The following is a 51,294-nucleotide window of genomic DNA, read 5'->3' as shown; positions in this document are numbered from 1 at the left end:
TAGACCCCCAGATGGAACTCAGTGATCGGAGGCCCCCTTGCCTGAGCCGGATCGGGGCAGCAGGAGACCGCAGTGCTACGTGAGTCATGCGCAGAGAACAGAGGAGGGCTATCTCCAGGCCCCAGCAGGCCGTCCGAGGAGCTGGGGGACAGACGGCAGCCTGACACCTGGGCAACGCTGCCGGGTCACCAAGGTGAGGCCGGGAACGTCCACACTGCCCACAGCTGAGCACAGACAGCAAATCTGGAGGAAAGCCTGCCCCGGGGGTCTGCGGGCCGAGGTGGCACGGTCGGGGGAGGTGCCCCTGGTTTCCAGGACGCTCTGCGGGTGGGACTGAGGCCTGGGGGAGGAGCAGTCTCACCCAGAGAAGGCCTCCAGCAATTTGCTGTGGCAGCTGTGAGTGTACTACAAACTGGGCGGGGGTGGGGTGGGGCGGGCGGGCGGAGCTTCAAACAGCAGAAGTTTATTCTCTCCCAGTTCTGGAGGCCAGAAGTCCAAACTCAAGGTGTCGGCAGGGTCACGTTCCCTCTGGAGGCCCCAGGGCGGGACCCATCCTCGAGCCCAGCTCTCGTGGCCCAGGCGTCCCTCGGCTCGTGGCCACGTCACTCACATCTCGGCCTCCATCTTCACACGGCCTTTTCCTCTGTCTGTCCCTCCTCTTCTGTCTCCTGTAAGGACACATTGCGGCCTCACCCAGGTAATCCAGGAGAATCTCATGCGAGATCCTTAATTCAATCCCTGCCGAGACCCTTTTCCCAAATAAGGCCTTGTTCACAGGTTCCAGGCAGTAGGGATGTATCCTCCGGAGGCCACCATTCAGCACTACACTTGGAGAGGCCAGATTGAGGTTTTGGGGGCCCCCTGCACCCCTCTGCCACCCCCATCCACCCTGCAGAGCTCAGCCATTCCTGTGGCAGAAACAACAGCCGGCCTCGGGGCCTGTGTGGGGTCAGCTCACAGCGGGGCTAGAGGAATTTCAGCTCTGTCAAAACCTCTTGCCTACTAGAGAATGGACTTGAGGATATGGGGAATGGGAAAGGTAAGCTGTGACAAAGTGAGAGAGAGGCATGGACATATATACACTAACAAACGTAAAATAGCTAGCTAGTGGGAAGCAGCCGCATAGCACAGGGAGATCAGCTCGGTGCTTTGTGACTGCCTGGAGGGGTGGGATAGGGAGGGTGGGAGGGAGACGCAAGAGGGAGGAGATATGGGAACATATGTATATGTATAACTGCTTCACTTTGTTATTAAGCAGAAACTAACACACCATTGTAAAGCAATTATACTCCAATAAAGATGTTAAAAAGAAAAACAAAAAACCTCTTGCCGTCTCTGTTCACCCAGAGCGACGGAAACTGCCACGTGCAGATGTTTTCAGACGAATTTGGGAGAAATTTGTAAGTATCAACAGACACTCCCGGAAAGATATTGGCTGAGCCCCAGAACTGCATGTGGGGGGGCCTGACCCCTTAATCTGGACCAGATAAAAGGCACCGTGGGTCCTGTTCTTCCTTTGAAAGAGCAACAGAGCTGGACAGGCTGCAAAGGACGGAGAGCGGCCTCAGGCTCCCTGGGGTGCCTGACAGGAGCAAACTCTCTTGGCCCGGGTGGAGGCCCCGCGTGCAGACACCCCACTGGTTCTCCCAGACGGACCACAGGCCCTGTGAGGGTGCCCGTCGTCAGGCTGGGGTACAGACGAGGCATTAAATCCAGGAGCCCTCCTGCGGGCCTTTGAGAGCTAGAAGCGCTGGGCGGGAGGAGACAGCTCGCTGCCGTGACCCAGACGCGGCCCAGGTATGTCTGTGGCCCGTCCACCGGCACGTCGGCCCGGGCCTCCTGAGACCCGCTTGAGGAGAGCCCAGAGGACGCATCCGCAGCTTTCACTGGGACCTCGTCATCACTCTCAGCGGTTCAGGGATTAAAGAGGAAAGCGGGGTAGCGGGGGAGTTGCTTAAATATTTGGCTCATTAAGCAAACTGGAAACAAAGGAGAAGGGAAGCTGGTCTGCAGGCCTGTGTGTGTCCTCTGCTGAGGTCAGCGGCTGCCCCCCTGCCTGGCTCTGCGTTCTCGCTCTCCCTCTGTCTCTGTCTCTCTCTCGATGGAGGGCTGGCATGGGGTACAATCCCCGAGTGGCAAAGGACCGCCCACATCAAGCCACGTTTACCGAGTCCCCAGGAAGGACTCCTGGACTTTGGGAGCAAAGGGAACGGCAGGTGACAGACTCTTCCAGCCCTGCTGACACTCCCGCTGTCACTCCTGAAGGCTCTGCTTCTGTCTTCGTGCGGGTGGGGGTGGGGTGTGAAGTGACCAGGAGCCCAGGGTCCCTCCCGGGCCCAGAAGCCGCACCTCCTTTCATCTCCCTCGATGTCACGGGACCGTGCGGGAGGAGCGATGATGATCCCGCTTTACAGCTTCACAGAGGCTGAGGCTCCGCCAGGTCCAGAGACCTGGTCGCCCGCAGCTCAAGGCGAGATTGGGTCCAGGTCTGGGTAAGTCCAGAGACGGAGCGCAGGGGCAGGGGCTTTGGGAGGGGCAGCAGAGGGAGCCGGGGGCAGGATGGCAGCTCGGTGGCTCCCCTGGCCCTGTGATTTCTCAGCTGGCAGGTGCCTGGGAGGTAAGAACGCAGGATGAGGGATGCTGTGGGCCCCCCGGGGCCACCAGCTCTCAGGCCTCCTGGCTGACCGACCAGGAGCGCTCTCAGCCCAAAATGTGACTGGCTGCGTTTGTGGTCCTTCAAGACCTGATTTCCAACCGCCCGGCCCCCCCCCTCACCCTGCCTCCCCGTCGTGTTGGCCTTGGGGTCAGTGTGTCAGTGGCTGTTCCCAGTTGCCGCCCACCCCCTGGCCGGCCCTTCTCAGCCTCCCTGTGGCACCAGGTCCTGTGTCTACCCAAAACCCCTCTTCCCTCCTGCCTCCAGGCCAAGTTCCTGCCTCTCTGGAGAGACGATCTGCCTGTCCACCTCCACCCATTCCCTCCCTCCTTCTAGCAGCAGCTCCCCTGAAGAGAAGAGGAGACAGGCAGAGCCCCACCCAGGCCTCCCCAGTGTTCGTACCACGCTGGTTGGGCTCATGCTGGGCCCCGGGGACACAGAGGGGAGCCACAAAATGCCCACCTCAACCTCGGCCACAAGGAGAGCTCACCTGACCTTCAGACTTCTGTTTGGGGTCCTTGCAGTCCTGGGAACCTGCCTCCCCTCTGGGGCTCCAGGGCTGGAGCTTGGGGCTTAGATGCCACAGATCAGCACATTCCATCCCCTTGGCCTGTTATTAGTGTAGAAGTGGACACATGACCCAAGCTAGTGAATCTTGGGGTTTTAGCTGGGATGTGAACAGGGAGTTTACAGCCTTAGGAGCTGCATTTTGGGACCTTCGGGTGAAAATGGAACAGCAGAGCAAAGATACAGAGAGAAACCTGTTCTCAGTGATACGGTTGAGCTGCTGGATCAAGCCTCACCTGAAAGCCAACTTACCACTGGACTTTTCACCACATGAGCCAATAACATCTCTTTGTTGTTTAAGCCATGCGGGGTTGGGTTTTCTGTCTCTAACAACTAGAATCCGGATAGGCATGGGAGGGGCTAAGGCAGGGGGTGTGTGGTCTTCCTGTCATAGCCCTGGGATCTGAGCCCTCGGGCCTACAGTCTGAGAAGCTGGCCCTGTCTCAATACATTCCTGGCCATGACTCGTTAGCCTGTGTGACCAAGTGTCATTCGGCACAGCTGCAAGTTCCTGGGTGTTTTAGGAAGAACGACAGCTCTGGGTCAGGAGCAGTTGTGCTCCGTAGTGATGCACGGCCTCGTGAATCAGCAGGACCACATTCTGACATTCCTTCCATTTCCTTCATCCTGGGGCCCAGTTCTTCCTGTGCATCATTTAGAGGCAGCAACAGGGGTCGGATGGGTGGGCATCGCGGCACCCTCTGTGCGCCAGGGCCGGCATCGGGACCAACACTGCCCGGCAGGCGCCCCTCCCTCTCTTCCTACCAGCGCCCAGCCAACAGTCGGCTCCATCCGCATCGCTGGGACAGAGCGAAGTCCTGACCTCGAGCCCTCCCGCTGGGAAACTGGGGCTCTTTCCATGTACCTGAGGCCCTGTCGGCCTCAAGGTGGGCCTAACTGCTCCCTGGAGCCCAGCGGGGGCCGGGTGGCATAGGCATATCCCCTTAAACACTGGGAGAAACAGCCCTGCCCCCGAGCTGAGCCCAATATGGGAGAGATTTCAAGAGGAGTTAAGAGTCCAGAGAGAGACCGAGGGCTCTGGTGACATCCATGGCCAGCGACCACCTCTCCAGGCGGCCCTGGAGCGCTGGCCAGTCAGTGGGATTAGATAGTCATTTCAAGATGCCCCCAAGGTCCTGCCATGCCCCAGGCTCATGGAGGCCCACAGAATGGCTGATCTTTAAATATAGGCAGCGAGACTTCCTGAGAGCCACCCTCCCAGGCAGGGAAGGAGCCTTGTCCTCACGGGGCCCCACGTGGCCCCTCCTCAGCCCACACTGGTTTCAGGAACACAGACCTGTGGGCCATGCCCGGGGTGTGGGGCGGAGCAGTGCTCCTGGGGGCGAGGCGGACACAGCCCTGGCTTCATCTTTCCCCGCGCGCAGGAGCTCCGGACGAGCACTGCTGGGGTGCCTCCGGGGCCTGAGTAGCCTGGGCCCGCATCTGTGTGCTGCTGCCGCTGGCCGGGGCCAGGGCGGTCTCTCCGACTCCAAGCTGCAGCCTCTGCCGCTGTGCAAAGCGGGTATGGCAGACCCTGCTTCTCTGGGAAGCCCTGTGGGCGGCGCCTCTTCTGGGCACACCCCAAAGCCACACCTGTTGTCTCTGTGCGCGTGGGGGACTCAGTACAATGACCTTGAGCCTAACGAGCCTTAAGGCACAGACCACACATGCAATACCGTGCACACATGTATACACACATGCACCAATCACATGCACACTGCACACACGTGCAAACCCAAACGTGCTCACAGATGTGTACACTTACCACATGTACACACATGGCCCTCACCAGTCCTGGGTAGCCTCCGCTGTTTCTTTAGGTTCTGCCACCCCTGATGGCAGCTGGCTGGACCCCCGGGACCCGGCGGTGAGACCCTGACAGGGTCACGGTTGACCAGTGCTCACGGCCCAACCCAGTTTCTCCGTCACTTGCACATGTCTGGAATGAAACTGACCTCTGAGACTGGTGCTGGGTCAGATCAGAGGACACAACTGCGCCCCCAGTGGACGCTCGCCCCACACGCCCTTCTGCTCTGAGGAAGATGTTACACAGGCTGGGTACCAACCTCGCCTCCACCACTTACTGCCTTTTCGACCTGGGGCAAATTGCTTACTTGTTCTGTGCCTCCGTTTCTTCACCTGAACAACAGATGCACATCAGGAAGAGCTGCACTGCTGTGCAGTTTACACAAGATCTTCCTTATCGAGCCCAGGGCCTGACTTCAGACAAGCAGGCAGGAAGCGTGGGCCCCTGGCCTGGAAGGGGAATTGGGGTCCTCCTTTCACAGACGGGGAAATTGAGTCCAGGAGGCAGCAGCGATGTGTCCCGGGTCCCACGGTGACTTCACGGGTGAACTTGTGTGGCCCAGGCCAGCCCCAGCCTTGCGCAGCCATTTACCCCGAGGTTTGCGTATTGCTGCCCTCGTATTCCCTTCAGTTTTACTCATATCATCTCGAGAGCTTCAGCAGCCCTGGGGAGGAAACCACGAAGATGATCACATTACTCTAACTGGAAATTAAAGTACTGCCGGCAGGTCTAGAAGAAAAACAAATTATCTAAGTATTTCAGATGGGGTAATAAAACATTTCCAGTTTGCAGCTGCGTGTTCTGCTCCATTCACCACTTCAGTGCCCAGATGGATCCTCTGTTACTTGGTCACTGAGCCAGCCTTGAGATGGCAGAGAGAGGCAGGGGCACCACGGATGCTGTGAGGAGGCAGGCTTGCCCTGTCCTTGCAATGGCCACCTCCCTGCTCTTGGCCCTGGGGACGAGCGTAGCCCCAGGCCTCCAGAGCCTGGGGTGGAGTAGGGGTTGACCTTTTAGCTTTATGATCAGAAAACTGAAAGTTCAGCCTCTGCTCGTTGTCTGCACTAGCAGTGCCAAATGTTGGCTTCCGCTGTGCCCTTTCAGGGACCGCCTTCCCTCTTCCTCTCCTCCCTTTCAACATCCTTCAGAGCCCGCTTCCTCCAGGGAGCCCACGTAAGGAATCCAGCACGTGGCTCTCGCTCTCTGAACTTGTGGAACCCACACAGTCCCAGCCCCAGGGTCTCGTGCCGAAATCTACACTGTCTCACATTGTCCTTGTGTAGACCCTATGGGTGCCCCGTGCACATCACCTCAGTCCTCTTGTTTCTGTGATGCCAGTGGCTTCTCACTGCAAGCCCTGCTGGCTCCTTCCTGAGGGCTTCCCCTGGCTGCACGAGGTGCTCATGCTAAGCTGGGCACAGGGTGGGCTGGAAGGGCCAGGAAGCTAAGATAATCCTCCAGGGCAGCGTTCAACCAGCAATGGAGGGAAATGCAAATGAGATAACCCAGCATACACGCCAGACACCGGAGCTCTCACACTGCTGGTGGGGTGTGAGATGGTACAGTCATTTTGGAAGACTGCTTCACAATTTCTTATGAGGTTCAACATACACCTCCCTGATCACCCAGCAACCTAACTTCTAGGTAATTATGCACAAGAAATGTTAAAATATACCCATGTGAATTTCGGGGCAGCTCTATTCACAATACCCAAGACTCAGAAATGACTCCACTGTCCAATATGTGAATGGATAAACAAAGAGTTATATTCATTTAACGGAATAGTGTTCAGCAATAAAAAGGAAGGAAGTGCTGACATGCTGTGACGTGGATGAACCTTGAAAACATTATGCTAAGTGAAAGAAGCCATTCAGAAGAGTACTTATTGCATGATTCCATTTATATGAAGTTCTAGAACCAGTAAACTAAGAAATGGGGATAAAAGTAAGAACAGTGGTTGCCTGTGATGGAAATGTTCTGTAATTGATCATGGTGGAGGTTACACTGCAGTATGCATTTCTCAAAACTCATTGAACGTAAATTGTTGAATGTAAATTATACCTCAGTAAAAACGTTCGTACTTGATCACTCCAAAAGTTCCATAGATCAATGAAGAATATGTGGAATACACATAAGAGCACAGAGTAAAAACAAAACCAAAACTCGCTTGCAGTTATACTCCCCAGAGATCATCACTCTGGACAGTTTTCTTTCTACAGTCATTATTTCCCATATTTGGGATTCACACTGCTTTGCAGCCTTTTTGCAACGTCTCCAGCTGTCCTCCGTGCCCACCCCCTACCCTTTTCCACCTCAGACTGCACCGGTGGGCCTGGCCAGTGGGAGGCAAAATCGGGAGACCAGAGGGTGAGAGGCCAGAGAGGCCGGTATTTATTCCTGTGCCTTCTTCTACGAGGTCACCTTGGGCTGGTAATGCCCTCAACAAAAGATGACAGCTCCTCTTGGGCAGTGGCCCTGAGGACACTGCCCTTCCCGAGTCCGGGAACCCCTCCTTCCCTCTTTTCCTTGGAGTCTGCTGACGTCACAGCTCTGCTGCTCCAGCCCTGGGTTCCCGCAGAATTCCTGCGGTGCCCTAAACCCGCGCATACCCTCCTAACCAGCCCCCTTGCGAGTAAACGCCCATGAATCGTTCTAATCTGAGCAGGCCATCAGTTTCCCGTCTGATCCTGACGGCGCACCGCTGGTGAGCACGGCTGTCGGTCCCCAGGCTACCGCGGTCCCCGCTGGACTAGCAGCTCCGACACAGCAGCCCGGAGGAGGACGCGTCCCCATAGCTACGGGGTGAGGCAGCGCTTCCGGCCAAGCAGGCGGGGAGGAAGGCCCGCCCCCAACGGCCCGTCCCCGGCTTCCCGTGAGGCGTTGCGAGGCGCGACGTAGCCGGAAGCTGGTGGCGGTGGGGTGGGTGGTCGGCGGTCGTCTTCGGTGCGGTTCGCGGCGCGGCCGACCCCGGCCGGGACCCCGGCCCTGACCCTGGCCTGACCCGGCCCGACCCGGCGCGCAGGATCGAGCCCTCTGCCCGGTAAGCGCGCGGCCGAGGCCCCGAGGCCCCGGCTCCCCTCGGGCTGGTCCACTGCCCCTGCCGGCGGCCGCCTGCGCCCGACCCCCACCCGCTCCGAGGCCGCTGTCCGCAGGACCTGGAAGCGCCTCCCCCGGCCACCCCGGGGCTAGTCCACGGGCCCCCGGCCGTCCCCCCTCCTCTGGCCGCCCCCGCTTGGACCCACACGCCCCCGCAGCTCGCCCCCGGCCCCCAGCCTTCTTTCCTCTGAGGCTGTCACGGGCCGCTGCCCACCAACACCCTCTCCGTGGGGCGAGCCGGCCCTGCCCCGTCCCTTCCTTCGGAACCAGGAGCTGGTTTGGACACAGGGTCCCGTCGGGCCGGGTCTGAGCTTTGAAGGAGCTTCCACTCCTAAGAGGGAAGGGTCCTCCCCCTCGGTGTTGGAGAGGCCGGTCTAATCGGAAATGGCAGCCTCACCCTTGGTGGCCGTGGGTGATCGTCTTGGGGGAGGGAGAGGAAACCAAGAAGGGACTTTGGAATTCTCTGTCAGTGCCCGTGCGTTTAGATAGAACTGTGCTTCTCGTCTGCCCTGTTCAACAGCTTCGTCGCTGACCACCCACGTGAGAGTTAATTGTGTCGTTTAGTGCAGGCCTAAGGGTTCCGCCATCCTCTGTTTCTGTGCCAGGTGGGGCTGTGATAATGGCCCGGGGGATAATTAGCGTTTAAGTTGGCTTTGGCATCCCTTCCTGGGACCATTCCCTGCAGAAGTTCAGAAGTGATGGTGTTTTAAGTGAGAAACGATTGTTCTTCGGTGTAGGTGCTTCGGGGGCCTCAGGTGGTTTCTGGGAAAGATGAGCAGGATTTCTGCCTGTGTAACAGCCCCAAGCGGTGTCCCTAAGTCATCCCTTTTCATCTCAGGCATTGAGGAAGTCCCAACTTCAGGAACAGCGTTCTGCCGGCTGACAAGTGGCTTCTTCCTGTAAACCGAGAAGTGTTATTTGGTTCACCGTTTACTGAGGCCACGTTCGCTTGCACAGAGCTGGGTTTGGTTTCAAGCATTAATGCAGGAGTTCTTGGATTATATTTCAAGACAAACTATAGTTTTGAAAGTTAGGAAGTGTTTGTTTTTTATGTATTAAAGTTAGCATTTCACAGAAGGAAAGGATTCTCACGTCCAAAAAAAGTTCCTTTTAAATCCGAGCCAAGTCACTTAGTTTTCGCGTATTTCCCTTGCTGTACTTTTGCAGACGCTCTCTCTGCCTTCTTTTACGCAGTTAGAAATTCAGGGCAGGCTCACCCCAGTTCTGACTTTCGTTTGCCTGGGTCCTGTTGGCCAGAAGGGGAGCCTCTGGGCAGGCACAGTCCTCTGGAAAGAGCTCCCAGGGGCCACCCATTTCTGCCTTCGCCCTGTGGGTGACTGGAGCTTAGCGTGAGGACAGGGTCCCGCCTGGATGGATTGGGCCGGGTGCTGGGTGCTGGGCAGGATTGCGGGTTCAGGTGTTTGCCTTCGAGACCGTCATGCACAGCACAGAGAAATACAGAGCAGAAAGGTGCCTCCGGCGAGCCCTTGGCTTTGTTTCCCTCAGTTACAGAAAGCAGACATTTGTCTCCTAACCTCAGCTGGCTCAGAAGTGGGCGTTGTGGGCGTTAGGCATCCTGGGGCTCAGGATTCAGGAGGCCTGGGTGTGGGGAGAGGCAGGGTCTCCTTGGGGAGTAACCGAAGGTGACTGCTGCTCCTGGGACTTTCACGCTAAAGCACTGGCAGGGAAGCTGGTTGGAGCAGTCCCTCACAGACAGTGGGGTGCAGGGTCGGAGGCTGGAGACACCGCCAGCAGCCCAGGTGTGTGGCTCTGTCCCTTAAGCGGCCTGTGTGTCCTGAGAGGATGCATGCTGCCGGGGGAGCTGGAGGGACAGCCTGCAGGTCCTGGTCACGAGGGAAGGGCCAGCCTGAGAGTCAGGCTGGGCATCCATGGGGTTACTTTACTGCCGACACCACGCTGGGCTCCCTCCCCATCTCCCACCTGAAACTTACCGGGCCACCACTTGAACTTGAACTTTGCCGAAGCTAGGAGATCTATAAAGAAGTAAATGGGTTTTCTGTTCAGCTCAGGCTGTGTGGCTGCTGTTCCCCGGCAGTGTCCCCCTGAGATGCGGTGGCAGGTCTGCTGGTCCATAGGCCCCTGTCCTTGCCCTGCTGTGGCCATGCTGTCTGTCACCTCCATCCTTCAGATGGTCCCTGGGAGGCCAGCTTCTTCCCGTGTCAGGCGGCGCCACTGCTTCCGCCCCAGGCCAGGAGCCTCCCTGCACTGGTAGAAGGTAGAGGGGCTGCGGGGGCCGAGAAGGTGGGGCTCCCTGGCTTCGGATACTGTCAGCCCAAGTCTGATGTGTCGCCCTGAAAAGGGGAAATGAGATTTAACAGCCAGTCTGAGCACGTTTTGTGAAGACCACCCCTTGCTGTGAACTTCACCAGAAGACGGGTGTTTTTATAAATCGTGTGGTCTTGATGGTACATGATGAGTGGCCTCCAGTAATTGCGCATTGCCCCTAATAATCACGCTGTGGTTGGCCCGGGAGCGTCCAGACTGATCTCGGCTTTTCTTAGCACGTGGAGAGCAGGTTCCTGCAGTAAGTAGCCCTGTTCCCCGGTAGCTTCCAAGCAGCTTCACGGAATTTCTTGAAGTCATACTTTGTAGTGTGTTTGCACCAGAAGTTGATCTTCTTGTGAAGTGACCTATTTGGAAGTTGAAAAGTTTGCTTTTCTCTTTCATAGCGCCATGGCCAGTCCGAGAACTAGGAAAGTTCTTAAGGAAATTAGGGTGCAAGATGAAAACAACGTAAGTGTCCGCTTTTCCTTGACACTTGGCTTAGGTTTTGGGGTCCTCTCAGAGTCCTCCCTCCCTGTCACCGTTGGCCTCCCAGCCAGCCTCCCTCTGCCCCCTCTGGGGGCCCCCCATTGGGTCTTCGGGGTCCCCGGGCCCTGCCCCGCCCCGGGTGAGTCGCCTGGGCGCTCTTCGCAGGTGTGTTTTGAGTGCGGCGCCTTCAACCCTCAGTGGGTGAGCGTGACCTACGGCATCTGGATCTGCCTGGAGTGCTCGGGGAAGCACCGCGGGCTCGGGGTGCACCTCAGGTCAGTGCCCTCTGCTCCTGGCCTGCCGCCTGGCGGGTGACGGGAAGGTGAGGGCCACCCACAGGCCAGCTCCTACCCGCTCCGGCGCCCTGGCACAGGAGGGGCACGTGTCTAATTCCAGACCGTTTGGGGTGGGCTCTTGGATGCTGGTACTGGTGGCGAGGTCGGTCCTCTGGTGTGTAGCTTTGTCCGGTCCGTCACTATGGACAAGTGGAAAGACGTGGAGCTGGAGAAGATGAAGGTCGGCGGGAACGCTAAATTCCGGGAGTTCCTGGAGTGTCAAGAGGTCTATGACCCCTGCTGGTCCCTGCAGGAGAAGTACAACAGCAAGGCCGCCGCCCTCTTCAGGGACAAGGTGAGCACAGGCCACCCGGCTGTGTGCAGGCTGCTCCGGCCATCGGCTGCTGGAGTGGTTCCAGGGGCTGAGATCTCCTGTGGGTTCTGACACGACACGGAGGCCATGTGCAGTCCACACACAGACAGGACGCGTGGCCCCAGCTCGCCCCACCCAGGGGAAGCAGGTGGCCTGTGATTAGGAGGGCTGAGCCCTCCTCACAGCCTCTGGGGAGCGCTGCATCCATTCGGGGGGTGCAGAGGGGGCCCAAGAGCTTGCTCACTCTGCCCATTGTGAGAGCCCTGGCCCGTGGCAGCCGAGCCCAAGGGGCTGTGTGCGGGGTAGGCGGCATCCACGCTGCCTGACGCCCTGGCTCCCTCTGCAGGTGGCCACTCTGGCCGAAGGCAGAGAATGGTCTCTGGAGTCATCGCCCGCCCAGAACTGGACCCCACCTCAGCCCAAGACGCTGCGGTCCTCTGCCCACCGGTAGCTACTCGTCTGGCCTGTGGGTCGGGCTCTGGGCTGGGTTTGCCCGGCTCTGACCTTAACTGTGGCTCAGGGTCCCTGTGCTGGTGTGGTAACAGCTCCAGTTGTGAGCCGTTTCTGAAAGTCAGTGGGAAAAACAACTTTTTAAGTTACAATTCAAACTTTTAGTAGAAATTCAACCAGGGAAGGTGCGTCTGAAGTAGAAGCGCCAGCTCTGTGCCCACAGCACGCGGCGTCTCTGTAGGACCCAGTTGGCTGCTGTCTACGTGTCCTGTCCTACTGAGGGCTGCCACGTCCCCAGGGTGCCCCGTCCCCCTGGCGGGCATCCTGTGTCCTCTCGTGGTTGGAGGCTGGTGTTCGGGGTGACTGGTCTCAGAGCGAGCTCCCTGTTGACGCCAGGGGTGCCCAGCGGCCCTCCCCTCCACCTCCCCGTTGTGTGGCGAGACTCCGGTCGCAAGGGCTCCAGGTTCCTGCCGAGCGCTTGCTTTGGCCTCGACCCCTGCGGCCTCCCTGCAGGCACGGGCAGGCGTGGAGCTGCTGTGCCCCCCACCCCGGGCTGCAGCACCTCCCCCTGCTTCTTGCCGGCTTCAGCCGCCGAGCCGAAGCCTGAGCCACCCTCTGCTCCACGCTTTGGAGGAGCCAGGTGTGAGCAGGTGGGCGTGACGGCGCCTCCCAGAGACCCCGTGATCCTGTGGGCGTGTGCCCACCCCGGTCGGCCTCTGACCTCTGACCCTCCATTGCAGAGCCTCTGGCCAGCTGCAGAACTCCACCCCCTCCGCGGACAAGGCTTTCGAAGACTGGCTGAACGATGACCTTGGCTCCTATCAAGGGTAAGGCCTCCGGAGGGCTTTGGGGAGCTGGGGGAGGCCCAGGCAGACCTGGCCCCTGCGAGGGTCGGGGGAGGCTGCTGCCCACATGCGCAGGGGGTGCAGAATCGGCAGGCCTCCTGGGGTTCCGCCTGGCAGCCCAGGTTCGGGTGGGGGGCTTGAGTGGAGAGAAAACCACGGCTCACAATGCTGGGGAGCAGAAAGGACGTGCTTCCTTCCTGGAACCTGCCTGACCTGTGGTCGAGCCTGTCCCACTCTCTGCAGTGACTGGCTGTCGCTTTGGGTCTCGCCAGGTCCTCTGGCAGGTGCAGCAGGAGGGCCTCGTCCCACCAACAGGAGAGCCTGACCCCACACTGGGGTGTGGGAGCCGCACGTCCTCCGGGGTGCCCGTCCCGGGTCTGGGCACGTCTGCACCCCCAGCTGTCGGGAGCAGCAGGGCTGTTGCTTGTGTCCCCGCCAGGGCCCAGGAGAACCGCTACGTGGGGTTTGGGAACACGGTACCGCCTCCGAAGAGGGAAGACGACTTCCTCAACAGCGCCATGTCGTCCCTGTACTTGGTGAGGACGCCCGTCCTGGCTGTCCCCCGCTCCCCAGGGGCCTCCTGGAACGTGGCCGTCCTGGGATCCCGCGCTGGCCCGTCTCACAGAGGCCCCCCTCCCTTTCTTTCACTGACGTCTCTTCTTAAAGCGCCGTTTATGGTGTTTAATCCCACGCGTGTTTTGTCGTTCGTTTACTTTGGCTACAAAACACGTCCCTCAGATTTAGCAAGGCTCGTTTCCTCTGAGTGGAGCCCGCCTGGCCGCCCGCTCCTGGCAGAGTCTCCCAAGCATGTGGGTTCTGGGCCAGGGCTGCCCCAGGGAAGAAAGGGGCCGTCGGCCTGGCCCGCCGTGCAGGAGCCCGTTCTCCAGAAGCGCCTCCCAGGCTGTAGTGTGTGTGTCTCCGTGTCACCCCGCCCCGCCATGGGGAAGAGGCCGCACGCACTTGTCTTCTCAGTTCCTCGCGAGGGTCCCTCCGCGTCTCCTTCAGGTGGAACAGGCCGAGTTGGGATTTAAATGAAGAGTTTCTATTTCCAAGTTGCTTTCATCTATCTCGGAGGCTTAGGGGAAACAACCTTGGACTTAGAGGAAGGAGGACAGCTTTCAGTGCCCCCAGCGCCCCGTGGTCTGTCTGGAGGGGTGGCGGGGCGCTTCGGGGGAAGGCATGTCTCCAGGGAGCCGGGCCAGGAGCTGCTTCTGGGGCCCTGGCTGTGTCCTTCCCACAGACGTGGGTGCGAGGCGGCCGGCGCGTGTCTGAGGAGCACCCCCTTGGTGGCCACGTGTGGAGCCGCCACGTGGCTTGTGTGTCGCTTCCTTTCAGGGCTGGAGCAGCTTCGCCACTGGAGCAAGCAGGTTTGCCTCAGCAGCGAAGGAGGGTGTAAGTAGCCTGTGCCGTCACGCGGCCGCGCAGGCCGGTGGCTCTGGGGGACCAGGGGTCCTGACGGGGCTCAGGCCGCACGGCCATCTGCCCTGAGGGGGTTTCGGTGAGCAGCCTCTCGCCCTGGCGAATCCCCCAGGCCCCACGGACGTTCTTTGTTGTGACGGTTGGTGGTGTACCAGGCAGAGCGGAGCTGCCTGCAGGGGCTGGGCTGGCTGCAGAAGGCGGGTGCCGGCGGGGCGTCAGGGTGACCCAGGCTTCCCTGCCTCCCCCTCCCCCGGCCCAAGCAAAGCCTGGAGTTTCTGCTGCTGGGTCTCCAGGGTATGGACAGCCCGAGTTTCCTCTTGCCCTCGCCTGCTCCTGGGCTTGAGGCGAGGCAGGATTTGGGGGTTTTGCCAGGACAGGCAGCTGGGCCGTGGGCACGTGCTCGGCTCCTGGCAGTGACTGGGTGGAGGCCAGGCGGGAGGGGCCAGGCCAGAGGCGTGTGCGAGGGTACGGGCCTGGCGAGGAGACCGTGCCGTGGCGGGGACAGGAACGCCCGGAGCAGGGACGGGAGGCCGCCTGGCAGGCTGACCCAGAGCACACGGGCCCTGGAGAGGCCAGGACGGGAGTTTCTGAGGGCTAGAGCGCAGGGAGGAGCCTGGCGCTGGGGCACCAGCGCTCTGCCACGTGGCCTCTGCTGATTCTCTCCGGGGCTGTGCGGGGCTGCGGTGGGGATCCAGGCCTTTCCCTCTTTGCTTATTATGAGAGCGGCCGGGGTGCTGGGCAGAGGTGAGAGGTGTGACCAGACCGCGCTCGGCAGCGAGGGGGAGAGCTCGCTGGAGAGGGACCTGCCCCACCTGTGGGCCCGTGGGCGGCCTGTGCGCCCTGCATTCCAGAGCAGGGAGGTGGGCGTCGGCCCTGCTCCCTCATCCTGGCTGCCCCTCCCCTGACGGCCTTCCTCCAGGGGAAGCGGATGTGGTGGGCAGCTTTGCAGGGCCCCTTAGAGCTGCTGTGGGGTGAGCACCAGTGCCTCGCGGCCGTCAGGAGACCAGCACGGGTGTCTGGGCCCCAAGGACGTGCAGCCCTGGTGGCCAGCGTCAGGCGGCTGACCAGAAAGCCCTCTCTCTGTGTTTCCTTTCAGGCGACAAAGTTTGGATCCCAGGCAAGTCAGAAGGTAACAAAGGAAGCCTCTGCATTCGTGTTCTCAAGGGTTGCCCGTGCGTGCGTTCACCTCCCAGGCTCACATGTCCACGTGTCACTTTGGGGGCCTGCGGGTTAGCAGGTGGAGGAGGCTTAGATCCTGCCCCGTCCCTGGTAGGCGGGCAGCCATAGGCCCCTGTGCCCTTGGCCTCGTGGGGAAGGAGGCTCTGTGCCATGTCTGGGCAACCGCACACGGGAGGCCCAGCGCCCCCCAGGGGACCGGGGTCTGCATCCTGCGGCAGCAGCGTGCCTCTGTCCCTGGTTAGCGCCCTCCCTTCTCGTGGGCGGCGTCTCGGGCCCTGGTGTTCGTCTTTTTCTCACACCTTGGCTGGCAGCCCCGGCGGTCCCGGCGTGGTGCCAGGCCGTCCAAGGGGCCTCTGGGGCCAAGGGCTGATCTCTTTGAGCCCCCATCTCAACTCCCTAACCGCTCGCTCCTACCGTGCTGGAAAGCTCCCAGGTGGGAGGTGCTGGGTCTAGAGAGCGTGCGGCGCCCACGGGACCGTGTCCTGGTTGTTGCCGAACACCGCTCCCACCGCCTCGCTCTCTCTCCCACCCCCACCCCCCGTCTCCCCATGCTGTCTGGGTGAAGTTCTGGGGTTCCAAGCAGCAGCCAGAGCTGGTAAGGCCGCGTCCATGCTCGTGCACGCCCCCCCCCACCGCGTGTCTGGCGCGTGCCCCGCTCTGAGGTGTCTGTGCCGCGGCTGCATGTCGGTGCTCCCTGTCTTCACGCTCAGAGCTGCTCCCCAGCCCGATGCGCTCCCGCGTGGCCCATCCACGGTGCTCGGGCATCCGCGTCTCAGGCAGGAGGCGCGGGATCCGGATCCTGAGGCTGCTGCTGCAGCGGTGCTGGGGAGTCCTATGCCAGTGGCGAGGGCCCCGCTCCGTGGTTGCCTCCCCTGTGTCCTGCCTGCCCCCCACCTGAGCTGCTGGCCTGGGCTCGCTCCCCAGCTCCATCCCCTTCTGTTCGAACTCCCGCAGGGCCCCTGGAGGGCAGTGGGGCTTGGGATCCACCCGTTTGTGTCGGGGGGATGCCAGGGGCTGTTCTCCTGGGATGGATCCTGTGGGCTCCGACGGGCAGAGCCTGATGGTGGCCACCGGATGGGGTGGGCTTCCAAGAGCTGGCTGCCGTCCGAGCCCCTTCCCAGGGTGCGTAGGCCAGGGGCAGCGGTCTCCAGCCTCTGCGACAGCGCGGAGCATCGGGTGCTGGCGGGCTGCTCGCCGTCTGCAGCCTCCCCTCCGTGGGCAGGGCTCGCAGTCCTGGGGTGAACGTGCTGCCACGTACGCGGCTTTTTCTCATCGCATCTGTCCTTCCAACAGGCATCAGAGTTGGGCCACAGTCTGAACGAGAGTGTCCTCAAACCTGCCCAGGAGAAGGTAACGCGGGGACTCCGGTACTCGGCTGCGTGCGTCTCCCGTGGGCCTCATTCGGGGGGCGGTGGTGCTGGGAGGCGCTGTTCGGGCTTCAGACTCCCGTGCTCACTCCCCGTGTCCTCACGCATGCGTTGTGCCTATGGCTCTCGTCCCCCAGCCCAGCAAGGCCTGGCCTTTACTCTGCTCCCGCGTGGCTGTGTGTGTGCCCGGCCCCTCACCCCGGAGGAGGCCAAGGCGGCGAGAGAAGCTCCCGGGGGAGGGGGCGTGCGGTTTGCGGCCAGCGCCAGCCCGTGCTCGGGAGGCCAGCGGGGGAGGGTCCGGGCGAGACCGGCCCGGGCTGCGGTGTGGTCGGCTTGCTCCTCGCCCTCACTTCTGGGGAGGGGGTGACGCGGCGTGGAGACAGGTCCCCTGACAGGTGTCGGTGGTGTCCTTTGTCAGTAATGGGCAGCGGGGCATCTGCCTCGGCTATGACGATGCTGTTTCGATCCACCAGGTGAAGGAGGGAAAGATTTTTGATGATGTGTCCAGTGGGTTCTCTGAGTTGGCGGCCAAGGTAGGGAAGCCCCGCCTGACAGGCGGGCTCGGCTGAAAGCGTCGTCTCCATATTCCAAGGAGCCCGGAACCGCGAGCAGGAAGGGCTGGGCGCTTCACGCCCCGTGTGGCTTCTTGGCCCGAGGGGCCTGTAGGACGTGAGGAGGGTCAGGTAGACGCTGCGGTGCCGACAGCCTGAGGAATATGGAAACGGCTTGACGGGCGCCCGTCACAGCCACTAACCTGTTGCTTCTTTTCTTTCTGCCCTTGTCTTGCTGCTGCCGACCTCCCCTGGTGAGTGCGCTGGTGGCGGCCGCCTTCTCTGCCTTAGCGCCGCTGGGGGCGGGGAGGGGCGGGTTGGCGTTTGTCCTGCTTCCCACCCAGGAGCTTCTCCGCTGAGCTCCTGGGGCCACAGCCTCTGCGTCCACACAGCGGGCATCCCACCGTCCCCAGCGCCGGGGCGAACCGCCCGAGCCCCGTGGTGTCGCCATGTTCCTAAACTTCACCCAGGTCTCAACTCTGCACTTGGCGTCAGAGCCCAGGCTGAGCGCCTACGTCTCCTTCCAGGTCCAGGGAGTCGGTAGCAGGGGCTGGAGGGACGTCACCACCTTTTTTTCTGGGAGAGCGGAGGACCCGTTGGACAGGTATACTGGCCCCCCTTCCCGAAGTGGGCCCCCTTCCGTGGCATTCTCCCCTGGGGTCTCTGGGAGGCAGGTGTGTCTCGCCCAGGGGCTCAGGGCTCACAGTGCAGAAACCCCTGGAGCCCTGGGGGTGCAGAGAGGCACGTCGGCCCCCTGACCTCTCGCTCTGAAGCCCTGCTTTCGACCTCGTGGGAGCTGCCACCATGCAGGGCTGGGGAGGGAGAGTCTCAGCCTCGCCTCTGTGGGACAGGCTGAGGGAGAGGGGGTGCGGCTGGGCTCTGACCCCCCTCCCAGGACTCCGGAGCATTCAGGGGTCCCGCCCGGGCCTTTCTGCTGCGAGCCCAGACTGGGCAGCCTTCTCCTTCTCTGACCCCAGGTGGGACCCTGGGGATCTGGTGGGGGGATGGATGGTCTCGGGCCAGGCCCAGAGCAGCGGCCGCTCTGGCAGTGGCGCGTGCTGTCCTGTCCGTGTGCCCGAGGCCTGGGCGTGTTTCCCATGCTCGCGGACGGGATGCCTCAGCGCTTCCCCCTCTGCGTGCTGTCCGCTGTGCTCAGTGGTGTGACTGTGGTTTGAGGGACTGAGGGACTCCACGGTGCAGAGAAGGGTCTGGGTTTTCTTCCCCCTTAATCGTTGCAGGAAACCAGCGCTTTACATTTTCCTTCAAAACATCCTGCGTTTGGGTGGGACTGGTGGAGAGTGGGCTCTGGTGGCAGGAGGCCTGAGTCCCTCCCACAGGTTCCACGGCCTCAGCTCTGTGGTGGAGCCGCCCTGAGGCTGGGTTTCCTCTGCCCTAGAGCGAGAACAGCGGCTCTGGGACCCTGAGTGGCACTGGCTGAGTGCCCTGGTTGGGGGTGGGGCTCTGGCTGGGGGCTTGGACTTGGCCTTGACCCCCGTTCTCTGGGGAGGAGCCTGGGGAAGACCAGGCGGCTCAGGGCCACGACGGCAACCTTCTGGACCTCCTGGTTCTGGGAGCCGCTCAGAGACCGCTCTCTGTCCCAGAGCCCCGGAGGGCCGGAGCTGTCAGAACAGCGGCGGGGACAGCTCCCAAGGCACTACCGACCGGAACTTCTGGGAGGCCTTCGGGAGCACCGACCCTGCTGGGGCCCACAGGTCCCCAGGCAGCAACAGCTGGACGTGTGCAGACCCCTCAGCCGACAAGAGGAGCTCGGATGGCTGGGACGCGTGGGGCTCGGGCCCCACGTCTGCGTCCAGCAACGGGGGCGGCGACATTGGTGGTCGGGAGGCCTGGGGGGCCGGGGTGGAGGGCAGGGCCAGGGCCAGGCCCGTCAAGGAGGCGGCACTGCCGGCCGCCGTGGACGACGGCTGGGACAACCAGGACTGGTAGGGCACGGCGGCCGCGCCGCTGCCTTGCTCCTTTCCACCCAGGAAGCGCCGGCCGCTTGGGAGGACAGCCTCGGCCGGGACCCCAGGGGCGTGTGCCTACCTGTCCTGGCTCTCCTGGAGCCCCGGGCCGGGCGCTGTCGCAGGAAGTGCTCCCTGCTACTGCGGGGGCCACCCACGCCCAGCCACCACCCCCAGTGCGCTCGGTAATAAACGCCCTCCTCAGTGGCGCACGCGGCTGCCCAGTGACCGTGACTGAGGCCTGTCTCCTTGAAGCAACTTTCACTTCTCGGTCGCTCTCGTTCTTTCTTCCTCTGGAAGAAACTGCCTGGCGTTTGAGAGCCGCCACCTGCCCCCTGCCCTCCGCTCCCCAGTCTGTCTCTGCACCAGTGCTGGCCAGCGTCCGCCCGACCCGAGCACCGCCTTCCTGGCCTTGCCGTCACCCTAGAGCCCGTCATCAGCTCGGGGGGGTCGTGCAGCGGTGCCCTGGTACCCCGGCCTTCCTCGCAGCCCCTCTTCCAGCCTCCTTGCACTGTGATTTGGACCTCACTGTCGCCCAAGCCCACTCGACTTTGATGGCTGTGCGCCGGCCACCTCGTTCTTAGGGTCCGGCGCTGACGACCACGTGACACGACGCCGTGCTCAGTCCTCTGTCCCCGCACTTGTTTCTGCCGGCCCTCAGGCCATTCAGCCGGGCTTCCCCCAGGCCTCCTGTGTGATTTGTGGGCCACGTCCCTGCTCCCTGCCCCGCGGGACGGGCCGTCCCCGTGTGGACAGCCAGATGGCAGTGGCTCATGTGGCAGGTCTGCAGCACGGCCACCCACACTTCTCCCCAAGGAAGACGCCCAGTGGCCAGCACCTCTGCCTTTAGCTGACCCTGAGGGTCTCAGTCACTGAACCAGTAGTCTGCCACACGGATCTGAGGTCAGAGATCAGGCTTAGGGTGATGAGAAAACCCAGGTCAGCCCGGGAGCCAGGGTCAAACGTGGTCTGCCAGCCCGAGACCAAGTGTCCCAGAGCAGAGGCACTCAGGAGGGCCAGGTGTGAGGTGTGGGTCCTCACCAGGGCTGGTGGGCTGCACTGCAGGCAGCTCTCAGATCAGCGCCGGGCCGGACGAGGGGGTACGGTCTGTCTTGACACTCTTGTTTCCACGCTGTTGGGATCGGGACTCGGGGGTCCTGCCCCGGCCCTGAAGGCTTCGGGGGCACCTCGTTCCTGTCGATTCTGGTCCAGGAGGCCCTGCCCCGGAGGCCGTGTTCAGCTGGAGTAAGTTGCCCTCTGCCCGGGAGCCCCTCGCGCTGATGCGCATGGCCCTGAGGCTGACTGGTCTGAGATGTGCTCTGCTCTCAGGCATCACGTCAGGACACTAGGTGGGTGGCCCGAGACCCCTCACGGGCAAAGGACAGGCGCCCCTGCCGTTCTACAGTTCTGTTTGCTGGGCCTGGATAGTGCCAGGCCCTCTCCTCCCGGCTGGGTTGTTAGTGAGGGCCTGAGCATCCAATCCAGCTCCCTTGCCACACACAGAGGCATCTGCGCGGCACCCTCGTCCGGGGGAGAGGGCAGTTCTATAAGGGCAGTCCGGCGCTCCCCTGGCCCTGGGTAGACTTGGGGCCGCCAGCTGGCGGTCAGCCAGCCTGCGTCATCCTGAAACTGCCTGACCGAGGGCACCTGTGGCCGCCATGCGGGGCCGACTGGAGGCTCCGGGCTGGAGCTGTGTCTTCTGGGTGGTTCTGTGCTGTCCTGTCCCAGAGCAGCGCTATGGGCAGGGGGGCCCCGTGGTGAAGGCAGTCGGGTCTGGGTGGGGAGGCGGGTCGGGAAGCCAGGGCGCCGTGTAGGGCGGTCCTGGATCCTTTTCTCAGCTGAGCCCCGGTCATGCTGAACACACGGGGCCTCTGCCTCTCCGGACAACATACCCGTCAGCTGTGAACCTGCCCTCGGCCCCCTGGCCACTGCGTGCTGTCCTCCCCAGATTCCGGCTCCAGGAGGCCAGGCCAATCCACCAGCTGAGGCCTGGCCAGCTTCTGTCACCTGTTTGCCCCAGACCTTCTGGCCAAGACACCACGACTGACCAGCAGACGCCTAAAGGCAGCCCTTGCCCAGCTTAGCTTCCTTTTCCAGAGCTTTCGCAGGTGACTTGCGCTACCCAGTCCAACCATCTCTCCAAGCCAGATGGCCCTGCCCAGCGGGCCCAGGCCTGCGGCACACCAGATGCTGGTGGCTCTCCTGGGACTCCACGCCCTGAGCCAGTCCTGGCAGGAAGATGGGGAGTAGGGCTTCTTGGGCACCGTCTGCGGGGCTTTCTGGGCAGTGGGGGTCCTGCTCTCTGCACCTCCTCCCCAAGGGGCCGGGGAGGCTCTGCTCAGCACTGAGGGCCGGCTTCTCGACCGGTCAGGGCTGGGACTCCTGGGGCCACCTCCCCACTGCTGGGGCGGGGGGAAGTGGGGCCGTTGTTCGGGGTCCCCACCTGCACTCTAGAGTGAGGGCCGTGACGGCCGTGCCGCTTCCAGAAGGCCGACGGGACTTGCCCAGCAGGGGCAGCCTGGCTCTGTCCTGCCTTTCTGAGCTGTGACCGTGGGCAGCTTGTGCCCTGGCTGAGCCCCGACGCTGCTAGGTGGGCTGCGCGGCCTCGGGCCTCGGGCGTGGAGCACGTGCCAGGTGCAGGGACTCCTGGGTGGGCACATGGGTCGGGGGCTGCCCGGAGTCTAGCCAAGGGCGCTCAGGACCCGCTGGCTTACGAGCGTGGAGAGCGGCACCTTGGTGGGCTGTGTGAGTGTGCACACGCATGTTCCGAGCGCCTGTGAGCCGTGGACGTGGACAGACACGTGTATGCCAGTGTTTGTGTGTCTGCGGCCACCAGGCCAGGCGCCCTCTGCCGGCCTCCACTCGGGACTGCAGGGCCTGCCTCTCCCCACCCCCCCCCACCCCCACCCCCACCAAGCGCCGGCACCCAGTGCAGGGCATCCAGCGGCACTGCGGCGTCCGGCGTCCAGCCATGGGGCCGCAGGCATGGGCGGCTGGCTCCCAGGCCACGGCAGGTCTCAGAACTACCTTCGCCTCGGGTCCTCAGGCCCCTCCCAGCTGCAGGAGCACCAACCGCAGGGCAGGACTGGAGGCCAGGAGGGGCTCTGAGGGTCCTGGGTCAAGGCCGGGAGCTGGCTGGATCCTGCAGCGCCTGCCCAGTGGCTGGGGGTCGGAGAGGGGGACAGGAACCTCCAGGGGCGTTGGGAAGGGCCCTGCCCCTCCAGCAGCATCCAGCCCCCGACCTTTGGCCTCTCCCAGTCTCCAGCAAATGTCGACTGGCCTGTGCTGCACCCACCTCTCCCAGAGCACCTCTGCCTCCAGAAGCTGAGCCCAGAGCGGGGGCGGGGTGTGGGGGGGGTGGGGCCAGAGCCACCCTGGCAGCCTCAGAGCAGCTGGGGGGAGGGGGCCGGTCCGGTCCAGGTTGGGGTAGGGTGGTTCTGGGGGGTGAGTCCTGGGGTCCAGTAGGGGTTGGGTGCTTGGGGCCCAGGCTGGGTGCCCCCCCCCCGCCTCCGCAAGCCCTGGTTACTGGGCCCAGCCTGCGGGGAGCCTAGTCGGTTGGGGTGGGGCCTTCCGGGTGGGTGGGGAGGGCTGGGGGAGGGGCTGTGCTAGGCTGGCCCTCACGGACTGCGGAGGGTTGTAGAGAAGGGGCAGGTGCGGAGGAGGTTTGGGGGACGGGGCACTGGAGAGGGACCCATGAGTGGCTTGGGTTTGGGGTCACGGGTCTTGGGGCGCGTTGTGAGGCTGGCGTGACCCTGGGGTCCGGGGGCTGCTCCAGGCTGCCAGAGATCCCCATGCCCATCACCCACAGCTTGGTGCCCAGGAGCACACGTGTGACCTTGGTCCCTGAGGTGCCCGCCTCGTGGGCCTCTTTGGAACAGACCTCGTGGAGTGAGGGATAAAGGTGTTTGGCCCCTTCGTGCCTTGGATCCCGCCCTGCGGTGCGATGGGGTCTTTTACACTGGGACCTGTGTCCCCCATGCTTGGAGAGCCGTCCTGGGCAGCAGATGGGAAGAGTGGAGAGCTGAGGAGGGGGGCCAGGGGAGGGGGGCAAGCCGCGGGGTGGGCGGGGGGTGGGCCGGGCAGTGACGTCGGAGGAAAGGGGCCTCATAAGCCACGGCCTCCCTGTGGATGCAGCAGGACCAGGGTAGACGGGAGTGCGCGGGACGGAGGGACGCTGCTCTGGGACTGGAGCAGGTTGGTGACTCGCCTCAGGGCCAGCTGGACGGGGAGGGGCCACCAGGGGAGGCACCCAGGTCTGTGATCTGAGGATGACCTTGCCCTTCCAGACAGGGTGGGGGCGGGCTCAGCGGGGGCGGGCTCAGCAGGACCGGATGCACAGTGTTGGGCTGGGGAGGGGGTCTGGCCCCCCAGGGTCACAGGGGTGGAGGAAGGAAGGAGCTGCGGAGGAGTCCTGTTCACAGCCTTGAATTCTGTGGGGAGGGGAGGGGCCTGGCTTGGGATCTGGGGTGCCCGGATAACCTGTGCACCATCCTCTAGCCCATCTGCAGCCCCGAGGACCCCCTTGAGCTCCACTGCCCTGGGTGTGTCTGGGCCGGGGCTGGCCGGAGGCCTGAGATCCTGCATTACGTTCCCCTCTGCTCTGTCAGCAGAGGCCCAGAGGCAGCCCCCCAGGACCCAACCCCACCTTTGGGGCTACCCCCACCTCACTGAGAGGCCAGCTCTGGAACCAGGGGGCTGGTTGTCCTGGGTGGCCGGTCCTCAGCCAGGACACGCCCCTCCTGGGGCCAGCAGGGGGAGCGGCACAGCTGGGGTCCTGCTCCAGCAGGGGTCCCGCTCCCAGCTCTGATGCCACTCAGGGCTGTGGGCAGGGCCGCCCCCCACCTGGCCTTGGTTTCCTCCCCAGACCCCTTGGCCCTGACAGTGGCCACCCCAGGCTGGTCTAATGACAAGTGAGTGACCAGGGCAGCAGCCAGGCCCCGAGCTGGCCTAGCTGGCCTGTGGAGAGGGTCCCGAGGGCGGGATGCAGAGGGTGCGGGTGGGCAGACGGAGGGCAGCTGACCTCCCGATCCAGGAAGCTCCCCCAGGCCTGTGGGATGCTGGCCCCTGGGGACAGGAGGGCAAGTGGCTGGAGGCCTCCGGGTGTGGGCTCGGCCCCAGGCCTACACAGGCACAGACAAAGAAGCTCTGGCTTCGAGGTCAGGAGGGGACAGAGGGACAGACGGACAGATGGCTGAGTGGCCTCTCCTCCTCCCGCAGGCCACACACCATGAGCATCCGTGTGTGCCCCCGCCTCGGGGTCGGCCTCTGGCTGTGGCTGGGTGTCACCCTGGGACTCGGCCAGGGACAAGGTGAGGACACGGGTGTGGGCTTCCTGTGGCCCCTGCCTGCCCCCCACCCCAGGCCGTACCTGCCCAGGGCACAGGTCCCCCAAGGGACCAGCCTCCCTCTGGCCCTGAGCCCCCAGCAGCTGCTATTCTGGGGGGACAGATGCTCAGGGGGCAGAGATGGGAAGAGGGGACAGCTCTGCCCACAGTGTCGCCCTCAGCTGTGGCTTGACCATTTGGCCTTGCGGTCTTTCTATTTCTTTGGGCTTTTTTTGTTTTCCGGTTGTTGTTGTTTGGGTTTTTTTTTTAACAGTTATTAACACACTGCGTGTGCATTTAATTCCCTCTTATATTAATATTTTTTCCATCACCACCAGATGCCTTTTCAATGTGAAATTTTCAAAACAGCAGAATCTAGAGTAAAAAGTGATGCCCCGCCCCCAGGAGAGCCCACGATGCTGCCTCCAGCAGGTCCCTGCTCATTTAAGCTCCTCTAAGGCGCACATCACATCAGCCCCCTGCCCCCTGCGGGTAGCACCTTGGGTGACTACACCCCATCCAGCGAGGGGACGCTTCTGCTCCCTACTGGACGTTCACAGTGTGTGCCTTTCGGGGTAACGCTGGTCGCAGTATCCTTTGTAACACCCCAAACCCGTGGGGGAGGGCTGCGTAGACTGACACTGGGAGGTGGTGTCCACGTCCCAGGGGCCGTCCGAGGCTCCACCCCTGCCGGCCACATCCCTGGCGTGCACCTGGCTCCCACGGGTGATGAAGGGGCAGGAGACTGCCGAGGGCTGGCCTCATGGGGGGCGGCAGGGGTGCATCGTGCCGCCACCCAGCCCGGAGCCCCGGCTCTGGTAACCGCCTTCTTACTGGTGGTGCATCTTCGAGGTTATACTTTTGCACGCAGGTGGTCGGGGCCCTCTGTCCTTGGGGCTCTGACAGGATCACCCCGAGGGGGCCAAATCACTAAGGAACCCCTACAGACACTTGAGTCCAGACAGCACGAGGTCCCTGCAGGCTCTGGGTAGACAGGGGAGGGCTAGGGCGGGGCGGGGCCCCGCATCCACGCTGCCCTTCCCCGAGGGTGGCCCCGTGGGGGTGCCCCTGGGTGGGTGCTGTCTCCCAGGCGCCCCACCAAGGCCCTGACGTGCAGACTCAGAAGGCAGCTGGGGATGGCCCCCAACATGCCAGGGGCGCGGGAGACAGAGGCTCTTCGTGAGCTGGGCTTCCTGTTCACAAGTGGCTTTTCAAGGCCCCCGCTCCTGAGGCGTTCCTGCCTTTCAGCCCAGGCCCCAGGGATCAGCGGGGCCCGCCCAGCAGCCCGGCTCAGCTGTTCCCTGCTCTTAAGCGATCATTGTGTCTGCCGTGGGCTCCCCCCGGCCCTGCCCTTCCCCTGTGCCCCAGCTCTGAGGGGGGCCGCCAGAAGAAGCCCAGCTCTGTCCCCACTTTCCAAAACTAGCCGCCTCTGCCGAGGAGCCCCCGGAAGCCCGGGGCCAGGCTGTGCCTGAGGGCTGAGGCCTCGCTACCCCGTCCTCCCCCCAGGATGGAGCTCCCGGAAGCTGGGGGCCAGGCTGTGCCTGAGGGCTGAGGCCTCGCTACCCCGTCCTCCTCCCAGGAAGGCCAGGCCCACCCCAGGGCACCCCACCCTCATGGGCTGTGTGAGCCTGGTGGTGACCTTGGGGTCTGCAGCTGCGGGGACTCGGCGGGGACATCCGGGCGGGATGGCAGCTGCAGTGCTGGCTCAGTGCCCGCGTCTCCGGTGGGGCAGTTACGGTCACTCCGGGAGGCTGGCCTCAGTGCATGGGGGCGGGGGCCTCCCTGGACAGAAGTCCGCCCTCCCGGGTGCTGCCAGGCGGTCCCAGTCCTCTTCAGCCCCGGGTGGGGCCTCTTCTAGAGTTCCCCCAGGTGGGACTGGCCCCCTCTGACCCCTGATGGGGCCCCAGCTGCTTCGGGGCCCCCACAGCTGGTTGGGGCGGTTGCCAGGGGGCAGCCCTGACCCCCGTCCTGCCTTCGCAGCAAGCAGCCGCCTGAGGCTGGTGGTGCTGCCTGAGGACCGGCTGCAGATGAAGTGGAGGGAGTCGGAGGGGAGCAGTCTCGGCTACCTGGTGCAGGTGAAGCCCAGGGCAGGTAGGGGCCCGCGCCTCCCCTCTGCGCGCACTGATGGTGACCACGGTCAGCATGGCGGTCGCTGTGCCCGGCTCCTCGCGACTCTGCCTCCCTCCTCCCCCCCTGCCCCACTAACACGGGGAAGCTGTGGCAGGAGAGCGGGGCCCCTGGAGTCCCCACCGCCGTATCCCGCGCCTGGCGCACGCAGAAGGCGCTCGCTCACTTGGAAGAAACAAGGATCCTCCTCAAGCTTAGAGCTCTTAGGGCTCTGCCAGTGCCCAGCGCCAGGGCAGACTCACGGTATCAGAGCGCATCCCACAGGAGGGCAGGCGGCAGAGGCGCCTGGCAACCCGACACAAACCTCCAGACGGGATGAGGGCTGCGAGTGTGAACAGCCTTTCAAAAGCTGAGGTTTGACACGCAGACAAGCCCACAATCGTGGGTGTGTGATTGCAGAATGGGTACATGCACGATGCAAAGGCAAACTGGAGCTCATGCCCTGGGTGAGGAGAGGCCCGTCCCGGTCTCCACCCCCTCTGCTCCCAAGCAGAACCCCCTTGTTGACTCGCTTGTGGTTTTCTACTATCTCAACTAAGCCAGATTTATTTACCTTATTTTTCACATCTCTTTTATCTTTGCTGATTTCGTGTGCGTCTACTTATCCCATTAGTTCCTGAGAGAAGTATTTTAAATCCCCCATCGTGACTATAGGTACATCTTTCTGTGGTTTCTCACTAATCGTTGTTTTATACATTGAGGCTCTGATGTTAGGTGCATACAAATTCAGAATTATCATATCTTCCTAGTAGATTGAACCTTTTTCATAATGAACTATTCTCATTATCTCTGCGGTTGCAGTCTTTTCTTATAATCTCTTTTTTGTGAGATCAGTGTTGGTCCGCCAGGAAGCGTTTGCACTGAAAACCTTTTCCCATTCATTTACTCAATTTTTCTTTAGCCTTTCATTTTAGATGCATCTTCTAAGAAGCATAGAATTTGTGTTGTTTTTATGTTACAATCTTTGTCTTCTAATTGAAACATTTTTCCACCTACATTTAATGAAGTTACTGATATATTTGGGTTTAAATCTACTATCTTCCTACTTGTTTTCATTTTGTTACACTATAATGTTTTTCCTCTCCTTTCTTGTCTTTTTGTGGCACTGAATTTTTATGGAAAATTTTAAACACATGCAAAAGAAGAGAGCGTGATGTAATGAAGCCTCATGTTCCCAGAATTTAGCTTCAACAGTTATCAACGTACGGCCACTATTGTTCCATGTTTGTCTCTCCAACTCCTTCCTTATAGTGTATTATCTTAAGGCAAGTCTCAGACACTATATAATTTTGTCTATAAATATTTCAGTATGTTTCTCTAAAAGGAAGGACCAAAAAATAACTCTGGTGCCATTGGCATACCTAAAAAGTAAAAATATTTCAGAACCATCGATAAATAATTTGTTGTGTTAAAAATCTTCCAGCTTGCCTAATAAATATCTTTTGCAATTGACTTCTTTGCACTGAGATCCCAACAGAGTCCTTACACTGTGCTGTTCGCGTGTCTCCGGTAATGTTCCAGCTACAACAGCTCTCCTCCTTTTCCTTGACACTTATTTGTTGAAGAAAGAAGGTCGTTTGTCTGCCAGAACTTCCAACATTCTTTGTTCTGCTGATGGCATCCCCGTGGTGCCACTTTTATTGCTCCCCTACCCCTGTCTGTCCTGAAGATTGACAGGTCCCAGAGGTTTGGTCAGATTCAGGTTTGATTATCTTTTGTTGACAACAATCCTTTATAAGTGGTTCTGTGTCACTCCTTTTGCACCACAGCTGGAGGCCCACAGCATCTAGTGTCTCTTTTTTGTGTGTGAAGTTAAGATTGATGGGTAGGTGGGGGACGATTGAGCGCTGTTTATCATCCCATGTCCCCCTCTGCTCAGTAGTTACGTATCCCTTTACTCCTGCAGTGATCACCCAGAGACCGCCGTGCCATCCTTAACTTATCAACGTGTAACATCCATGAAGGCTACGTTACCTTTTCCCACACAGGAGCAGCACAACTACATTTATCCTCTTTTCATGCATGTTAATCTATATCCATATTAAATCTCATAAAACATTTTCATTTGCGTAGTGTATAAATTCGATGTGAATTTGGACCAGCTCACGTGTTTACCCTTTTGTTGTTCTCTTTTCCTTCCAGCATGTCTGGGGTTATTTTTCTCCTGCCTGAAAATGTTTCCTTTAGTAAGGGTCTGCTGGTTACACATTCTTGTGTTTTGGGGGGTTTTGTTTGTTTGTCTGAAAATGTCTTTATTCCGCCTTCATTCTTGAGGGATATTATTGCTGGGTATAGAATTTCAAGTTGGAACTTTCCTTCAACACTTTGAAGACTCCTTTGAACGTCTCTTGGTTTCTGTTGTTTTTCCTGAGAATTCAGTTATCAACCCGGTTGCTGTCGTAACGTCTTTTTCCCTGGCTGCTTTTGAGACTTTTTCTTCTGTTTGGATTCTCAGCACATTTAATCTGATGTTCGTGGGTGTGGGTCTCTTTTCTCCTGCTTCAGATTCACAGGACTTCTCAAATCGGTGTCTATTGTTTTACAGTTCTTTAGCTGTATCTCCTCAAACATTGCTTGTGCCCCATTCTCTCTCTGTATCTGTGCCTTTTACTCTTTCTTCTATATTTTCAATCCCTTTATCTCTCCATGCTTAACTTCGTGTTTTTTATTCTAACTGATCTTCCACCATTCATCTCTTCATTTGTGTGTAACAAGCTGTTAGGTCATTCTTTGAATTTCTAACATCATGTTTTGTGTTTTTCTCTTTCTTTTTTAAATTAAAATTTATTTATTTACTTATTCTTGGCTGCGTTAGGTCTTCGTTGCTGCGCACGGGCTTTCTCTAGTTGCGGCCAGCGGGGGCTACTCTTCGTTGTGGTGCATGGGCTTCTCATTGCGGTGTCTTCTCTTGTTGCAGAGCATGGGCTCTAGGTACACGGGCTTCAGTAGTTGTGGCACGCGGGTTCAGTAGTTGTGGCTCATGGGCTCTAGAGTGCAGACTCAGTAGTTGTGGCACACAGGCTTAGTTGCTCTGTGGCATGTGGCATCTTCCCAGACCAGGACTCGAACCCGTGTCCTCTGTGTTGGCAGATGGATTCTTAACCGCTGCACCACGAGGGAAGTCCCTGTGTTTTTCCATTCTAGAATTTCCATTTGGAAATTTCCGTTTGGCTTTTGCATTCAAGGATTCCTTTTTTTATGGTTTGATACCTGAATTCATAGGCTCGTCTTTTAAAATTTCAAACTACTTAGCATAGTTATTTGAAAGTCTCATGACTCCATTATCTGGGAAATCTGTGGCTCTCTTTCTGTTGTCTAATGCTTCTCTTAACATTCAATCACATTGCCTTGCTCCTTCGCATATCCGGTTACTTTTTACTGCATACCAGACATTGTGACAACTTATAGAAATAATTTATGGCCTTTGATAACATTGCCTTCCTTCAGAAACAATTTATGTTTTTTTCTGACAGACAGTGATGTGAACTAGCAGTTTTGGGTCATCTTCACTCTGTTTTAGAAGTTAAGATTATTTGAAGTTGGGCTTCAGTCCTTTCAAGAGCCAGTCTATCCTCATTAACCCTTGCTCCTGGGTGGAGCTCTTCAGTGTCTCAACCCAAAGAATGGCGGGGGCGGGGGGCACATGCCAAGGACTCACTTCCTCAAAGGGCCTGCCTGTACATCCCTCCCCTGTGCAGGCGGGCCCAGGAACCCAACAGACCTGGGTTTAAATCCTGGTTCTACCATTGAGTAACTGTGTGACTTGATTTTCCCACCTACAAAATGGGGGGATGGTTTTGTGAGAATTACGCAGCTTGGATCATATGAAGCACGAACACCCGCGCCCTCCCGGCCTGTCCCACCTCCCCACGTGGGGCTGGACCCAGGCTGGGGGCCGTCCGCCCCGCAAGACAATGGACTATGGGGCGGGCGTGCAGGTCCTTCGTCTGTTATCCCCTTCCTAGCACCTGAGACCCGAGAACCGCTAGGTGCTTCCTGACCTCTGACTGCAGTCTCTCCAGTCGGTTCCACGACTGCCTCCCCTGAGAGCGTGGCAGTGTCCCCTTTGGAATAGTTTCTTTTTTTAGTCAGACTCACAGAGTCACAGTGGGACATGTTTGCAGGTTCGCTGTTGTGTGCCGTCCAGCCCCCTGCACACGGGCAGGTGGGGCCTTTCTCTGTGTGCAGCCCCCGTCTTCACACCTTCACGCTGTCCCCAGGGCTGTTGTGCTGGGCATCTGGAGGGTTTATGGGTCCTCCCTCTGGGGAGGATAAGTCCTTCTGGGGAAGCTTTGTAAAGGCATCTTATTTTGCTGCCGCAGAGATACATTCTTTCTCCATTTGTTACCCAGGAGGTCCTGGAGAGGGCAACAAAGACCTCTCCCCTTTTCCCCTCCCCCGCCCCAAGGGGAGGAGCTGGGGGAGGGGGAAGAGGAGGCGCCTGGAGGATTTTGCCCCTCCCTGACACACCTGCAGGCACACGCAGGACAGAGTGGGCGCAGCACACCTGCACGCACAGGTGCACACACGCGCACACAGCATCCACCTGGGCGGGCTCGACAGCTCTCCCCACCCCCACCCAGGGGACCTGGAGCAGGAGGTGATGCTGACTACCAAGACCCCCAAGGCCACGGTGGGGGGCCTGAGCCCCTCCAAAGGGTACACCTTGCAGATCTTCGGGCTCACGGGCTCAGGGAATGTCCTGCTGGCTCGGAGGGAGTTTGTGAGTAAGTCCCTCCGGGGGTGCATGTGTGCAGAGGAGGCTGGAGCCGAGCCCTGGCAGCCCCTCGACTGGGAGCCCCATGGAGCCTGGACGAACCCTCGCGGGGAGGGTTGTGTGCAGCCCCAGGCCTCTCTTCCCTCCCTGGTGGTCCTGACAGCCCCTCGCATCTCTCTGCAGTCAAAGATTTGAAGAGTAGCTCTGCGAGCAGGAGCAGCCGGAGGCCACTGGGGGCAGCCCTGCAGCCCAGCCCCTCCCACGAGGGGAGCCCAGACCTCGAGCCCCCAGTGGCCTTAGCCCCAAGCCAAGACCTGCCCACGCCTGGTGGGTCCAAGCCGGGGGACGGTAAGTGCCTGGGACGAGGAGCGGTCCTGAGCTTCCCGCGGATCCTCTCCATGCGGCCAGGACGTGCTTCCTCCCTCTGACCTCACACTCCCCAGCTTCACTCAGGCTTGGCTGCCGCGCTCCTCGGTTCACTAAACCCACTGGGGCAGGTCATCTGCTCGGGGAGCCCTTGGGGCCCCAGTGCCTGGTCCCACCACCCTGACCCCTCTCAGGAGTCCCCCAGCCTGAGTGTGCTGGGGAGAGGTGACACAGCCGTGGCCACCGCCCCCCCCAGGAGTACCTGGTGAGGAACAGCCCCCACCCAGGGGCCCTGAGGGGGAGGCCCCTGCCCAGCGCACCCCAGACCTGGAAGAGCACAGCCACGCCAGGGCCTCGGCTGGAGGGAGAGAGAAGCCAGGTAGGACGGCCAGGGTGCCAGCCTCCGCAGGCCAGCGGGATGGGACCACAGCGCCGCACTTCCCTCGAGGCCCTGCGGGCAGGGCTGTGCCTCCCCCATCAGACCTGAGATGTCTCTGATTTTGTTTCTCCCATCAGACTTGGAATGGAAGAAGGTACCTCCTTCCTTAGCCTCACGTGGGGTCCTGGGGTCCGGGCCGCCTGCTGTCTCCCAGTGGACTTGAGGCCAGGGCCTGCCTCCCCCACTGGGGGGGCATCTCACCACACCTACCCTGCCCGGGAGCCTCAGGTGGGGCCTGGCCCTGGCTCTGGGGCTTGGCCTGGGGGCACTGTCTGTGCAAAACTCAGGAAGCCCCAGATCGAGGGGTGTGGCCTTGTCTCCAAAGAGCTCTTGGGTCCTTTGGACAAGCCCCCTCACCAAACGGTGAGGCCTCAGCCCAGAGCTGGCAGGATGGGCAGCTGCCTGGAGCTGTCCGTGGTGCTGACGCAGCGACCCCGGTTGGCACCCCGTTGGGCAGCCTCTGCCCGCTGGGCCCGGGTGTCGTGTCGGCCGGATGAGGAAGGTGGAACCCCCCTACCCCTGCCATAGACAATCGCACAGTGACCAGCACCGCCAAGGCTGATGGAGGGCAGAGGTGCCAAGGCTGATGGAGGGCAGAGGTGCCAAGGCTGATGGAGGGCAGAGGCGCCAGAGCGGCTGGATGTCCCGTGAACCCTCCCTGGGGGGCTCGGAGGGCCTGGGATGATGGGCTGAGTTCCAGTGCGGTTTTCTAAGTCTGGGGAGACCCTAGTGCCTGTCCCCCAACACCCAGCTGCTCACCTCACTTGAGACCGGAGTCCTGTGGCTCCTTACCCTCTACCTGCCCCGGGGAAGGAGATGCTGGGGCTGCAGCCCGCCTCCGGGGCGGATCAGGGTCCTGCAGCAGCAGCGGGTCTCGCCCAGCACCTCGCCTCCCTCCCCTCCTTCCCCAGCCGGACCCCAGTTCCGCTGCACGTCCCCCACACCCGTGGACATGATCTTCCTGGTGGATGGATCCTGGAGTATTGGTCACAGTCACTTCCAGCAGGTCAAAGACTTCCTGGCCAGCATCATTGAGCCCTTTGAAATCGGGCCAGACAAAGTCCAAGTAGGTAGGTCCCAGCCCTGCCCTGCGCCCCACGCGGGGTGTCCTCACAACTCCTGCCAGCCCCCAGCACAGGCGATGCTTGGAAAAGGGAGTGAGAATCGGGGAAGGAGACACGCAGCCTCTGGGAACGAAGGCTAAGTTCCCACCTGGACAGGCAAGGGTGGGGTCCCGACCTGCACTGGGGGGACAGCTGGCTCCTGGGGGGACATTGTGTGGAAAGCGAGGCTTTGCAGATGTGCCTCCCTGGTGACCCGGCGAGGCTGTGTGTGTCCTGCCCGCCTGCTGTGTGCCCACCCCTCCCAGCCTGACTCAGTACAGTGGGGACCCCTCCCCTTCCAGGCCTGACTCAGTACAGCGGGGACCCCCAGACCGAGTGGGACCTGAATGCCTTTCACACCAAGGAGGAGGTGCTGGCCGCCGTGCGTGGCCTCCAGTACAGAGGGGGAAACACGTTCACAGGTCTGCCTGGCCCCAGCCCCACCCTCGGGGTCTATTCAGGTCTTGTCCTGAGGTCGGCTGCCCTCGCGCCTTCCCAGATTTGGAAATGTGTGTTCTGAACCACGCCTGAGAGCTGTGTATTCACGCCTTTGCAAAGGACAAGTCCACCTCGTTCATCCATGGTGAACGTGGTGTGCTGGGCAGTCCTGCTGAAACCAGGAGACTCCTCTGGTCGGTAGAGGCCCCTGAGACGGCCCACCAGTCGCTTGGGGGGGCCCTGCCAGCAGCAGCCCCCTCAGGGGGTCTCGCCCTGGCAGGCCCCTCCCCCCACCACAGGTCCCCTCCCTGTTTCCCGTCCTGGGGCCTCACTGCTCTTGAGAAGACAGCAGGGTGTGGGGCGCCGGCCCCTGAGTCTCTGGGTGCCTTTGAGGGAAGGAGAGGGGGCATCACTGCCCTCCGGGCCCCCGCAGCCTGAAGGGGCCAGGCCCGGCCTGGTGGACAAAGCAGGGGGCCAGCGGCTGGTGGAGCCTTCGCGAGTGGGCAGGGAGGGTGCTTGGAGCTGCCAGCACTTTCTTCTCACTGCACCCAAGGCCTGGCCCTGACCCACGTGCTGGAACAGAACCTGAAGCCCGTGGCGGGTCTCCGTCCGGAGGCGGCCAAGCTGGTGATTCTGGTGACGGACGGCAAGTCCCAGGACGATGCCCGCACTGCTGGCCACATGCTCAAGGGTCTGGGCGTCGACGTCTTTGCTGTGGGTGAGCAGACCCCGGGCTCTCACGGGGAGTTTTCACAGCAGGTGGCTCCCACGCCCCCCCCCCCACCACCCCCGGGGCTGCAGGTCTTGTGGCCTCTGAGCCCCAGCCCGCTGTCTGCGAATGGGGAGGACAAGTCCCTGCTCCGAGGCAGCCGCGTGAGTCGGCGTGGGCGGCACGGCCGCTCTCTAATAAAGTGTCTATAGACGTCTCCGTGCCCCCTCCTGTCTGCACGGGCCCTGTGCACGGCCCGGAGGCCTTGCTCTGCTCCCTTAACTGGCCAGTCATTGACTCTGTTCCTTGGGGAGGAAAGTCCAGACTTGGGGGCAGGGATTCCTGGAGGCAGAGACCGTCCTCGGTGCCTGACCCCAGCCCCAGGGTGTGCGGGACGCCGAGGAAAGCACACTGGCCTCCCTCCCGGCCCCAAACCCACAGACAGCCAGGCAGGCATGCACAGCCTGAGGGGGACCTTCGGTGTCTAGCCCCACCTTCACACCAGCCCGTCTCTCGCGGGGGCCCGGCCGGGTGGCCCCGCTCTGGGCCTGTGGAGTCTTGGGTCTGTGGCTTGGGAAGGAGCCTCTGCCGGCGGCATGCCTCGCAGGGGCCCAGTGGTCCTGGCTCGCGACGGACAGCTCGCCCCACCCGCGGCAGGCGTGAAGAACGCCGACGATGCGGAGCTGAGGCTCCTGGCGTCCCAGCCCCTGGACGTCACCGTGCACAGCGTGCAGGACTTCCCCCAGCTCGGCTCGCTGGCCGGCCTGCTCAGCCGCCTCGTCTGCCAGAAGGTGCAGGGCAGGCGCCCGCGCAGCGGCCCAGGTGAGCGAGCAGGGTGGCACGAGGGCAGGGCCTCCCATGCTTGGCTGCAGCCCCACCAGGCCCCGCCCACGCGGTTCTCAGGGCTCTGAGGATACCTGGGGGAGCGTTGTCCTTCCCGGAAGTGGCCCCCAGGGGCGCAGGCAGAGCCACTGTCGCCAGCTGCCCCCTCCCGTCCCCCAGTTACACCGGCCGCAGCCGCTCCGGCCCTGGACCCCCTTTCCGCTCCCACCGGCCTGGTCCTGACCCGGGTGACCTCCTCCAGCATCCACCTGTCCTGGACCCCAGCCCCGCAGCCACCCCTCACGTACCTGATCGTGTTGCGGCCTTCTAAGGGCGGCACCCCCAGGGAGGTGAGAGGGCCCCCCTCACGCAGGCAGGGCCGGAGCCGGGCCCACACGTGGAGGAAGAAGAGTGGCAGGGGCAGGGGGCTACCAAACCGCAGCCCCTTGCCCCCGCAGATGGCCCAGACCTGGCCAGGGACGCAGCCGCGCAGGGAGCGCGGGCTAACCCAGCCCTCCCCAGCACGCGCCCCCGTCCCGCCCCCACCCACTCTGTCACGGCTTCTGTTCCAGGTGGTGGTGGAGGCGCCCGCCTCGTCGGCAGAGCTGCACAACCTGACCTCCAGCACGGAGTACCTGGTCTCCGTGCTCCCCGTCTACAAGGCCGGCGTCGGTGAGGGCCTGCAGGGCCCGGTGACCACAGGTGGGCGAGGGGGCACCTGGGCTCAGGGTTGTAAGGGCTGCCCCCGCCTGCAGCCTCCCCTCGGAGCCTGGCACCGGGTGGGGCACACCCCCAGCCTGTGACCGAGGCCGAGTCACTGGGCCTCTCTGACCCTGTGTCCTCTTCTGAGCACAGTGATGTCGTTTGTCGTCACCCCGGTCGTGGCTGGGACCCAGTACTGCTGCTGCCTGCACTCTTGGGGCTCCCGCCCCGTCCAGCCCGCAGGCCCCCAGGGCCTGCGTGAGCCGCCCCCCAGCAGCTTTACTGAGATACACCCCACGACCCTCCCATTTACAGTGTACAAGGCGGTGGTTTCCGTTTGTCCCGGCATCGCGCACCCACACCTTAGCAGTCACCCCCAGTCCTCCCCTTCCCCACAGCCCCTGCCCACCCCTGATCTCTTTTCTGTCTCTGGGGTTTGCCATTCCTGGACCCTCCATATAAATGGGACCACACAGCATGTGGCCTTAAGTGAAACCAGGGTGGCCCAGGGCGAGCCGGGACAGGGACTTCAGTTGTCTGTGCCCCCCACCCGCGTTGGTCTTCCCCCCTCTGTGTCTCATCAAGACACACCTGGCCTGCGCTGCCCGAGACCCTTTGTCCCGCTGGTTTATGGGGCTGAATTCTGCCTGTGCTGCGTTTCTAAAGCCCCTCCACGCCCGCCCCGTCTCCCCCAGCGCCCCTGCCCCCACCCCAGGCGCTGACCCTGGCCGCAGTGATGCCCAGAGCCATCCACCTCACCTGGCAGCCGTCGGCAGGGGCCACCCGGTACCTGGTGCAGTGCTCGCCCACCTCCCCCACGGGCAAGGAGGAGGGGAGAGAGGTGCGGGGCCGAGGGGGAGGGGAGGCGGGGGAACCAGCCTGGGCCGGCGGGCGGGGGCGCAGGCAGGGGCCAGCGTGAGCCTCCCGCAGGTACGGGTGGGGCAGCCCGAGGCACTGCTGGATGGGCTGGCCCCGGGCAGGGACTACGAGGTGTGGGTGCGGAGCCTGCGAGGGGCAGAGACCAGCGAGGCCCAGAGCATCCGCGCCAGGACCCGTGAGTGCCCCGCCCGCAGACTGCTGCCCACTCTGGCTCCCCGCAACCTTCCACGGGTGGGAGACCCCGACCCCATCCGGTAGCCCCATCAGCCCTGGCCATCGCCCGCCATTCCCCCGTACGTGTGGGGCGGTCCCTGAGGCCTTGGTGTGCCCTGCAGCCGCCCTGGCCCCCCCCAGACACCTGAGCTTCTCGGACGTGAGCCATGACTCGGCCCGAGTGTCCTGGGAGGGCACCGCGAGGCCTGTGCACCTGTTCAGGGTCAGCTACGTCTCGAGCAAGGGCGGCCACTCGGGACAGGTGAGGCCAGCCCCTGGCCGGGGCCGATGTCCTGGGCTGTCCAGGGGCATGAGTTGTCCATGGGGACCCAGTGCCCTCCGCCTCCCCCACTGGGCACCCTGCATTCAGGGTCGGTGGGTGTGGCCAGGTCTCCCCAGGCACAGCCTCAGCCGGTACAGGGGAAGTGGAGGGTACCTGACACCACCTGGGCCCTTGTGGGCCCCTGGGGGCGGCAGACGTGGAACAAGGAACCGCACGCGAGAGCCCTCGTGCATGTGGGCGGGGGGTGCGTGGCGTCACGAGAGGCGAAAACACCGGCTTGTTGGGCGGGCTGGTGGGCAAGGCCCCACCCCCGTACCATGGATCCTGCGCCCCGTCCCTGTCTCCCCAGTCTGGGGTGGTCACGGGGCAGGCCTGGGTCTCCCTCTGGCGGGCGCTGCCCCCTCCGCAGCTGCCCATGTCCCCACCCCCACCCGCCTGCAGACGGAGGCTCCTGGGAGCGCCACCTCGGTCACTCTGGGCCCCCTCTCGTCCTCCACCGCCTACACGGTCCGCGTCACCTGCCTCTACCCTGGGGGCAGCTCCTCCACGCTGACTGGCCGCCTGACCACACGTGAGTGTCCCCAGGCTGCTTCCCTCTGTGCCCCTGGACACTAAGATCAACATAGCTGCTCGGTGTCTGCTCTGTGCAGCACCAAGCCAGGTGAGGGCGGGTACCTGGGCAGGTGTGACAGTGGGCCCTGCGGGCACTGTGCGTGAAGACTGGGGGCCCCTCTGCCACCCCAGCCTCAGTCTCCCTCTTCCAGGGAAGGTCCCCAGCCCGAGCCAGCTGTCGGTGACAGAGCTGCCTGGGGACGAAGTCCAGCTGGAGTGGGCGGCCGCAGCGGCGTCCGGCGTGCTTGTCTACCAGATCACGTGGACGCCCCTGGGAGAGGGGAAGGCCCATAAGGTGTCGGGGGAGAAGACCTTCCCCACCCCAGCTCCCGGGGTTCAGACCCCCATGCTGCACCCTGGGGACATTGGCCTTCATGTGGCCCAGGCCGGGCCCCAACGTGTGGACACAACACGGCTGGACACGCGGTCCCTCCTCTCCGCAGATCTCTGTCCCGGGGAACCTGGGCACGGCCGTCCTGCCCGGCCTGGGGAGGCACTCGGAGTATGAGATCACCATCCTGGCCTACTACAGGGATGGGGCCCGCAGTGACCCCGTGTCCCTCCGCTACACCCCCCGTAGGTGACCCCTGCTCTGCCGCAGACCCCTCGATCTGTGGGCCCCCGACAGGCAGTCCCCCGAGTCCCTGACCCTGCAGCTGGACCACTTGGGTCCTGAGCCGTCCAGGCAGGCATCCCTGGGATGGCCAAGGGTCCAAGTCACCTGGAGTGACACAGTGCCCAAGACGGTCCTGGAGCTGGCCTGGTGACCCTGTCTTGGCCGAGGCCACTGGGCAGCGTGGCGGGGCCGTGGAGTGGGAGGGTGGCGGACGTGGTGCAGAGCGGGAGTCGTGCTGCCATCTGAGGCCCCCCCGCCCCTTGCTCCCCCGCAGTCAGCTGGAGCCCACCCTCCAACCTGGCCCTGGCCTCGGAGTCGCCTGACAGCCTGCGGGTCAGCTGGACACCCCCGAGTGGCCGTGTCCTCCACTACCAGCTCTCCTACGCGCTGGCCTCAGGCTCGGGACCCGAGAAGTCGGTGGGTCTCCCTGGAGCCGGGAAGCCATCGTCCCTCGTGGGCCCCTGGGTCCTGGGCCTTGGGGGAGACAACGTCCCACCCTGCCTGTTAAGGGGGCCACTCTTCCATGGCAGGACCCACAGGGAGCTGAGACGCCCAAATGAGCAAAGACGCTCAGGTGACCATCTCCCCCGCCCCCCCCAGATCTCCATTCCAGGACCCAGAAGCCACGTGACTCTCCCTGACCTGCTGGCGGCCACCAAGTACCGGGTCCTAGTCTCAGCCGTCTACGGAGCAGGGAAGAGTGTGGCAGTGTCTGCCACGGGCCAGACGGGTGAGTGGGCACTAAGACCCCCAGGCCCCAGCAGACCCCAGCCGGACCCAGGACCCTGGCAGGTCCCCGGGAGCCAGGATGTGTGGGCCCTGTCACTCCCGGAGGCACCCTGCACTGCAGACCTTAGCGGAAGGAGATCCGGTCTTCATGCAAGACCTTCCTCGGTGTAGAATGCCAACCGGGACCCCAAGGGTTAAGGCCACTGCAGTCCAGCTGAACGCGTGCAGGCTGACGCGGAGGGGATCGCGGCTGTGGCCCGGCCTGCAGGTGCCCAAGGCTGGGGAGCGGCCGGTGTTCTCCTGGATCTGCGTCTGGGAGGCGCAGGGCAGACGTCCAGCCTGCAGGAGCAGGAAGCTGGACGCAGACCACAGACGGGGCGGCTGCAGCGGAGCCCAGGGCCCATGCCGGGCTGGCCCCACCCTCGGGGTATCGGTTGTCCCTGGGGTCCCACCACCTGCAGGCCAGGGCCCGGCTGAGAGGAGTCTTTTGTTTTGCTGCTTTTCTTGGGCAATCAGACGCTCGGAGTAGAAGGCCCTCAGAGGCCAGTTAGCCGACCGCCCCAGCTTCCCTCTGTGTCCCCTCCGTGGGGTTGCCTGGTTTTGGCTTGAATACCTCTGGGGACGAGGGCCTCACTACCTGAGGCTCAGCACCCTTCCTATTTTTTGAGGGGGAGCCGCTTCCCGCCCTGAGGGTCCTAGTTTCTGCACGCACTCGCCTGTGAGTGATCCTGAGCGCCCACGTAGAGCTTGGCAGTGGGCAGGCCTGCAGAGCTGGGTCCCGGGATGGCGGTGCCCCGGGCGCGTCCTCACACCCAGGCATCTCCCTGGCCCTGCCGCCTGGGGCGCATCTCCTCTTGGGTGCAGCTCCCAGTGGCAGCACCCAGCCGGATGCTGTCTTCCTGGGGGTGGAACCTGAGGCAGCAGGACACTGTCCCTGTCCCATCCCCGTCCCTGAGGTGTGGGGACCACAGGGCATGGTGTCGGGCCACAAGGGGCCCCTCCCCACTGACCCTGACCTCTGTCCCCTCTCAGCAGCCTGCCCGGCCCTCCACCCGGGTGGCTCCCCCCCAGGTAGGTCCCCCACCCCGTGTAGCAGCTGCTTCCCACCAGCCCCTAGCCGCCCCTGCTCTGGGTCCTTGTCAGGGGCTGGCCTGGGACTGGGGTCAGGCGATGCTGGAGGCCCGGGTCCTGCGTGGCCTCCGTGAGCCTCTGCTGACCAGGAACGGGGCAGGCGAGGGGCTGAGCCAGGGTCCCTGGCATCGCATCTTTACTGCTGTGGGTCTGAGACAGCCCGAGGGAAGGCTGACACGTGGGCCCCCGTGGTCAGGGAGACCTGCCAGGTCGGGGCGGTGGGGTCGGGCTGCAGGCGGGGGCCCAGCTTGGGGCGGGGTCTCCCGCGGGATGTCCAGCAAGCTGCTCAGCCCCAGCTGCAGGGCCGGCGAGTGGGGATGGGGGTGGGATGGGCGGGTCCGGGCACTGAGGGCCGCTGGGAGGCGAGGGCTGCGGGCAACAGAAGGGGCAGGACGGTGCTGCTTGCGTGTCCTTCCCCAGGCCAGGATGGAGAGAGAGGGGGAGGAGCAGGCCCCCGAAGGCCTGCGTCTCCCTCGCTGCCCCTGCTGCCTTCCCTCACCTGACACCTGGCTTTCTTCTCTGCCCCCTCCCCCACCGCCCCTCCCGTCTCGGCTTGTCCCTCGCGCCCCACCCCTCCCCAGGCTTTGACCTGATGGCAGCCTTCGGGCTGGTGGAGAAGGAATACGCCTCCATGCGTGGCGTGGCCATGGAGCCCTCGGCCTTCGGCCCCATCAGGACCTTCACGCTCCTCAAGGATGCTCAGCTGACCCGCCGGGCCAGGTCGGGGCGGCATGGGCCTGGGAGCAGGAGGGCACCCTGCGGGGGTTGTGGGGGGGGACGTCCCCCAGGCCCAGTGGCTGCACCCCAGAGCCAGCCAGGGAGACTCCCAGGGGGACGTGGGCTCCAGGAATCCGAGTTCCACAGATTAATAAATCTCTTGTGGGCGGAATGAGGACACGGTTGGGGGGGTCCTTCTCCGCATGTGGCCCAGGGATTGACCAAACTTGCAGACTTCTGGGCGGGGGCCACCAAATTTGTCTCCCTGAGAACTGCCTCCTTTGTGCTTTCATTTGATGCTGCGAATATCCGGGGTTTCTAAGAAACCACTGCTTCGTGACTCACCACGATCAAGGCTTGTGATGACCTCCGAGGTCTAATAGTTGCCCCACTTCGTATATGGAGGTGTCTTTAATCACTCATTGGAAATTCCACACGCACAGCATAATTTTTCTTAAGTTAAAATGTTTTACGTTGCAAAGGCAAATCACGTACTTTATAATAGAAATTTGAGAAATACAAAATGCAACCCTGGGGCTGCTAAGAGTGGAAGGGGCTCCTCCCTGGGTCAGGAAGGCTCCCCAGGAGGTGGCAGAGGGTAGGAGAGAATGGGAGAGGGGAGGGCGCTCAGGAAAAGGAGCAGCACGTGCCAAGGCCCTGGGGTCGCTTTGCTTAAAGAATTGCAGCCATGAGGCTGGGCTGTGTCTTCCAGGCCCTTGGTTATCCCAAGAGCAAAGGAAGGGCAAATAGGGAGGCTGCAGGCCATTAGGAGCGATTTTATTGGGTGACTCAAGACCCTGTTCCCTGCCCCTCCCCACCGCTGAGCACCAGGGTGGGCACGGCACCAGCACAGACCCCAGCTGCCCACCCAGTCTGAGCAGCTCCCAAGGGCAGAGCTGCCTCTGGGCTTGTGGGCTCCTGGCCCAGGAGACAGGCTCAGAGACTTTGCTGGGAGCCCTCGACCTGCACCCTCCCCACCCACGCAGAGACCCTGAAGAACGATCATCGTGGACACTGGCCGTGGTCCCTGCTGGGCCTTGGGGGAGCTGTTCCCGTTGAAACCTGACAGGCCCAGGCCGGGAGTCCTGCCCCTCACACTCCCCGCGTTACTCATGGGGAAGCTGAGGCAGGAGAGGCTCAGCCTGGCCCCAAGGATACCACTCTGCGGTCCCGGGGGTCCGGCCTCCTCTCAGGCTTGCGGTCGCCCCTGCTGTGTCCCCACAGTGACATCCACCTGGCCACCCTCCCCACGGAACACACAGTCGTCTTCCTCCTGCGCCTGCTCCCCGAGACGCCCCGCGAGGTCTTCGCGCTGTGGCAAGTGGCGGCCGAAGACTTCCGGCCCGTCCTGGGGGTCCTGCTGGACGGTCAGTTGGAGGGGAGCGGTGGGCCCCGGTCACTCCTCGAAGGCAGGGGCCACTGGTGCAGCACGGCCTCTGAGGCTTTGCACGCCCATCGCGGCTCCACTCCGGTGCGTCCTCCTGCCTTTTGCCTGGGGGTCTCACGTGCTCCCTGCCCCGCCCCCCAGCCAGCAGAAAGTCGCTGACCTACTTCAGCCGTGACCCCAGCGCCACCCTGCAGGAGGCCACCTTCGACCTGCCCGAAGTGAGGAGGATATTCTTTGGGAGCTTCCACAAGGTCCTGGAAGGTCCTGGAAGGACCCACGCACGTGCCTCCCTGCCTGAGACCCTCCTGGCTCCCAAGTTCTGGGGCAGACCCCCCACGGGGCTCTGCAGGACACAGGCTGCCCACCCCCGTCACCGTGGCTCCCCCTCTGCTCCTGTGGTCCCCTCCACCCTGGACGTCCTTACCTTAATTTGGGTCAAAGAGCTTCCAGCCCTTTCTCCTGCGTCCCACAAGTCCCTGGGAGGGGCTGTGCGGGATGTCATTTGGTCCATTTCACAGGAGGGAAACTGAGGCCCCGCGAGGGGGGGGTCTCACGAGATGGGGTGGAGTCAGGATCCTGACCCCAGGCCCCAGGGGATGGTCACCTGCCCCTCCCCGCTCTGGCCCTGGCCTGTGGGCGTGGAAGGGAGCCCTTCTTGGCCCGGGGCCGCAGGAGACCTCCTGGTGTCTCCCAGGTGCACATAGCCGTGGGCCGCTCCAAGGTCAGGCTCTACGTGGACTGCCGGAAGGTGGCTGAGAAACCCACTGGGGAGGCCGGCAGCCTGCCCACCACCGGCTTCGTCACACTGGGGAGACTGGCCAAGGCCCGGGGCCCCTGGAGCAGCTCAGCCTCGGTGAGCCAGACAACCCGGGGCTGGCGGACCCCCCTCCCGCCCCCTGACCCAGCTGCGCCTGGCCGACCCTGCCCCTCCCCCCCACCTGCAGTTCCAGCTCCAGATGCTACAGATTGTGTGCAGTGACTCCTGGGCAGAGGAGGACAGGTGCTGCGAGCTCCCGGCTTCGGTAGGCGGGCAAGTGCCCACCGAGGGCAAAAGATTCTGGGGGTAGACTGGCCATCCAGGTCATTGCCGCTCCAGGAGAAATCCAGACAGCCTTCCTGGAGGAGGCGGCCCCCAGGGCTAGAGCCGGAGCTCAGGGCGACTGGATGTGTGTCCTGGAGGCCCTGAGGCAAGGCAGGCTGGAGCGGGCCTGGAAGCTCCCAGCCCCAGGGGTGGCTGCTTCCATGTACTCAGGGCCACTGCCCTTTTCTGTGGGCACAGTTGTGGGCAGGGGTCCTTACTGACTCCCCTGGGTGCCCACACCGGGCTTGGCCATGCTGGTGGCCTGCAAGGGAGTGAGAGAGGGAGTCCTGTTGGGGGCTTGTGTCAGGCAGCTTGGGGGGTGGGCACCCAGGACCAGGTCCTCCCCCTCCCCCCCAGCCTCCCAGGGGTGGGTTTGGAGGCTCCCTGGACCCTGGTGTCCGTGGATACCCTGAGCTCTAGGGTCGAACAAGAACTGAGGAAAGGGTCCATTTAATGGTGGGGGTCTCCTTTCTCCCAGAAGGATGGAGAGACCTGCCCTGCCTTCCCTTCTGCCTGTGCATGTTCCTCGCAGACCCCTGGGCCCCCGGGCCCCCAAGGGCCTCCCGTGAGTCCAGCAGCTCCTTCCTGGGGTGACCAGGGACTCCTGGCATATCTTGCTGCCAGCGGTGATGAGGGTGGCCCCCGCATGCCCCAGCAGCCGTCCCTAGGCCCACCACCAGATGGGATAGACTTCATGAGTGTCCTGCCCGCCTCTTCCACCCCCCGGCCCACAAGTCCCCTCCTGCAAGCCCCTTCCTCCCGATGGCCACCCTCTCCCGAGCAGGCCCCTCTCTGGTGTCGGAGCCATCCTTCCCCGCTGGGGTGGGGGTCTGGGCCCAGCAGTCTGCAGCGCCGCGCTGGTCCCTGGCCACAAGGCGCAGCCACACAGGCAGCCTCTGTCCTGGGCGCGCTGGGCTGTAGGGTAGCCCTGAGGGGCCTTTCCCCGGGCCTCCAAGGAGGCGGCTCCAGGCCTGGGCCCCGCTGTGGGGCAGGTCCAGACCCTCTGGCCACCCTGAGGCTCCAGGACCCGTTCTAGCTGGTGGTCCACAGACCTCACCAGGGAGGGGCCAGGGCTGGAACCCAGACCCGCCTGAGCCCATGAACGCGGTAACCAGTTGGCTGTGGGAGGGCAGGGTGGGCCAGGACGCCCTCGCCCCCGGAGCCCCTTCTTCTTCTCCCCCTAGAGGTGGGGACTGGAGTCCAGGGCTGCTGGGGAGGCCAGCGTGCAGCCCGGCCTCAGCCTCGCTTGTGCTTCTGCAGGGCCACCCCGGGAGGGACGGAGCCCCAGGAGAGCAGGGCTTCCCAGGGCCCAGGGTGAGTTGTGAGGCATCCTGGCGGGGGGGTGCAGGACTGAGCCCCCCGCAGCCCAACCCCAGGCGGGAGCGGGGCCCCCCAACCGGGCTGCGGGGCCCCAGCCTAGGGACCGCGTGGCGGGCAGTCTTGGGCGTCTGGCCAGGACGTGTGTCCTCTGCCCTCAAGTGTGTTTCTCTCCCCAGTGGCTCCACCGGCTTTGAAAGTTGCTGGTGTTTTCTTGTTGGACGCATGGCCTCCAGCCCCCGCTCCGCTGGGTTACCTCTGCTTCTTCGCTCGTGGGGCTCTAGGCTTAACGGAAACACCTGTGCCCTGAGTTGTGACTGGTTTACCCTGTTGTTGTCTTTTGACCTGGCCTACCGTACGCGTCTCCAGGCAGATTTTAGGATCGCCTTTGTCTAGTGGACCGCGCGGGTCTGTCTCTACGGCTCCTGACTTCCGCACCGCGTTTCAAGGCTTTCCTCAGTCTGAGAGGGCCCACCCGCTCCTGGTCCCTTCTGGTGCTTCTAGCACCTTCCGACACACAACGTGCTTCCTCCTGCCTCCCCAGACCACTGCCCTGTCCGTCCTCCCAGTGTTGGGTAGCCACAGCCCCCGCCAACTTCAAATGCAGCCTAATCACATCACGAGTGTCCACGGACTCCAGAGTCCAAAGGGCTGCCTCAGACGCGGATCCTGGCGTCCAGCTCCGCCCTCAGCTTCCCCCAGTCCTCCGTCCTCTCTGTGTACGATTTTTGTGCCCCATTTATTATTCAGTTATCTTATTTGCAATAGTTTTTTATTTTCAGATGGTTTTCTTGGAATTTCCTGGTTTAAATTTACATCACCTGTGAAAAATCACTTCACTGACTCCGATTTTTATTACACTCGTTTCTTTTTCTTTTTCTGTTTCTTGTTTATTTGTCTGGTGTGGTGACACTCCAGAGTTTGTCAGAGAACCGCGGTGATAGAAGACGTCCTCATCTTGCCTTTACAGAAATGCTTCTGGTGTTTACCGGTTGAGTGTGGGCCTGGCCTGGGAGCTGAGACAGATACATTTTGCCACGTGCTAGTCAAATCCTACCCTTATTTTATTAGGAGATTCTAAAACTCAAGAGTGGGCGTTAAATAAGATTGAGTGCCTCATCAGCTGCTGTGGATGCAAACAAATCATTTTTCTTCTTGAAGCTATTAGTTTGGTGAACGATTTAATCTCTCCCACGTTCTGAGCCGCGCCTGCTCGCGTTAAAAGCCGGCTTGGTCACCGCGCGCTCGCTGCCCACTTAACGGGCCGCGGGCTTCTGTGCGCTCAGGTTCTATTTGGGATTCTCGCGTTGATGTTCACGAACGGGAATGCCTGTGGTTTGCTTTAGTTTGGTGCATTGATATGCCTGACTCACATGATTATTTGAAAGCAGGCTTTGTGTTTTTAAACTGCAAATCAAGCAGTTTAAATGGCATTAGTGTCATCTGTCCCTTAGAGGTTTGGTAGAATGTGCTGGTGTCTGGGGTTCAGGGCTCTGTGCTGGCCCGTCCGGAGTCGGCCCAGCTCCTGGCTATACAGTGGGGGCATAGCAGGACCCCTCCCTCCCAGAGTGGTCTGCGAGGGTGAAGATGCCTGTGACAGGCCTGGGTCTGGAGACCATGGGCCGGCAGGAGGGCGGGATCGAAGGAGGGGCCGCAGGACGGCCACACGTCTTCTCAGCCCCACCACACACCCCCATGTCTCCAGGGAGAGCCCGGGTCACCCGGACAGATGGGACCCGAGGGTCCTGGAGGTCAGCAAGGGTCACCAGGCACCCAGGGCCGAACCATCCAGGGACCCGTGGTAGGTGTTGCCTACCCCCCAGCACCCACCCCCCGGCCCTCTCCCCTCGCCCTCCCGCCCATCCCCCCGCCCCCTCCCCTCACCCTCCCGCCCATCCATCTTCCCCGTCCAGGGTCCACCAGGGGTCAAAGGAGAGAAGGGGGACCACGGACGCCCCGGCTTGCAGGTAGTGGGTCAGACCACACTCGGAGCACCGGTGCTGTGTGCTCAGGACGGAGGTCTGGGGACAGGGCCTCCCCCTCCGGGTCGGACCTCGGCCCAGCCTGGCTGGCTGCCTCTGTTCTATTCCAGGGCCACCCCGGCCTCCAGGGCACCCCTGGGAAGGTTGGCGTCCAGGGACCAAAGGTGGGAGAGGAGCCTGGCCGGGAGGGTCTGGAGATGGAGGCTGTGGTGGGACTTCCTTCTCTGCCCCACACCCACCTCCCCCCCATCCTGCCCCCGCCAGGGCCTGGCTGGTGGGAGGGGAGTGTCAGCCCACACAGACTGGGGATGAGTGGCCACTGCCCGGGGCGGGGGCAGGCCCTGGGATGGACCAGCCTCAGCCCGGCACAAGCACGTACCCCCGACAGTGGTGGGTTTTGGGGGTCACTGTGGGAGGGGCACCTGCCTCTGCCCCGCCCACCCCTTCCTTTGCCCTCAGGGAATGAGAGGCCTGGAGGGGACTGCTGGCCTGCCCAGACCCCCTGGCCCTAGGGTGCGTATCGCCTCCTCTGTGAGCCCCCAACACCACTCACCCCACCAGCCCTCCCCAGGTTTCTTGGGGCTGAGCTGAACAGTGACCGGGGCGGCCTCTCGGCCCCAGGCTGGGGCCTTGTCAGCGGCTGCGCTGGGCGCATGACAGTCCTTATCCCAGGAGCGCAGGGGCCGCGCCCCCCCGCCCGCCTCCCCACTCCCCGCATCGGGCAGGTTGGTAGGAAACGCCGCCATTCCACACGGCAGGAAGGTGCCTGGGCTCCCGGGTGGGCCTGGCTGGGGGACGTGGTCGGGCCCCCCTTTTCCCTCTCCGCCTCCAGAAACCCTCACCTCGGCGGCCCAGGCCGCCCTGCTGGAGGGCTGGGGGCACGGCCGTTCACTCGGAAGCGCCTTCCCTCCCAGCCTGGTGTTCCTGGAGGTCAGAGCGGAGCTCAGGGGCTGGGAGCTACTCTGAGTTGGGGGTCTGGGGCCGGCAGCCCAGAACCGGCCAGGATCTCCCAGGGGTCGGCCTCGTTGGGTTCCTGGAAGGCCGAACTGCCCCTCCTGCAAGAAGCCCCCGCGGGGGGCCCGTCCTGCTGTCACACCCGGGCTACTGGGACGTGGGCGGGGACGTATTAGTGCAGAACTAGCGACAACGGGCGGGGCGTGCGGGGGGGGGCTGCCTGGGCGCGGGGTGGGTAGGAGGCACAGCCTGCAGGAGGCTGGGGACAAGCTAAGGGGTCCCCTGATAGCTTGTCTTAGCTTTGCTCTTGGTCCAGAGCAGGCGGGACCGAAGGGAGGGGCCCCCGCACCGGAGCTGCAGCCAAACCGGAACCCCTGCCTTTGCAGGGCTTCCAGGGCACGGCGGGGGCCAGAGGCAGCATCGGGGAGCGAGGACCCCCGGGGCCTGTGGGGCCCACGGTAAGCCCCTCCCTACCCAGCCCATCCGCCCGACAGCAAGGGGGGGTAACGTGTGCAGACTTGTCCCCGCTGACCGCTCAGGGTGTCCTGCGTCTGGCACGTTGGTAGAGCGAGGCCGGCACTAAGCTCGCAGGGGAGAGAGCCCAGGCTGCCCCCTGCCCGGCCCAACACAGACAAGGTGGGGGGCAGGTGAGGGGACGTGGGCTCTGGGGGCCGGGGAGGGGCAGACCTGGGCCTGCAGGCTGGGTGGGGCCCAGGGGGCAGGGAAGCTCCCTCTCGCAGCGGGAGAGGTGGGTCCTCTGTCCTCTGGGGACTCCTGGGATGAGTCCCGCACAAAGCCTTCGGTTGGGGGGCGCGGTGGGCGGGCGGCCACGGGGTCCAGATGCTTCTCCTTTTCCTCCCACTCAGGGGCTGCCGGGGCCCAAGGGGGAGCGAGGAGAGAAGGTGAGTGTGGGGAGTCTGGGGTCTGGGCCGTCCCTGGGGAAGCACAGGGAGGCACTGACTCGGGCTGCTCAATCCACTGGCCACGTGGCCCGTCCTCCCTTCCAGGGCGAGCCACAGTCCTTGGCCACCATCTACCAGCTCGTGGGCCAGGCCTGTGAGTCCGCCATCCAGAGTGAGTGGCCCAGCCTCCCGTGAGGACCCCAGAGCCTCCGCCTTCACCCGGGAGGGAAGGGACGCCCGGCGCCCGGTCGTTAGCGAACCCAGCCTTGCGGCCGTTCTCCTGGGCCACGTGCCTCGGACCAAGGCAGAGAGCGAGGGAAGGTCTCCCTGCCCCGCCCCCTCTGACCGTCCTCCCCCGCAGCGCACCTGCTGAAGCTCCACGCCTGCACCCACGAGAGCACCCGGCCCCCCATGCCCATCTTGGAGGCCCCCAGGGCCTTTGGCACGCACAGAGAGGCCCGGCTCCCTGGAGAAGGGGGGCACGGGGGCCCCCGCCCAGAGGACAGAGGTATTGGCCCCCCTGGGGAAGGGTCTCCCCCAGTCCTGGGGCCGGTGGCTCTGTGTGGCCCTCCTCTCCCAGGTGATGGGTGGGGAGACAGGCCCCCTGAACCCACACAGAACTGGGGCTGCCTGGCTGCCTGGGGCCCTCGAGACAGCCCCTTCCCCAACCTCCCAGCAAGCCTGAGCTTAGGGCCTCCTCCCCAGCCTCTGGTCCCCTCCCTCCCGTCCCTGATCCGTCCCCCTCTCCTTGGCTGCCGCGGCGGGAGGCTTGGTCCAGTGACCTTGTTGTAATGAGTCCGCCCATCTGACTGGGGCTGCGGCGCTGTTCACGGCTCAGATGCTGATGCTGAGATGGATGGAGAAGTTGATGAGGGGAGACAGAGCTTGTGGCCTCGATGGGGAGGAAGGAGACGGCTGGGGGTGGGATGTGGCGGCTGGGAGGACAGTTCTGCGCCGAGGGCGGGGGGTGGACGGGGATGGGCGGAGAAGGGACCCCCCCCCGACTGCACCCACCACAGTCCCCCAGACATTGTCTTTGCCGTCCGTGCCTCCCGTTTGTACCTGCCGTCCAAAGCTGGCAGGCGCTGTCATGATGCCCACCCCAGCCCCTCCCCCACCGCACACTAAACCCCGGCCTCTGAGACAATGATCAGTGCCTGTTTGAGGTCAGGGACCCCCGATCCTAAGCTTCCAGCCTCAGCCTGAAGGCTGGACCCGCTGCCCCCAGGACCCACCTTCCCCAGGTCAGCATAGGCCCCTCGAGAAGGGAAAGCACTGCCGCCTGCACCCCTTGGGCCGGCACATCCCTCCTGCCCCTCAGCTGAGCGTGGAGCCCTCAGTCGGACAGGCAGCCCTGGGCCGCAGCGGGGAGCGGTGGGGGGCGGGAGCAGCGGGGAGCGTCGTGCAGGTGCCAGAGAAGCAGCTGGGGCGGGCGCAGTGGGGCGTGTGGGGGCCTCGGGGGAGCCGGCAGGACTGAGGTGGGTGCGGGAGACCGAAGCTGGCCCAGTGGGAACCCAGGGAGGCCCTGGTGGGGGTCAGCCCCACAGTGGACACCCGGCCGGGGCAGGGGCCCGGGGGCAGCGTCCTGAGGGGCGGGTCTGTGCAGACCCGGGACCCGGGGGCCTGGTCCACGCAGCTGCGCAGGCCGGGCGTTGCTTCCTGACGGCTGTCTGCTGTCCGCCGCCTCCCCCAGACCCGCCCACCCTTTCCTCCTGCCAGGACGGTCCCCCTGCTGCCCCGAGTGAGCCCGAACGTCCCCCCACCGGATCCCAGACACCGAGCGCAGCTGGAGAAGAGGGTCTGGAGGCGGAAGGAGGGGAGGCAGAGGCCGGGCCCGGGAACCGTTCCTCTGTGCGCTTCCTGTTCAGATAAACCACTTGTGTACTTGTCAAGGAGGGTGCTGCTCATTGGCGGGGCCCCACGTCCGCCCCGTCAGGTGGAGTCCCAGATTCCCCACCCCCGTCTCTCGGAGAGGAGCCGCCATCCATCCTCGGCCTCAAGGACCCCCTGCCATAGTCTCCCTGTAACCCTGGGGCTTGCCCCCACTTCCTGTGAGGCCACTGCAGCCCCCAGGCCCCGGTGCCCCGGTGTCCCCGGCCGGCCCCTCCAGAGCTCAGGACCCGCTTGGGGGTCTCAGCCTCGGCTGCACTCTGAGTCCACAGGGTGGGGGTGGGCTTGGAGAACGCTGGTGTGGCTGCCCCGGGCCCAGCCAGGGGCTCCCTGCCTCCCTAGTAGCGGCCCCTCCTCTAGAGTCATGAAGTCTGGCTCAGCCCCCGTGTGCTCAGGCCTCGTGGGACCCCAACCCGCTGGCCCCTCGCCTCGTCACTGCCCCACACGCCTCCCCCTCCCTGTGACCAGCCTGGACGCCACCGTCTGTGCAGTGCCCGTTCCCCCCCCCACTCCCCATCCACCTGGGAGGCTCGCCA

At 63.0% G+C, this 51,294-nt stretch overlaps 2 protein-coding genes across 10 annotated transcripts; both read left to right on the top strand.

The window, feature by feature from the left end:
• The first annotated feature begins 7,909 nt into the window (after window positions 1–7,909).
• On the top strand, window positions 7,910–19,546 carry ARFGAP1 (ADP ribosylation factor GTPase activating protein 1). Of its 9 annotated transcripts, none has more exons than XM_060122898.1 (14): window positions 7,910–8,067; window positions 10,814–10,877; window positions 11,061–11,170; window positions 11,354–11,525; window positions 11,890–11,990; window positions 12,734–12,820; window positions 13,278–13,374; window positions 14,174–14,230; window positions 15,354–15,386; window positions 16,002–16,031; window positions 16,730–16,786; window positions 17,277–17,336; window positions 17,888–17,958; window positions 18,956–19,546. In XM_060122898.1, the coding sequence occupies exons 2-14, from the start codon at window positions 10,818–10,820 to the stop codon at window positions 19,299–19,301; spliced, it is 1,281 nt and encodes a 426-aa protein (XP_059978881.1). In that variant the 5' UTR covers window positions 7,910–8,067; window positions 10,814–10,817; the 3' UTR covers window positions 19,302–19,546. The 9 variants fall into 9 exon arrangements, with proteins under 9 accessions (XP_059978881.1, XP_059978880.1, XP_059978883.1 ...); XM_060122897.1 differs by having other exon boundaries at window positions 17,882–17,958; XM_060122900.1 differs by lacking the exon at window positions 16,002–16,031 and having other exon boundaries at window positions 15,354–15,374; window positions 17,882–17,958.
• A 4,091-nt stretch (window positions 19,547–23,637) lies between these two features.
• COL20A1 (collagen type XX alpha 1 chain) lies at window positions 23,638–50,737 on the top strand. Its single transcript, XM_060123937.1, has 34 exons — window positions 23,638–24,627; window positions 26,623–26,733; window positions 31,353–31,496; window positions 31,670–31,813; window positions 33,203–33,361; window positions 34,386–34,550; window positions 35,199–35,363; window positions 35,544–35,713; window positions 35,936–36,065; window positions 36,761–36,906; window positions 36,996–37,119; window positions 37,280–37,419; window positions 37,882–38,011; window positions 38,205–38,347; window positions 38,496–38,628; window positions 38,943–39,085; window positions 39,269–39,398; window positions 40,433–40,468; window positions 41,110–41,248; window positions 42,470–42,612; window positions 42,774–42,883; window positions 43,327–43,485; window positions 43,577–43,654; window positions 44,192–44,278; window positions 44,974–45,027; window positions 46,736–46,831; window positions 46,944–46,997; window positions 47,123–47,176; window positions 47,472–47,525; window positions 48,353–48,424; window positions 48,833–48,868; window positions 48,974–49,040; window positions 49,230–49,376; window positions 50,588–50,737. The coding sequence occupies exons 1-34, from the start codon at window positions 24,300–24,302 to the stop codon at window positions 50,611–50,613; spliced, it is 4,017 nt and encodes a 1,338-aa protein (XP_059979920.1). The 5' UTR covers window positions 23,638–24,299; the 3' UTR covers window positions 50,614–50,737.
• Window positions 50,738–51,294: the final 557 nt, after the last annotated feature.

The sequence above is a fragment of the Lagenorhynchus albirostris genome, chromosome 15 (assembly GCF_949774975.1).
Source record: "Lagenorhynchus albirostris chromosome 15, mLagAlb1.1, whole genome shotgun sequence".
NCBI lineage: Eukaryota > Metazoa > Chordata > Mammalia > Artiodactyla > Delphinidae > Lagenorhynchus > Lagenorhynchus albirostris.
Note: the sequence above shows the minus strand (reverse complement) of the source record. Positions and strands in the feature narration are given on the sequence as shown.

What these genes read in the sequence shown, in the direction of transcription:
- ARFGAP1 (XM_060122897.1), top strand. Translation starts at nt 10,818, where the DNA reads ATGGCCAGTCCGAGAACTAGGAAAGTTCTTAAGGAAATTAGGGTGCAA. An exon ending in CCTCAGCAGCGAAGGAGGGT is followed by an intron (nt 14,231 to 15,353) that starts GTAAGTAGCCTG and finishes GTTTCCTTTCAG; the next exon opens with GCGACAAAGTTTGGATCCCA. An exon ending in GATCCCAGGCAAGTCAGAAG is followed by an intron (nt 15,387 to 16,001) that starts GTAACAAAGGAA and finishes GTCTGGGTGAAG; the next exon opens with TTCTGGGGTTCCAAGCAGCA.
- COL20A1 (XM_060123937.1), top strand. Translation starts at nt 24,300, where the DNA reads ATGCAGAGGGTGCGGGTGGGCAGACGGAGGGCAGCTGACCTCCCGATC. An exon ending in GCAGGGCCCGGTGACCACAG is followed by an intron (nt 36,066 to 36,760) that starts GTGGGCGAGGGG and finishes CGTCTCCCCCAG; the next exon opens with CGCCCCTGCCCCCACCCCAG. An exon ending in CTGTGAGTCCGCCATCCAGA is followed by an intron (nt 49,041 to 49,229) that starts GTGAGTGGCCCA and finishes CCTCCCCCGCAG; the next exon opens with CGCACCTGCTGAAGCTCCAC.